Below are 70,888 nucleotides of genomic sequence, written 5' to 3'. Positions count from 1 at the left end.
TCGGCATTATACACGACAGAATCAAATTTCTTCTATACATTCTCTGCAACAAGGAAAAAACAAGTTTCATTCTTTCAACTCCTACTCAAGGTAATCCTGCTGAATTTCTTTCTATTGTACATGATTTGAAACCAACTCACTTACTTTTCTCCCGGCAGAAACCGAGAACCAAAGTCGACAGAGGGAGCTACCTGTTGTTCTTTTGAAATCTATTTAAGGTATACACCTTCTCCATCCAAATTTCCAATTTCATATTACTGTATTCATACATTACACCCTACTGTTACTACAATCTGCGATATACCTCCTAATCGAATGAATCGAAGCAAACTTAATTAAAGAATCAAACTGTAATTCACAAGATCAAATTAAGAACTTATCTGCGGGGTTAATCGGGGCTGCTTCGGGGGATGAAAAAACGAATCTGTCGATCTGGACGGTGTGAACACCATAGTGGCGGCAGCAGCGTCTCCCGGCATCTGACGGCGAAGGCGGCTCGGCTGGACGGCGTGTAAACGACGCCGACGGCAGCAGTGGCGTTGGGTACGCTGACTCAGCGTGGGCGCGATGGCAGCAACTCTTCCCGGCGTAGCAGTGGCCGACGTCGTGAGGAGTTTGGAGGAGTGACGGATTAGACGACGTCGACAGCAGCAGCTTATCCGGCGACTGACGGAAGACCGCCGGCTGGACGACGGCTCTGTGCATCAACGTCGATGGAGAAACAGCAGAGGCCGCCGGCGTGAGATAGTCCGGCGGTGGCTGGCGGAGTTTGGAGGAGCGACGGATTGGCGAGCAGCGGCCGGCGGCGTGGAGTAAATCGGGAAGGCGACGGGAATTTGGGAAAATTCTCAAATTTTTGTCGAGAGATAGAGAGAAGAGAGGGAGGGAGAGAGAGAGATAGAAGTGGAGGATGGTGGGAGTATGGGCCTTTTGTTTTTTTAAATGGATTTGGGCTTCATTATTTGACATAGGTTGAATTATTAAAGTATGGGCTCCATTTAATTGTTTGGGCATAAAGATTTTAATTGGAGATATAAGGTGGGGAAAATAATTAAGCTTTGGGGCTTTTAAATAAATCTTTGGGCCGATAGTTAATCGTGACAAAATTATTTAATTAAATCCCGAATTAATTTTTGAAGTATGAATAATTTATCTCATGCCGGAATATATATACATAATTTTCTTAACAAAGAGAAATAGTTGCGATAGTTTAGTTATACACTTTTATAATTTTGGGAATTTTATTTCGACATCGTTGAGAAAAAATACGAGGAGCCAACGGAAGAATTAGGGGTGTAAGCGGCCGCCGAATAATCGAAAACCGAGATAAATAGCTTTAATTAGGATGCATGCATTTTTATTTATTTATTGGAAAAGTGTGTTGATTTATGTATTATCTAAATGTTAAAGGTGAATCATCGCAAGTGAACCGTGATACCAAGGGGAAGAAAGTGCTTGTGAATTAAGCAGTCGAGGTGGGCTTTCTTTTAAATACGGACAACGTCCTAAATATTTTATCGATGGGAATGAAACTGTATTTATCATGCCGTGATTTGATTTTTAACGTGCCTATCTGATGTGGCTTTATGCCATTATTATATAAATCGAATTCGGGTCCTCATAGGGCCGCAAACCCTACTTGGATTAGTGTACACCTATGGTAGATCGTGTGCTAGCGTACGGGCTGGCCGGTCTAGTGGCTTGGTTTGTGGCCACATTCCAAGTCATGCATTGGCAGATATGGCTAACGTCTATGGGAAAATGACTGATCAGTCGACTTTTACAATGGGAAATGATTTTGAGTGCCTCGGGCCTTTCTAAAGCTAAACCCCGATGGTTACTTATGTATGGCATGATAAATAATATTTTTATTGAAAATGTTTTCGGCATGAGCCCACTGAGTATATTTTATAGTACTCAGCCCTGCATGTGTTTTCCCTATGTGCAGGTTGAGCGGCGACGAGCAATTGATGGTGTTGAGCAATTTAAACTTTGAAGCATGGTTTGGTTAGTTGTGAACTACGAGGGTCGTTGTGTCTCCACACATGACGTCACTCTTTCTCTTGAACGCTTCCGCTGAGACATTGTTTTTACTCATCATTCATTTAGCTTTGAACCTAATTATTTGGATAACGTCAACCTCTTGGCCCTTTGTTATGAAATATTAATTATTGGTCAAACTCTTTATTGAAACCCTAGTTCTCTTCATCCGTTTATTAAATCCTTTTAATCACGATCGCCCGTATTTATTAACCCTAAAGGGCGGTCGTGACAACTTATACCATTATAATAGTGTGGACCTCACTCTCCACTAACATTATTTTCATTACATTTTCTCTTTCTCTCTCTTACTTTTCCCCTTATTTATTAAAACTTACGTCGAACTCATTGTTCATATTCATTAGAGGCGGATGGAGTATATAAAAGTAGGTCCCATATTTAATTAACTTTATAAAATTAAACAAACTCTCAAAACAAATTTAATCATAGACGTAAGGATTACGAGATGTGGTTTTACTCATGATCCGAAAATGGACATGACATGTTGTGAGAGAGATGCAGTACTATAAACTGTAGAACTCTTATTAAAATTATAATAAAATTACTATAAACATATCTATAGTTTTAAAAAATTGTTGTGCTTGTGCCCCGGGTCCACCCTCCCTTCGCCCGTCCATGCACATAAAATCATTGCAAATAATAATATTCTCATGTATTCATACTATAAAAAAATAACATTGCAAATAAAATCATAAGATTCGGATATGAATCACAATGTCAAGTATTCGGAAACAAATCGATGAACATTATCATCTATCTGTAAAATTGAAAAAAAGGATCAAATTCTGTCACGTTCAAGAACAACATTGACGTAACGTTTGCAGCAGTAGCGGCAACAAGATCGATTCTCTAGTAGGAGTAATACATCCACGTTCAAGGAAATACTTACTATCTCAACTCTCAATCATTAATGGCGATCGAGCGGCGGAGCATGACTGGCACCTCTACCGACGGCGGCGGCGGCGGCCCTGCCATTCCGAGAGGTAGATCGTGTAATCTCTGTCTCTCTCGAGTTGAATTGTTTCTCTGTCTATGCCTGGCTAGAATAGATCGTCTAATCCATGCCACCGCCTCTAATTGGGGACTGCATCACTGAGCATGCTACCGCTTGTGCCCAATGCCGCAATTTCGTCTTCACTTGCTGGGGATCATCGCCTGAAAACACTCGATTCGTCAATTTCATATCAAAATGCACAAATTGAATCTCTCAATTTTGAAACCGCCGCACCTTTGTTCAAAATCTTCCACGAATCGGATTCTCCGGTGAAGGAGCATGATCGGAGACTTAACGTCGCGGGCGGCGTAGGCGAGGGGGGAACGGGGGCGGGGCTAGGGCTTGGGGATCCGATCCGCAGCCGCGCAGAGCCAGTGCTGCTAGGGCTGGCGAGGGGGCTCGTCAGAAACTGGCGATTCACGGCGAAGTAGAGATCTAGCGCGGGGATGGTGGTGCACAATCTCTGCCCTTCCTCGGCGTCGAATCCGAACCCTAGCTCTATGCAGGCCTTGAGCTCGTTCAGATCCTCGTCCGTCAGATCCTCCTCGCTCTTCCGCCGCTCCTGCTGCTGGACCTGGCGGCGGCGCCGCTCCCACGCGATGTTGCGCGGCACCTCGAGCATGGACAGCTGCTTCGTCAGCGTCCGCGCCTTCGTCCACAGCGGCGGCGCGTCCTCGCCCTCGGAGACGTACGACTGAGACGACGACGACGCGGATGACGCGGATGGATCGGCGGTTGCGTAGCAGTCGTATGGATTTTGCGGATCTCCCATTCGAAAACGAAAATGCGAAATGAGGATTAGGAAATGTTGCAGGAAAAAAATTAATAAAAAAACGGTGATCGGTTATACTAGAGTGGTGGTGGTGGTGGTGGCGGCGGCCGGGAGGTGGGTGAGGAACCGCCTCGGGGCCGCCGTAGAGGTGGTGGTTTATGCGAAGAAGAAGTGGTAAATTCTTATTAGTAAAGGTGTGATTTGGAATTTGATGGAGACGATGGGGAAAGGAGGAGCAGAAGTAGTTTGAAGAGAAGAGGTGAGAGGGGAAGCCCTTTGATTCCGGGATATCTGTTTCTGCGCTAAACCCTTCATTTCTAACTGTCTCAAATATCTCTTTAAACTTTAATAACTGCAACATATATTATTTATTTATTTAATATATACTGTATGATTTCAATTAAACTAGTACAACCGTTTAACTAAACACCATATCTATTTTTGTTTTTTTCGCAAATTATTTTTACTGTGTTCGAAAAAGACAAAGATAGTCGGCGGTCGGATGTGCTAAATTCGTGTAACTAATTTGTGTTTAGTTTTTGTGGGAAAAGGAGCCATGTTTTTTCAAATCAAATTATACTAGTCTTAATATTTATATATTAGAATAGAGAGTATGATTTTTAGATCATTGCATCTTTAAAAATAACCTACAAAATTTGTTAAGATGTGAGCATTCAAATTAGCTCACAACAATTAAACATAGCTTAGTTAATAAGATGCTCAAAAATTCAAATCTAGCTTCTTATTTGAACCTCTTCCTATACGTGCAAATGTGATATTCTGAGTTGAAAGCTCAATAAAGGCAGGGACGGAGCCAGGAATTAAACTTAAGAGGGGCAAAAATACACATAAACAAATAATTTGAAGTATTGAGAAGGAGGCATTTAAGAAGGAACTCAAATAAATATTCAAATTTAAAGAAAAATTAGTATAGAAGAAAATTATTGAGCAGGGGCAATTGCCCCACTACAAGTCCACGTGGATCCGCCCATGAATATAGGAATGTCCAGCCTAAATGGTTTCAAGTCAACCTTATACGTGAAAATGTAATCAGTTATATATTTATTGATGTTGATGATCCGAATGCTTCTGGTCTTGTAGATCATCCATAATAGCCCTACTATCATCGTGTGATGTTCGCCCACCAATTCGCTCCTTACCTTTGGCGCGCTCATGAATTCTAAGTTCCCCACAACAAGCTCTTCCTGCATCACCGCATCTCCTCCTCCTCCTCCTCGTTATCTTTGGTGATTTAGGTAACTGGTTTTGCTTTGTACACCATGGCCTTCCTCAACTCCTTTATTGCTGCAAACATGAATATGATATATGTGGAATGACAGATATTTATAAGTATATATGCATGTATGTTTGTTCACCTTTTTTCTAGCTTCAACTTCGAGCTTCTCTTTCTCCAACGTTTTGTGTTTTTCATCCAGCTTCGCGTAATACTGGAAATTGGTAGCCAGGCAATGGGGATTTAACATATGCCACTATATAACTAGGAAATAATTAGAAGAAGATATATACCTCCTCGTGTTTCTCTAAACGTTCTTGACTAGGGATGTCAGTGCAGCCCGCAACCAGTGGGCTGGCCCGAATAACCTGTCCAATATATAGGTTTTTTTTTCTTTTTTTCAACGACGCGATGCGTGACGCCCAGGCAGACGTGCCCTCGGCCAAATGGCTTCAGGCGCAACTTGCGTTCAAAGACTCGATGGTTCACGGGATTCTGCACTGTCCAATATATAGGTTTAGGGTTGAAAATTTATAGCATGATAAAATCACAACCCGATTAGCCCGCACCCGATTAACCCGCAACCCATTAGGGCTAGACCCGAAAACCCGATGGGCTGGCCCGAAAACCGATAAAATTTCTATTGTTCTATTCATTTTACCCATAATTCGTCACTTCATTTATTATTTTTATAATATGGATACCAACAAAAATAACTTTCAATTTTATATTAAATATACATATTATATATTAATTTTTATTAATATAATAATAGATAAATAAATTAGAGACTTCAAATTCACTACAAAATATATAAATTTCTAAAATATTCTTTTAAATTTCTCGAAATATGTTTATACTTCATTTTGCACAAATCTCAAATGTTAATATTTGTTCATGTTTATGTTTGAGTTTAAGCATATATCTCAAATTATCAAATTTATTATAATTAAATGTTTTACATTTTATAAATATAACTAATTTTCATCATTATTTATTGGATTGATCGCATATTAATTTTAACGGTAGCAACCCGATTAACCCGTTGGGCTAGCCCGAAACCCGAGCTTTTAGGGTTAGGGCCGAACTGTTATAACCTGAAAAACACAACCCGATTAACCCACACCCGACTGACCCGAAACCCGCTAGGCTGACCCGATTGACATCCCTATTCTTGATAAATGAATCTCGGAGCAACAGGGTCGTCAATTTATTACTCCTAATAGATTAAATAGAATATTTTAATATATTTTTTACTAATAAAATAATACTCATGAGTATATAAATATTCAAGTATCACTAGTGTCTATTGACTGTAACATTAATTTTTACAAGTATCCATATCTCAAGAATATTTTAAAATTATTTAATTATAAAAAGTTGGAGAAGGAACTTTTCTTGCATATCACCCTATTAAGTGATAATATTGAATGTCAAATTATATTAATAAAATTCATCAAAAATATTTAATAAAGGTATTTAATTTATAAAAGATATGAGTATGTGACAACTGATAAGTTTAGTACAGTCACAGTAAATGTATAATTTGAAGTATCACTATATAGATTTTTATTTTTTAAATAAAGCCTATAGTATAATTGGACTGAATGTTTAAGTTTCTATATTGCCCATCATGTTATGGAAGGTATTTTCATCCGGAAAAACTAGGAAATAGTAAAAAAAACACTTCAATTGATATTTACCAGTACTAGTTAACAAACCTCAAATGATATTTTCAAAGTTCACGGACATAAAATGATAGTAGTTCGACAAAGTTCGCGGACCATAAAAAATGTTCCCTCTTTTCCTTATATAAATTGTAGTCGTTTTGTATTATTAAAAATCAATTCTACAATAAAGTTTATTAATTTTTGATGTAGAATATATGTGACATTTAATCAAGTATTGACTATTGACTATATCATGAGGTATAAAGTACTTACCACTATTATTATTTCTTTTATGATTAGAATTATCAACGATACAAAGTAAGTTATGATTGAATTTCCATTAACATTACAAATCATATAATGTGCTCTACGGGTAACATTAGTTTTCTCAAAAAGAGCATGTATTTAAAATCGGAATGGATCACTTATAACAAATCCCAAAACAAATCCTAAAATGCACTCATAATAAAATAAAATAAAATAATCTTATAAATATGAACAATTTTAATAAGTGAATGTGGAATTGTGAGTGTGTTTTAGGATTTGTTGTAGGTGATCCGTTTGGGTTTTAAAAGGAACAAAGGATTATTGAGTAAATTAGTGAGGCTTCCGAAATTAAGAGGCTAACACTAGAAAGGTTTCGCGCCATCAAAACACACACACACACACGGAGTATGCTCTCCCGCAAACGGCCATCCAAACCCTTCGTTCCTCCCTTCACCACCCCCAAACCTACCAAAGTCCTCAAACCCACCGAAGATGAACCTCCTGCTTCACCCCAACCCCAAACCACGCCGTCTACTCCATTTCACGATATGGCTTCCGTGCTGGCCGACTCCGGCTGCACGCTCATCAACCCCACCGGCCCGCCTTTACTCCCCTCCGATCTCTACGCCTTCCGCCAACGTCTCCACCGAACATTCTCCGCTGATTCCTCCCTTCGCTCCCTCTTTCTCCAGGGCTTCTCTGTTTACGTTTCTTCCACCTCTAATTTCTTAAAGATGGTAATCGAGAGAGGCGTTGTATTGGAGGTAGAACATGGTGGCAAAGATAGAAGAATGGTTTTGATTGTATTTTTCTGTTATGTTTTGAATAGGTTACACATGTTCCCTTTTATAGGGGAATTACAACCATAGGAAATACCACCATTACACTAGGAACTATCACTAATTAAATGTATCTAGGAAAGTTCACTCATTTATTGTAATACCAATTACCAAGTTATGGAAACTTGGTACTAGCCGTTATTCTCTTCTTTTTGACACTCCCCCTCAAGTTGAGCAATGGTATCTCCAATGTTCAACTTGGCCAAAACTTCTCTAAAAATTCTGGGATTCACTGCTTTGGTTAGGATATCAGCCAATTGTTCCTCGGATCGCACAAACGGGAATTCTATGACTCCACCTTCCAATTTTTCTTTAATGAAGTGGCGATCGACTTCAACGTGTTTGGTTCGATCATGTTGTACTGGATTTTCTGATATGCTGATTGCCGCTTTATTGTCACAGAATAACTTACTCTTTCGGTTTGGGGGAAAACCGATCTCAGTAAGTAATCTCCTAAGCCATATGATCTCCATGAGTCCACTCTTGATGCCTCGGAACTCTGCTTCAGCACTTGATAAGGCTACAACCTTTTGCTTCTTACTTCTCCAAGTAACTAGGTTGCCTCCGATGAAGGTAAAGTATCCACCGGTTGACTTTCTATCGACTGGATTACTTGCCCAATCGGCATCTGTATAGCCATCTACTTCAAGGTCCTTTCCTTTTCTTAAGAACACTCCATAATTTGTTGTGCCCTTGAGGTATCTTACTATTCGTAAGGTTGCGTTCATGTGTTCTTCTTGTGGTTGGTGCATGAACTGGCTGACAATTCCTACTGCATATGCAATGTCTGGCCTGGTGTGCGACAGATAGAGTAATTTCCCTACTAACCTTTGATATTTCTCTCGATCTGCAGGTTCAGCTCCCTCAACAATTTTTAGCCCATGATTCGGTATCATTGGTGTGTCAGCAGGCTTGCAATCTAAGAGGCCAGTTTCTGCCAACATGTCGAGGACATATTTTCTCTGTCTTAAGAATATTCCATGATTCGACCTGAGCACTTCAATTCCTAAGAAGTATTTTAGAGGGCCGAGATCTTTCATGTCAAATTCTTTAAACAAATTGATCTTGAGGTTGTTGATTTCTTCTGTGTCATCCCCTGTGATGATCATATCATCGACATAGATGATGAGACAAGTTATCTTATCTCCTCTCTTTTTTGTAAAAAGCGTATGATCAGAAAGACTCTGTTTGAACCCATGCTTGACCATTGCTTGGCAAAATCTTCCAAACCAGATTCTTGGGGACTGCTTCAAGCCGTAAAGAGTTTTCTTTAATCTGCACACTTGCCTGTAACCAAATTCGGTCTCAAATCCAGGTGGAACTGCCATATAGACCTCCTTTTCTTCACCTAATTCTCCATGGAGGAATGCATTTGTCACATCAAATTGATGTAGCGACCAATCCTTACATGCTGCAACTGACAATAATGCCCGGATCGTGTCAAGTTTAGCAACTGGGGAGAAAGTCTCGTCGTAATCAATTCCATACACTTGAGTATATCCTTTGGCCACCAATCGCGCCTTATATCTCTCGATTGATCCATCTGCACGTCTTTTGATGGTGAACACCCATCTACACCCGACTGGTTTCTTCCCTTCTGGTAGACTACATTTTTCCCACGTTCCATTTTTGATCAGGGCATCAATTTCCTTTTTCATGGCTTCTCTCCAATGTTTGTGCTTAACAGCTTCTTGGAAAGACTGAGGAATTTCTTCTTCTTCTTCATATAGGGCAACCTCGAATGCTCTGGCCATCTCTGTGAGGTGTCTTTGAGCTATGTTTGCTATTGAATACGTTGTTTTCCTTCCTTTCCAATCTGGAGAGTATCTTTTGGGAGGGATCCCCCTTGTACTTCTGTGTGGCAGTTCATACCGCTTCTCACTGTCCCCTTTTTGGCCTTCACTGTAAGTGTTAGTGATTTCTAAAGGAACTATGTTGAGTTCAGCAAGATTGTTTACCTCAGGATTCGAAGACGGAGTTGATGGTTGGGTGATGTCTCCAAACTCTGCGGTCTGACTAGTGGATTTTGATAGCTCATTGGCATGGCTTGTTTCCTCGTTTAAGTTGAGTTCTGTGCCAATGATAGGTCTGTTTTCCTTCCCCTCATCTCCCCCTTGCTCGGTTTCCCCTAGTATAGGTTCCGGCTGATGGATTGCGTCCGTTGGGATGTATAGCCAATTTAGTGGGTCGCTAATTGGTCTATGTGGTTGGCTCTCCCCCTGACCGCTAGATTGGCTATAGTAGTATTCTCCCTCAACAAAATCACAGTTCATGGTAGTATACATGTGCTTATTTATAGGGTCATAGCACCGATAACCTTTCTGATTGACCCCATACCCGAGAAAAACACATTTAACGGCACAATGAGAGAATTTGGTACGGTCATGTTTCGGGATGTGGACAAAGACTGTTCAACCAAAGACTTTCGGGTCAAGGGTGAGATAGGTTGGTTTCTGTATGGCTTCATGGTTGATAAAAGTATCGATGGGAGTTTTGAAGTTGAGGATACCTGTTGGAAGACGGTTCATAAGGTACACAGCGGTGGCTATAGCTTCTGGCCAAAAAGATGTGGGGATTTTTGACTCGATGAGGAGAGCCCTGGTGATTTCTAGGATATACCTATTTTTCCGTTCTGCTACCCCATTCTGTTCAGGTGTGTATGCACAAGAAGTTTGATGGATAAGCCCTTTTTCAAGAAAGAAGGATTTCATGTTGGCATTTAAATATTCCCCCCCCATTGTCGGACCGTAAGACTTGGATATTTTGTTTATACTGAGTTTGGACCATGCTGTAGAATTGGGTGAATTTTTCAAAAACCTCAGTCTTATTTTTTAAGAAGTAGACCCAAGTCATACGAGAAAAGTCATCTATAAACAGGAGAAAATAACGGAGACCCTGGCCCCCATTGATTGGGGCAGGACCCCAAACGTCAGAGTGAATCAGAGAAAACGGGGTAGACACTCGAGTATTATTCAGTTTAAAAGAATGACGATGGCTCTTGGCCAAATGACAAGTTTCACAATCAAGAGAGTGCACACTAGAAAACATCTTAGGAAACATTAATTTCAGATATCCTATGGAAGGATGTCCTAACCGATGATGTAAAAGCCAAGCCTTTGTTGTAGTTGCTTCACGGGTTAGTAATGCCGCACTTTGTTGAGCTATCTCATCCACGTAGTACAATCCACTTCGTTCAGTGCCACGCCCAACTATCATCCCCGTCTTGGTATCCTGTAACACGCAAAAACGAGGTTGCATCAGTAATTTACAGTTTAACTCCTTGGTCACCTGACTAACAGATAATAATTTGTGTGAAAAAGTTGGGACAAAGAGGCAGTTAGAGAGCCGGAGAGTTGGAGAAATATTGATAGTGCCTGCCCCCTTGACTCGAGCTAAATCCCCCCCGGCAGTTTGGACATAGGTTTTAGTCGGTTTAGATATTGTGGAGAAGTCATTTGGATCGAAGGAGATCGTGTCAGTAGCCCCACAGTCAAAAATCCATTTGTGCTCCTTTTGTTCGACTGTGGTGGATGAGGTAAAGGCTAAGGCTTTAAAAGGGTTATGACACGGGATATTAGGTTGAAAGACTAGCCCGTCTGATTTGTCGGGGAATTTTTTGGAAATTTTTGGGGCATTTTTAGGATTTTCGGAAGTTTGGGGTTTTGTGGTGGTATTGGGGTTAAATTTGAAAGGTGAGGAAGTAGTGGGGTGATTTCGGGTAGGATTAGATACTCGGGAGTTGGGGGGGAATTTAGGAAACTTCTGGGGGGGCGATTCGAATTTCCGAAATTTGTTAAAATAACCCCCAAATCCCTCAGCCCTAATTTCATACGGCGCCTCAATCATCTTCTCCTCTCCAACTCTCAATTCGGCCTCTGTCGTTCCGTCGGTGCTGGTGACCGTTGACGCCACCGTTGACGCCGGGTTACCTTCCGACCAGACCCGGGCGATTGAGACCGATGCGACGGCTTTTTCATCCCCGCCGTTCCCCGTCGCGACGAAGCTGTGGCGACCCGGACCTGGAAGCTGTCCGCCGCCGTTCCCCACCGTGTTGGCTTGACCGACGTTGCCCGCCGAGCTCTCGGTGTTGGTGGCTCGGTCCCCAACGGTCACCGCCGCTGTTGCTCTGCCTCCTCCACCCCGATTCCGGTTCTGCCTTTTCTTCATGTCTTCCCACCAATCGGGAAATCCGTGGAGGTGGAAGCATGTATCCACCGTGTGTTTCTTCCCACCACAGTGGCTGCAAGTCATTTTGCTCTTGTCGGTTGGAGTCGCAGATCCGGCAGAGAACTTGGGTGGCGGTGGTGGTCGGCTCCGGTTCATCGCTGCTAATCCGGCACCTATTCCAGCTCCTTGTGAATCTCCAAAGAGTTTGTAAACCCGCTCATTAGCCGATTCGCGTCTTACCAATCCGTAAGCGCTTTGTACAGTGGGTAGTGGATCTTTGTTTAAGATTTCCCTCTTTAATGCATCATATCTTTCATCCAACGCCCATAGAAACTGATATAATCTATGCCTTTGAGTGTTGCTGTTGTATTTCTGAATAGATGATGGAGTATCCATCGGATTTGGATCCATTTCGTCGATGGAAATCCAGAGCTTCTGGAACTTATTCCATAAGTTTTCAAGGCTCATATTCCCCTGCTTCATGTTGTACGCTTGCCTGTGCAGATCCGAAACTTGGAACGGATCAGTTCCACTCCCGTATGTAATGGCCAGACCCTCCCATAGGTCTCGGGCCGTTGCGTATTGTGATACTTCGTTGACAAGATTGGCTTCGATGTTGTTTATAATCCAGTTGAAGCAGCAATGATCTCTCTGCTTCCACTTCGGATAACCGGGATCACTAGTTGGGGGAGGGTCGGTAACTCCGTTGATGTGAGACGACAGACCCTTCCCTCCGATTGCGTGTTCCATCAGAGTTGTCCAGAGGGAATAATTGTCGCCATTCAATTTGGTTTGAAGGTGTATCTCCCCCAATGATTCTGGTTGATTTGAGGGTGGAGGGGGCTGTTCTTGAGCTTTTGGTGGTATATTGATTTGCCTAAGGAATTCGGCTAATTGGGCAGCGAATTCCCCTGAGAAATTCATTAATGGTTGGTTGGTGTTTGTAGCTTCTGAGTCAGATCCTGACATGGCTTTATTTCTGATTTTGCAGGTTTAAAATAAAAGGGCCGGGAAAGGTATAAGGCCGGGAAGGGTATAACCGGGACGGTGATGAGAATTTTCTGAGTCCCACACCGTTGCAACCTGCTCTGATACCATGATAGAAATCCATGGGTTCCATCCAAAAACCAATTGGTGATAGGAGGAGGGGCCCATGAGACTTATATACTAGTTTCAGTTTTATCTTGACACCGATGTGGGACAGTTATATGTTATATTTTTAGTTTCAATTGCCAACACCTGTCAAAAAGAAGAGAATAACGGCTAGTACCAAGTTTCCATAACTTGGTAATTGGTATTACAATAAATGAGTGAACTTTCCTAGATACATTTAATTAGTGATAGTTCCTAGTGTAATGGTGGTATTTCCTATGGTTGTAATTCCCCTATAAAAGGGAACATGTGTAACCTATTCAAAACATAACAGAAAAATACAATCAAAACCATTCTTCTATCTTTGCCACCATGTTCTACCTCCAATACAACGCCTCTCTCGATTACCATCTTTAAGATGGTATCAAAGCGGGTCACCGACTGTGGGTCATATTTAACTGACCCAGCAGTATATCTGGGCTGAAACCGAAAAAAAATGACTGACCCAGCAGTATAACTGGGCTGAAAATTTGGGCCAAGTGGTCCCAACCGATCGAAAAAAATTGGACCGATTGTCCAATCGATTAGAAAAAAGTCCAACCCCTCCAAGGTTCACCTTGAAGGGTTTAAGGGAGGGTGTTGGCAATTGAAACTAAAAATATAACATATAACTGTCCCACATCGGTGTCAAGATAAAACTGAAACTAGTATATAAGTCTCATGGGCCCCTCCTCCTATCACCAATTGGTTTTAGGATGGAACCCATGGATTTCTATCATAATTTCCGACGGTTTGTCAACGTTTCCTTTTCCATTCATGCTTTAGGTTGACTAGATTGGAAGAAGACGAAACAAAATTAGGACTATACGTTGTCGTACTACCACTTGAAACCACATAATGTTTGTTAACCTTCAAAATTCATTCAACTCTATTGGAATTGAGACTTACACAGACTAGTTTCTCGGTGATTTGATATTGGATTTGAGAAATTGCACGTATAAATCGTGGATATCAACTTATACAAACAGTACCTACTCAATTTGTTCGATTACAAGTGTTAGGTTGAAACCTGATGCTGTGCATCTCCTATATTTGAACTGCTTTTTCTTTCCACACTCATAGCCAGTATTAAGTTTTAAAGAACATATAGATTTTTTCTCTCTTGATATCACATTTAGTTGTATTTATTCTGCTTATAGTTTTATGAGAAAGTAACTTAACTTGTGTAGCATTTTGTTATGTAGGGTGTTGTTACCTTGTCAGCGCGATGGCTTTGGATCAACAAGAAGTGAGAGCCTAGTTCGAGTGCTGTTATTGGTTAAATCGATCCAGCAAGACCTTTTAGACATGTTGCTTGAGAAGCTTCCTGAATTCTTTGATGTGGACCCTCTTGTTAGTGCTCGTGGCTCATACTCATTGCATCTTGATGAGGATGTAGCAAGGTTGATACTGAATCAGTTGCGATGGCTTGACTTCCTTGTAGACTCCGAGGCTTTCGCTGAGAAACTGTTGCAAGTTTTAACTATTTGCCCCCATCATTTGAAGAAAGAGATCATAGGTTCATTGCCTGAGATTGTAGGTGACCAAAATAACAAAACCCTAGTGAATTCACTTCAGCAAATGCTCCAGGAGGACTCTTCCATTATTGTTCCTGTTCTCGATTCATTTTCCAATCTCAATTTGGATGATCTGTTGCAAGAACAGGTAAATCTGTGAGTTGTGCCTGCTGATAATTTTAGATCGTGTTAGTTTCTTTCCATACTATCATGTTCAAATTCTCTACTTATTGCCCTTTTCTTATGTATTTTGGTCTCTTATTTTTGAACTTCTGAAGGTGATCATGATAGCATTATCCTGCATAAGGACAATTGATACGGAGCACATTCCATACCTACTGAGATTTGTATTGCTTTCTGCAAAGGCATCAAATGCCAGGCGAATAATCTCACAGATACGTGAACAGTTGAAATTTGTTGAAGCACCTCACTTGCCAACATCACAACACAGCAAATCTAAAGAAAAATCTATTGTAGATAATTCTAAAGCTTTGATTCTTGATGCCCTGAGATCTAGTCTGCATTTTAACAATGTGGGTTTTTATATTACATTTGTCAAGTGGAATAGTAATATTTTTTCTTCATCAGGGCAATCTGCATGTATGTTTGTTAATCAAATGGACTGCTCTTTATAGATTCTGTGCATGGAGTTATTGAAAGAACTGAAAAGTTTGGAGGAAGCTCGAGAGCACAAGGTGGTAGATATATGGTTGCTTACTCTTGTATTCATGAATGGCGAGTCCTTGCGGAAGAGTGTTGAAAAACTATTCAAGAAAAAAATTATTGAGGGTTGTCTTCAAGATCATATGTTTGATCAGTGCATTCTCAGTATTAAAGATTTGCCGAAGGTATTGGAACACTAGAACAACAATTCTAAATTGGGCATCTTGGTGGTCCCTTAATTATGTTACTCATCAAAATTCTCACTTGATGATGTTGTTCTTGACATAAACTAGGATTATCTTGCCACATTTTTGTCATTATCTGCATACTTGTTGGCCTGCAAAGAACAACGAGCCCAGGAAGTTGGTGTCCACATTTATATACTTCTGTTTGAAGAATCTAGTGATGCTTTTTCAAGACAAGAAGTGAGTTGAGTTTCAATAGTTTGATTGGCTATTTTTCTCATGAAGCTCGAGACAAAGAGCTCCTTTCTTAATGCTCAGAGTCATAGCCATACTCATTGATAAATTTGTAGGTTCTGGGAGCACTACTAACCCATGTGGGCTCTGGCGTTTGCCATGAGGTTAGCGCTGCTTTAGACACCGTAGTTAAGTTGGCCTCCAGGAAGTCCCAGGAGTTAACTTCGCTTTCTTCTCACCTAACTGGTATGCATGTATGTCTCCTCTTTAGTGGAAATAAAACTTATAAGAATGTTGCTAAACAATTAATTTCTCATCCAGGCATCTTGGATTATTTAGAGGTCTTCAATGTTGAGAGCCTCCACAAGGTATGTTCATTGTATTTCTGCTGGTACGAATCGTACGATAATCCTTCTTAACTGTTTTAATCTTTATAAACTTTTAATTTATAACTTTCATATTGCAGGTTTATGAAATCTTTGTTTGTCTCGCAGTTTCTGGTCAATCTTTCCCACAACCTTATGGATGCTCCATAGCAAATGAAATTCTAATGATTTTGAGGAAACAGGCAATCTAGCATCCTCCTTCTACCAGATTCTAACAGTTATATTAATTGTCATTTATATCTTCTTTATTTTACTAGTACTCCACTTATTTATATTCATGGGGTTCTGTCTTGAAGTCCTTTTATGTTTCAGATCAATAACTCTGATCTGTTGTACAAGAAGATGGGCCTGATAGGAGTACTTAAGATAGTTTCATACATTGCAGATACAAATAACGTCTCTCTTCCGCCTTTATCACATGTAATGTGCTTCTCTAATCCCACACATACTTATTTTATTTTTAAGCTTATGACGTACAAGTGCGATGTAGTCACCACAGTCATCCTGTTCTTGTCATGCGTGTTGATAATCTAACAAGAAACACTAACACTAACAGGGATATGTATATAAAGATGTTCAACTGTTAACTATGTATGATCATATATTCATATCACTACTTTTTTTCTTCTTCCTTTTCTTAAACTAATAAGCTAGAATATATCAATTAGTTGCTCTGTTGATATAGGAACTTCATGAGAAGTGCTTCAGAGGTGTGGTAAAATAAGTTGCTATGCTAAGATTTTATTATAATTTTTAACTTGGGGATGCTTTTGAGGATCTTATTCCAGTAAGTAAGAATACAACCTGAAAGCAGAAGTTCTTTTTTGATCCATATACATCCATCTTTTTCTTTACTTATTGTGGTCTTGTGTCATGATTCTTTCTGCCAGTTCTCTTCACAGATTCTTTTTGATACTGTGTATGATGGACTCATCAATAAAAGTTCTTTGCAGAGGTCAAACTATGAGGAAGCAGTGGAGCTCTTGAAATTGTCTTTAGACTCTTGCAAGCAGCTCCCATTACCATTGATTCTGTTTTATGAAGAACTGGTTACGACGTTGCAAAACAGAAGTCTTCACCCAGCTGTCATGGAATGGTGTGTGGCATTGTAGAGGCTGTTCTTTTGCATCACAATTTATATCAACTTATTTGATACTTTATTCCAACTATTTTAGGTTATTTGATCATGCTTCCGTTATGTGCACCTCATGTTCTGAATTTCTCTCTTAGCTCTTAATGCATAGAACAACCTGATTAGGGTTTCTGTCATCTCATGCCCACAGTAATCTCATGCATTTGGCCTTCAACAAAATCATTCATCAAGTTTAAATATGTATTCTAACCACTTGACATGAACACATTTAAATGATAATTCTCCAATAATTCCATCCAATGTTGTAAGAACAATTGGAGCAACCTACCTTTACCTGGAATTTTTCTTTCTGACATTCACTCCAGGATAAAGTTATGAATTACACTTGTAAGATTAAAAACAGATATGAGAAAATTAAATAGTAAAATCATAGAAAGCAATGCATGAAAAAAATTCATCCATACATTGCTTGTTCTTTTAGTTCCATAAAAAAATTCTGATTTGATTAGATTGTCATTTTGATTTATTTTAGTTTCTCTTACTCTTAGAATGTATAACGGAGCAATTACATTGCTATTACTCTGCTGTATTATTGCTTTTAGCCTTAGCCATAAGTTTGACTATTTTACCTTTTAGGGTTGGAAAACAAGTTTTGGAATTTGAGTCAATTTATCTATCTGATATTGATAGTGGGAACTTAATTGTTCAAGACATGCCTTATGGTTTAGAAGGTAAGAGAGTTCTATTTGCTACATCTTCAAAATGCTAAGCTGGGATCTAATTTTGTGTATAATTAGGTTAACGCTGGATGTTATTTACCGAAGCCTGTTTTCTTGGTGCAGGAGAATTGTGGATGAACCTTGATGGCGATATATCTCCCGTTTGCTTAAACATTGTGCCACTTGTTTCTCCATTGTTTAGGTAATTAGTCGTTTTCTTGTAACTAGTAAGTTGTAATTTTTTGGTTAAGATTTTACTCTCCAACTTTCTTAATGGCATTAAATTTTTAACTTACCTCCTCATTAGGAACTTTAGAGTCAAGTGTGATTCTATGTATTAAGAGTGTACTGGTGGGAAAGGTGTTTGACCATCAATTTTGGGAGAACCGAAGTCCAAGTAGATGTGCATTGGGCAGCATACTAGAGTATTTATAACGGGGATATCATTCAACCGTGGGGTTGATTATGTTATCCTTAGGGGCGTCAGAGGAAACTAGATTTGGCTTTCATGTGTAAAATTGAACGTCTTTAGCAACATAAATCCAACATTTGGTTTACACAACAAGACTGAGTTATCAGCTACTTACTAGAAGAAATCAATTATGGACATTGCTAAATTGCTGAAGCCATGATGCTTGATATGATTATGAGTAGCCTGCATCAAGTGTATCTAGAAAAAGAAAGACTCGGATCGTAATGGATCAATTATCTGTTAGAGGTTTTGGGGATTATAATTGTAATGGATCCTCCACCTTCTTGGTTTTCTGCTCTTTTGGAAAATGTCTGTTCATGACTGTTGTGTGTTAGAAAGAAGACATGCTTTCTCTCTATGATGTTCATTTTTTGTTTTAGCTTATGTGGGTTTTTTCGCTAACATTGATCCGGTATCTTTCCATTAAACTTGAGTCGAATAAGATAATCTTCCTCTGTTCCTGTCAATGACATAGACTGGCCACTGAATTCTGTAACTTTTTTTTGTCCCAGATCCTCTTCACCTTTACAAATTCTCCCTACAAAGTTTGTTTTACTTTCTGTGGTAAGTGTAATTTCTCATCTAAACAGTCCCTTAAACTGAAGGTACAAATGTCTTAGTTTCCAGGCAAAATTTGTCAGGTTGAGAGAATCGCCAACCAAGGATCTCTAGGAGGCATTGATGCTCTTCTTGGTTGCCCCTTTAATCTTCCTTCCTCAAAGGTTGGCTGTAATCTTATGCTAATGGACTTTATTTTGATGAACAGAAATGAATTTTGTTGAAGAATATTTTTGTATCTAGGTTTTCCTTATTAATCTGTTACTATTATTTTAGGAATATATTTAACCTAGCAGAAACCTTAGCTTTCTACTCCCTAAATTTATTCGAGACTCTTTGCTGTGATGGGTGGCAAATCGTGCGTGTTGTGTCGTTATCGTGTCGACACGATAACGACACGACACGATAACAACAAACACGAACACGACCCGTTAAGAAAACTCCAAACACGAACACGAACACGACCCGCTACCCTCAGACACGAACACAACACGAACCAATTCAGGTCAACACGACACGATAACAACATATATATGACACGACACAATAATGACACTATAATAATATTATTATAATATATTAATATTATTTCTTATATTAAATTTTAAAATTTTAAAATTTTAATATAAAAAAAAAACAATAATATTATAATATATTAATATTATTTCATAACGTGTAACACGAACACGACATGAAGTTTTCGTGTCGACACGATAAGGACACAAACCCAATAAGCTTTGACACATACCCATTAATTTCGTGCGGGTTCGTGTCGTGTTATCTTGTCGTGCCAAAAATTACCTGCCCTAGCTGTGAATAATACAGTTTCTTCTTTTCTCCTGTATGTCTCTATACTTTACTGCATCACATGATACATGTCAACTTCTTGTCACTTCAATTCCATGAATTATGTCAACAATATTAGGGGCTTCTTGAGGCCATGGCATCAGTCTAGGCCTAGTGTCACTCTGCAGTATTCAATGTAGAACATATGATTGCAAAGTCAGTATGCTATTTTTCTTGGTTGTGTAAGGTTTTAACCTGTTTGGAAAATCTCCCGCAGTTATGCTTTGCAATCATGCATAAAGGAAATACCTTTTTGTTTCCTCATATTACAATACCACACTTCTTAATTTCTTCTGCACCATTTATAACATGTAAATGCAAAAATGTACTCCCTCCGTCCCAGTGTTGTTAAAATCGCGCCCCGAGAGCGCTTGGGTCGCGGGTCGCAAGGGTCGAGACCGACGTCGCCCCATTGTGGGTGGGTGGGTCGAGATTCAGGGGTCGCCGTCGGGGCGGCTGAGGCGGCTGGGTCGAGCGGCTGGGGCGAGCGGCTGGGTCGAGCGGCTGGGGCGAGCGACTGGAAGAAGAAGATCCTCGGCCATGGCTGCTCAGAAATGGGTCTGTGACTCTGTGAGAATGAAGAGAGAAGAAGGGATGGGAATGAAGAGAGAAGAAGGGGGGTTTACCGAGACAAGAAATTTTAAAAGTAAAGTAGGCAGAAGCTATAGCTAGGGCTTCTAGGACCTATAAAAGTTAATAATCATTTTCTTCCACCTTCATTTTTTAATATTAGTATTAATATTGGTTGTCAAGATTCTCTATTCTTTAAATATGATTAGTTCCTATTTAAATAAAAAATACCTTTAATTACCAATCAAAATTACATTCAAATCTAATTAAATATATTGTGATGTTCTAATTAAATTAAATATATGTTCATTTTTATTTAACTATATAACTAATTTCTTAGAGAATTGCAGCTGCGCTTTATCTATTTGTTTAATTTAAAATTGCATTTTATAAATTACTATATTAATTTGAGAATTATAATTAAATTTATTAATTTTGCATCTAAATAGTTATAAATTTAGGTTTTAATTTGTAATTTATGATTTTTTGAATATGAGTGGAGATTTATTGATTTTCATTATTTATTATTATTATTATTATTATTATTATTATTATTATTATTATTATTGTTATCTAAAGTCTCTAAAAGATATTAATTTAAGACAATTGTTTCAATTATTTATTGTGTTATGACTTATGAATTGTTTTGATATTTTGATCATTTCTATTTTCCATTTTATCTATATTCACATGAATTGCATCTACATTTATATTATTTGATATATTATAAACATTAGAGCAATATATTTATTTTATTTAATATTAAAAGGCAAAAAAATTAACCTAGCTTTGTGGGTCTCTCGACCCCGTCGACTCGTCGACCCGCGACCCGAATTTTCACCTCATCGACCCGATGCGCCCCGCGACCCTAACAACACTGCTCCGTCCCAAGGAAGAAGACCCCTTCCTTGGACGGCATGAGAATTTATGCAACTTTATTTTGTGTGTGAAGTGGAGAGAGTAAAGTAAGAGAGAGGGAATAAAGTAGAGAGAAAGGTGTTCCATTTTTAATAATGGGTCATCTTAGTTGGGACAAAACAAAAATGAAAGTGGGTCATCTTTAATGGGACGGAGAGAGTATATACTATGAGTTCCATAACTTGCATAAATTTGGTATATCCTAAAATTCATAAACCTTCCATTTTCTATGCCTGTATAACCTTGCCTTCAATCTTCATAAGCTGTGAGCTAAGGATTAATATGGTGGTCACTACTTCTACTCCAAACTATATTCTGATGTTATTATGGTCTTGTCTGCTGCAGCTGTTATCTGGAATTTTATGGCAGCCTTTGACAGTGAAACAAAAGCAGATTTGTATTCTCTCTCTTTATTATGCTGCTAACTGGATAAGGGAATTGGTAAATAAGCAATTCATCAGTGAAATTTGGTTTCTAAATTGATTATTTATTTCTGTTAAACTGCATTTCCTACCAATTCCATTTTGGTGCAGTTAAATGTGTTTTCCACCCAAGTTGGCAACGAATGTGAGACAATAAGCCAAGCAACGAAGGAAGACATAGTACTTAAGCTATTAAAGCGCTTGAGAAACCTAGTGTATGTTCTTGTAACCTTTTCAAAGGCATACCCTGCAAAACATCTAGCTAGAATTTTCATACAACTTAATAAAACTTGCATGTAAACTTAAAAATGCTTTAGGATATGACCGTGACTGAGGTGGGAAGAGGCCTCCCCCCTGTTACAGTATAACATCTATATGGCAGATGAAATTCATCTTCTATGAATGAACCTTGAGTTGCTACTTACAAATGATGTCATATTGCTAATTACAACATGGTTATTGACTGTCTGACTATGCTTTGATGGTGCAGATTTATCGAATATTTATTGGACAATTTTCTCAAACAACACCCAATACTTCTTCCTGATTTCTGTCCTCACTCGGATTTGTCCCCTGTTGTTGAGTTTGACTCTGTGGGTGACTTGGAAAAGATTAGCCAGCATCTCAAAGGGGGTGAAATTTTGTCCCGAAATCAAAAGAAACACAAAGGAAAGTCCTTGACACCATCAGCCAGTTCAAATGCTGAGGAAAAACTCAAGCAGCCAACATTAGTTGATGTATGGAGGAAAGCAAGGAGCATACCGAGCCAAGGAACTCCGGATGAGGATGCATCCGTGGCGTCCTTGAAGACCAAACAATCTGCATCTGAGGAAAGTCATGCTGAAAAATCTAATATGCCTCTAGATATTGAAATATCTGCACCATTGAAGTGTTTAGATGCACAAAAGCACAAATTCAGGCCACTTCCAGTTGATTGCCTTTCCATACTTGCATGTCCTGAGGTTCGTTTATGTCTTGCCTACTTTGAAGTCTTATATATGATATTTTCTGCTTTAGATTGCATCTGAGTATGTTAGGAAGTGCGTATGAAGGTAATTGAAAGATTTTAATCTTTTGATCATTGATTGTTTGCTATCAACTTCTTATGTCCTTCTCTCATTAGGATGCTCAGTTTCAAAGATAAGATTTCACGTAGATTTTTTGTGGATAGTATTATTTTCTCTTAGTAGCAGCATATTATACTCTGCATGCAAGCTAATATGACGTTGATTACAGTTATCATCCCAATGGAAATTCTCATGCCTGTTTTGAAATGCCACTTAGTTATGATACACTTAAACATGGTACACATTGAGACTAAAACAGCATTATATGAATTACAATCTTCTCATGATATCTGTATGCTATTCGAGTTCTAACTTGTTTTTCCTATCGAACTAAGCAAGTGACCACCGTAATTTCAGATGAAGGTAAAATGATGCAGAACCTTTTTTTCTTTCTTTAACCTCCCCTCACATGGTACTTCAAATATCTGTACATGTGGTGCTCTGAGGAAATCGAAATCTCATTGCCCTTGACCAGAATACCTAAAAGCTGCTGCAGTTCCAAAACATATTTGATAGATTACTTGCCATTGATACTATCTGAGCTGACCCATTCTATCCGTCGCCCCTTTAATTCATATTCTAACACTTGTTTCACCACGCATTAATCCATATGAAAGAAACTGTGTCCTTATATCTTCCAACATAGGTTAAAGTTTTAAAATTCCTTCTGAAGCTTTTAGTTAACTGTGTGCTTTGGCCATCATTTGTACTATGTAAAAAATGTCATCTCTTAAGGTGCTATCAGGTTATTGCCAGTTTGTAACCTTGGGTTGTGGTAAGTTGCCAAGAGTTTCATATTTTTCTGATCGCATCATGTTCTTTTTTTTCTTCCTTTCTGTTTTCTGCTTTTGATTTTATCATACTGGGTGGTATATATCCCTTTGCTAGATCCTCACATTACATCCATTATGTGATATTAATCTGCAATTCCTGTAGGTTATCTGGGAAATTGGTTTTATTGGGTACATGGTTGTTGGCGTCAATTGATCAGATCATATGGTCACAATTTTATTATATTTCCACCATCCTTGACTTTTTGCTTTCTGGATTATCTTTTTTTTCACGAGATTAAAATGTTGCTACACATGTTTGCCATAATATTGAAGGAATAGAACAGATATATTTTAGCTGCATGTCCTCAAGTTATTTTGTTCCTTGACAGTTGGCACTGGTAGGTAGACTTCAATGAATATGTGTTTCTTCTAATGCTTATTCTTCTTTTCTTGCTTTTATGTAGAATAATCAAAGTTCATGCTGTGCAGACCCATCTGCTGAGGTATCTCTCTTTCTACACAGTACACATACACATGGTGCACACCTTTCATGGGATCATCTTGGCACATATGAATTACATTTGCATAAGCAAGTGCACACTATAGTGGACAAGGATATTTAAGAATATTAAGGATGTTAAAACTTCTATACACTAGTAGCTCTAAAGTAAATGATTTATCAGAGGATACTGTTATTTGCATTGGCAAATGGGGCAAACCATCTGTTTTCCTTTCTTGAATTATTAATATAAAGCCGGGGTTAGTCTAATCGACCACCAAACAAGGGTTTTTCATTTAAAAACCCCCACTAAATTGTTACAGGAGGACTATTCATATTGGAATTTGGAATGTGTTCAGACCCACGTATTACTCTTGTGATCTTGCTTTTTATATCAAGAAGCAAGCACCAGATTCATGTAAAGTTGGAAGACGGTGTTTTGTAATGCCTTATCCTGAAAGAATCGTTCAAATATACAAAATCATAGTACTATAATTAATCAATTGAGCATATAAGAAGGGCTACCGTAATTTCAGTTTGCAACTTCAGATCCTGATTCTAACCTTAATGGCTCTTAAATGTGTTTCTAATATCTGTCACTTGACTGTTGCATGATTTTAGCTGCCACTACATCTCTATCTCCTGCGTGATCTTCACAAAAAGCTGGATCTCTTAAGTCCCACAAGAAAACAAACTTTAGCAAGAAGCTTCAGTGCTCCATCTGGGTTTATGGGAATGAAATTGACTGAATTCTTCAGCAGGATACGATCTTTATTTCTGTACCTTAGGAGAAACTTTGATCGGGCGGTACACATTCTTGGAGAAGGTTAGCAACACAAATTTGTTAGCTAGTATGGCAACTTTAGAGTTATCATGTCTGACATAATAAAGCTGTAGGTGCTGAAATATGTCAAGAACACTGGATAACTCAGTCTAGTTTGGCTGCAAATCCCGAGATAGTAAATACATGTGTTTCAGCATCACCTATTCTGACTTCTGTATCAGTTTTTAAAGAGACAGTTCTCTGCTTTGGGAAGGTGATACAGTCTTTGAATAGTTTGAATATAGATTGTTTTGCCTTTTGATTTTGTTGTACTATTAGTTCGGAGGGCGGAGCTGCATACAATTTTCCATTTTCCAAATAATAATTGATGGTACTCTTGTTTTTTTTAATAAAAACATGCAGATGCTTAATCTGCCGGATCTTCTGAAGGAGAATTCTACCCTATTAGATCTTCTTAAAGCCTTCCAGCCAACAGAAATATCTGAGTGTTTATTCCAAGGAATGCAACTGATTCCTTCACCTGGGAGTATGGACTATTTATATTCTGGTGCTTATTTTTTTCTTGAAAGTGTCTTTGATGTGGGTAAGTTTTTTAGTTTCACTCGTCTCTTCAATTTTAAACCAAAACACAGAAAAAAAATTGATATCTGTTTACTGAACTATTTCTCTTGCAGCAATAAACTTTTCATTTACACTGGCTTCAGAAGTCTTGTTGACTTTAGAATCCATGGTTACATCCATGCACACATTCCTTACTAAATGTCTGAGTGAAAATGGAAAGGATCCTCACACAAGATTTAGCAAGGAAATCATTCCTTTTTTTCGCAACAAACTTGGGAGTTATGCACATAAGCTCTTGACGCACAAGTGTGATAGGGATGATGTTGGCGGTAGTTTAAAAACCAAAGTGAGTATTCACTAGTCACTACTGCAATCTCACTAAGTCCTACAAGTTCCAAATAGTGATGCTAATTGTACTTGTCATTGCAGGGGGAAATGATCCAAAAGATTCTACGGCTTTATTTGGGTAACTGCCAGTCAGCTTCTGATACACTAAACGATCTTGCCTCCTCCATTTTTCCTCAGGTGCACTGATCCTCTCGCGAGGCTTTACAGAGTCTGCAATTAAATAATAATATTCAGAAGTATTTATTATCAATTGAAATGGTCCATGATGGCTTTTTTTTCTCTTTCAAATAAATCTAATAAGAGCCTATATACCGATACATTCTTGTTTCAATTAACTGTGTGACTGTATGCCACATTGCAAACACACTAAATAAAGGCACGGTGTTTAGATTGTAAAAGGTTACATTATCAGCAATAGCAGCTTTGATGTATCGACAATTGATGAGTTTCAATGTCTTAGGGTTTCTGAATGTATAGAAGCTTTAATTTTGCTTAACTTATTATAATTGGTTGTTTGGTTTATGCATGGCAAAATGTACTGAGTTGAAATTCTATTCTGACTTGAGGATTCCTTGCTCATCTTAAGATACTTACTCACAAATTTCCTGTGGGTCAAAAACATATTAAATGATCACTACTTTACTCCCAAAAACTACAATCTGCTGTAGTTTAGTAACAATGTCATCAGAATGTTGTATAAAGTATAATGGACCAATTATTTGGCCAAAAGTACTTTGATGGATTTATACACACTGTGAATACATGTTCTCCAGTGACTTAGATTAGAGAAATGATATGCAATAGCAGCAATTGGAACCATGTGATGAAGTTTCTATTGAAGTAAATGAGAATGGTATTTATGTGCTTCATTCTCCTCCAAGAACATCCAACACATTCAAATCATTACTACTTCCTATTGTGCTACACTTTTTACTAGCCTGCTGTTCAAGCCTTTATATTGATTTATTAGGATCTTCTGCCATATAGTTCTTGAGCTTTGAATTGAAAATAGAATGCCATTAATCCAAATGACTATATTGGCCTAAGATGAATTTGATCTTAATTGTATTAGGATTTGCCCTCCGCAAACACAATGGAGGATGGCAGTACATTTCCTAGCCTTTGCCCAGCGACAATGAGTGTCTGGTACCGAGTAATGGTGAGCTGCTCCCTATTTTCTTTGTGGCTGAGAAATATCAAATAATTGAGATACTGATGTCATTATCTTGCAGCATGAAGAGAACATATCTGCACTCAACAATTTGGTGAGTAGTTGGTGGTTCTGTGTTACTCAGTGAAGAATGAATTTGGTACCCACTGCCATATGGATTGAGAAACAAATTGTTATTCATGCGTTTTCTGCTTAGGTTAAGGAAATTTCTCAGTTAGAGAAATCAAGAGGTGGTGCTAAAGTGGAAGATATACAGAGGCTTCTGAACAAAATATTGCAGTCTGTTAATGTGGTTGTAACACTGGTTAACATGTGCAGGAATAATGACAAGGTGGTATCCTAAATATTTTTAAGACTAATATCTTTAACTATCAGCAATTGAATATTTACATGATAAGTTGATAAATTAGGTGAGCATTCATGCAGTGGCTGTCAAGTATGGAGGGAAGTTCATCGATACCTTTCTGAAAGGTAAACATAATTTGTCATTAAATGTGATCTCTTGACTAGAAACTACAGACCAATGGAACAGAACACTGGACTGTCATTTTGATAATAAATTGAGTTTGTTCCTGCATACATGCCATTTTGTTCATGATAAGTGATACTGGACATTTTGTTTGCCTCAATAACATATCCAGAGGGAGGTATTTGTAATTGTTCTGTCATTGTTTTCTTGTATTCCTAAATCGAGCTCTCTCCAGTTTTTGACTTCTTAGAGGCTCGGTTTCAGATGCACAAGGACCTCATACTTTCCCTGGTGAGAAACTTTTAGTAGTCTTCTTAATTAGAACCGTTTTGAAATGTCTACACTAACAAGTTTTTGGCATTCTCCAGATTAAAGAGCTTCAGAAAGCAACAAAAACCATACAAACACTATGCTCTGAAGCGAAGGTTATTTTCTTAAGTTCTCTTATTGTAGGATTGCAGTGACTTTTTTCTAACTAATAGCTGTACTATCGAGGAACCCTTAACATAAAATTATTTCTCCGTGAAGGGATCAAAACAAACTGCTATAACTGGAAAAATTCCTATGACAAAGAGAGCTATGGAACGATTTTTATTTCACGTCAAAGCCCTTCTTTGCAAAACTCCAAGTGGATGCTCATTCTGGATGGGTACTACACTAAGCTTCTTGTGTGTGATTGGATCATGTGTGTGCTAGCATCGATAATTTAATCATTTTGTCATGGTCCTGAAAAATTTTTAGGCAATCTAAAGCATAAGGACTTGATGGGACAAGTAGTTAGCTCGCAAGCATACTTGGATGATCAGAGTGATGAAACTAATGAAAATCTGGCTGAGGCCATCGCTGAGGACCAACCGATGAATGATGTCAGTCCTGAATGATAGTAACAGGTATAAATCATTTAGTGTGAAGTTATTTTAAAGCAATTGGAAAATTAATTACATTTTCATTTGCTTTGAATAAAATATAAATACATAAAGAAAATACGTTTGTGATTATTTTCTTAAAAAAACAATGCCTTATTGTCCAAGAATACAGACGTTGACAGGCTAGAAAATTGGAGAGAAATAGTAATAGCATTTTGCTCAGTTTCTTTATATGTTGATCAAAATGATTGACAACATATATGAATTTGGTGGACTAAGGAAATCAATGTCCTAACAATATGGAGATCCAATATTTAATTTTAACTTCCCATAATTTAAATGAACCACATAATTAAATTGGGTTTGTGGTTACATGGTCAAGATGTCTGATTGGGTCAAAATGCTAAGTAACAGCTCCACCAGTTATTCAAACAAATTCTCCTCTATACATAGACACACACAGTTAACCAAATTCAAGTGGACAAAAAGAGAAATTTAGAAACTGCAAAAATTGGAGCACAGAGGAAATATTGGAATTTGTGAATTGAAGGAAAATGACAATTGAAGGAGAAACTGCTGTTATCAAACAAGCAACCAATGCCAATGAAAATGTCATTGCAAATGCCAGTACCAATGTCAATCTCAATGGCAATGGCAATGGCAATGAAAATCTCAAGAAAAATAGAATTCAGGTGTCCAATACCAAAAAACCACTATTCTTCTATGTCAATCTTGCTAAGGTTACCTATACCTCTCTCTCTCTACATATATACATAAGTGTGTGTTTGTCCTAATTATTATAAATGCAGTTCAGTTATAGTGGATGGTGTGGTGCATTAATGAAAAAAAACAAATGATAATATAAGTAAAGTAATTTCTTTATTTGAAATTTTGTTTTATTTGAAAGAGTTAAATTTTAAACGAGTGTGTTTGTGTGTGTTTTCATTTTCTTTATTTTTTCTTTCTCCTTATGCAGAGGTACCTACAACAGCATAAAGAGATTGAGCTTTCAGCCTTGGGCATGGGTAAACTAATTACCTAAACTTAGTGTACTACAAATCTACAATACTTCAAACCAAGCTTTCTTACAAAGGAACCTATATTTTTCATTATTTTTCCCAAATATTTATATATTCAATTTAATTGTGCTGACAACGAGTTTATATTTTTTTTATTACAGCCATCACAACAGTTGTGACGATATCTGAGATTCTAAAAAATAATGGATTTGTTAACGAGAAGAGTAAGTTATGGCTAAATAGCATTTAACACTTTAACGCTTATTGCTTTTTATTTTTCTATTCTAATGTAAGCATATTAGCATATAGTAAAATATAGCCATCACAATTTTACTCTATTGACCAAACTCTGCAGTTTTTGCCTGGTTGGATATCTCTCCTTAGTAAATACCAAAAAAAGTACAAGATGTGATTAGATTTCCATATCTTTTGTTAAGTGAGATAAAGGAGATAAAACGTGAAACGTTACAATATTTTTATTTCATGTGTAATGTCCATTAAACTTGTCAACGAGTCTGATTCCAGTCAGTACATTATTATAAACTTATTTAAAATGTTAGATCTTGATTTGTTAATATGTTTATGTTATGACAAAATGTAAAAAATTGAAATCTTCGAGCATAAAATGGTACTATATGTTGTTTATTTATTTTGTGAAATGACTAAATATAAAGAGTTGCATTAATATGGTTGTTGGTGTTGTTTCAATATTTTTAGGTATCTTGACCTCAACGGTTGGAACAAAGGATGTAGCTAAGGGTCGCACTGTTCAGAAAGCTAGGGTATGTATTAATTGATGGATATATTAAATATATTTTTTAAATTACATCATTTTAAAATATTACTCCTAATTATTTAATTGATAGTTAAGCACTAATTAAACTTCAACAAAAAATATTAGTACTGATTACTTCACTTCGTTTTTCAAATGTCTCATAATTTGGAAGTGATTTCATGACATCTTTCCTACTTCGATAATCATATTTAATAATTTTATTAATAATTGTAATAAAATAAAAAATAATATTGATTAAATCAAACAATGTAGTTATGTTAGAATTGATTTGAAATTATAATAAATTCATTTTACAGATCGAAATTGTGCTGGAGAAGTCTGAGAAGTTCGATAGCCTAATGAGTGCGTCACAAAATGCAAACGCAAATGGAAATGGAAAAGTTGAAAACAAGCAGTGAGAGTGAGGAGATGGAGCCCTGTTTTTGTAGTCTATTTTATATTTATTGCAATTCTTGTATTGTATCTCAAACTAAACATATTTTCATTTAATTCATATTTTAGTAGTTGCCATTATATAAGTTTCTATGTGAAGTAAAACAAAGCTGGGGCCATGTTGTATTTATATCTCATATTGTATAAATCAACTTAGTTCAGTTCAGAATTGTATTCATTTGTTGTTTGGATTTATCACTTTCCAAATCAAAGTGTGCTAATTTTTCAGAGACGAACCATATTGACTGCAAACTTTAGTTTCGAATGTGATTATAATTCATTTTAGAAATTCAATTTTTTCTTCTAGATGTTTTTGATTCAAACAGTTGTAGTCTAGGATACCTATAACAAGAACTGTGGAAAGATGAATCGAAGCTACAAGCAGTTTTTGGACCTAATAGCTGTTGCTTCGATTCATCCCTCCCCTATACTGCATCTGCAACTAGAAGTTTTTGGACCTAACAATTTTTCGATCCATTATGGAATGATGCTTTCTCTTCTGGCAATCTCATCTCTTTCAAGCGAATCATTCTATGAAAAATTTGAGATGATTTAAGGGAATAGCATTGAGTAATTATATCGAGCAAGTATAACAATTAGTAGTAGCATTTATGAATAGAAAAAAATGTCTAAATTAATGTATTCAATTAGTAGTGTGTGTTTATTCTCAAGTTATATCGGAAACATAGTTGACACCCGAAGCCAATGTGGATAAATTGACATCGAAAAGTGGATATGAAAAATTTATAAATATCTAAACAATTATATTAGGATAAAACTATCACAAAATCCTATTATCATGCAACTAAACTAATTTATTCACCTCAAATACTAAATGATGTTTTTTTTTCATGCTGGAAGGCGGAAGCAACACACCAAACTCATGTCTACTCAGGCTTTTCTAAATTATTCTTAGATTTCCAATTTCATAAAATTAAAATAAAATTTTAGATTTTATATTATTTAAAATTATTATTTACAATTAAATCATATTTAAACATTTAATAATATTATATATATATATAGGGGAGCGTTATTCTCCTTTTCACATCTTAGATCATTTTTCCTTCTTAATATTACGCGTTAGATCTAAGGCATCAACGGATCAGATTGATTCTATAAAACTGGTTCCGTGTTGCATTATAGAAGGTGGTTGTATGCATTACAGGGTTATTATTGACATTTGACGGAAAAGTAACTGCCACATTTTGGTATCTGCGAATAATGCACCACATGGTCACGAGTAATGCATATAATTGACTATATAATGCACAATATGTGAACTGCAATGCATACGAATAAGATGTACCATGTTATGATGTTTGGACATATGTTTCTTGTTTCCCCTAAGGGTTTAATAAGTTTAGGGGCTAGGGTATAGTACGTAGACAAGTATGTAATCTTCACATGGTAACGAGTAATGGATATAATTGACTATATAATGCACAATTTGTGAACTGCAATGCATACGAACAAGATGTGCTGTGTTATGATGTTTGACACACGTTTCTTGTTTCCCCTAAGGGTTTAATAAGCTTAGGGGCTAGGGTATAGTACGTACGCATTAATAACAAATTATAAAACGATACGAATAATTCATCAAATTGTCACGAGTAATGGATGTTATTAACTATATAATGTACAATATGTGAACTGCAATGCATACGAATAAGATGTACCATGTTATGATGTTTGACACACGTTTCTTGTTTCCCCTAAGGGTTTAATAAGCTTAGGGGCTAGGGTATAGTACGTAGACATTACTAACAAATTGTTGTTATTGGAGTATACGTATGTGCATTATTTGGTTTAGGTAGTGCATTATGTAGCTGTTAATTGTCATTATCTCAGTATATTATGCATTATTAGAGGTATTGTGTATATGGGTTAATCAACGGATTGAAGATTACGTATGTGCATTTAGTAATGTCTACGTACTATACCCTAGCCCCTAAGCTTATTAAACCCTTAGGGGAAACAAGAAACGTTGTCAAATATCATAACATGGTACATCTTATTCGTATGCATTGCAGTTCACATATTGTGCATTATATAGTTAATAACATCCATTACTCGTGACAATTTGGTGAATTATTCGTATCGTTTTATAATTTGTTATTAATGCGTACGTACTATACCCTAGCCCCTAAGCTCATTAAACCCTTAGGGGAAACAAGAAACGTGTGTCAAACATCATAACACAGCACATCTTGTTCGTATGCATTGCAGTTCAAAAATTGTGCATTATATAGTCAATTATATCCATTACTCGTTACCATGTGAAGATTACATACGTGTCTACGTACTATACCCTAGCACCTAAGCTTATTAAACCCTTAGGGGAAACAAGAAACGTGTGTCAAACAACATAACACAGCACATCTTGTTCGTATGCATTGCAGTTCATATATTGTGCATTATATAGGCAATTATATGCATTACTCGTGACCATGTGGTGCATTATTCTTAGCGGTTTCCAGCCATTATTAGATTACTATTGTACCCTCATAATGCACAAAATAGGACAAATAATGCAACACGGGATTAATTACCCAATGTTGATCTTGACCGTCCATTTCTCTAATCTAATGGCTGATATTAAGAAGGAAAAAGGAGGAAATATATGAAAAGGAAATGAATACATCCCTATATATATATATATATATATATATATATATATATATATATATATATATATATATATATATAGAGTCTCATTATTCACAAATCCACTCTTAAAGACCGAACCACCGAACCATACCAAATTAGGGTTTTTAGATCTAGTTTTTTATGGATGAGAGACACAAATTTATAAATTATTTTTGCCTTCATCACGAGCTTATTTTAATTCATCCGAAGGTAAATAAGTTATACTAACATGTTACGAAGATTTAACTTCATTCCAGTAGGTTTTTACTTCATTCCAGTAGGATTATTACTTCATTCCAGTACGTAAATGCGGTTTCGTCGTCGCGTGCAGTTCTTTCTCTCTACAATATCTATCATCACCGCCACAACGCTGATATGGTGTAATAAACACATGGAATGATGTAATAAATTATTGGGATGAAGTATGTGTAGAAGCATTTGAAGTCCTACTGGAATGAAGTAAAAACCTTATCCAATGAAGTAATAATGTTTCTGAATGAAGTAATAAACGCACTTGAATAAATTATATTTTTTAATATAAATAAAGTAAAAACTCAGGTCAATGAATTCAAATGAAACATATGTTGAATCATTTCAAAACCTACTGGAAGAAAGTAAAAACATGTTGTAATTTCAAGGTATTACGTACGGAATGAAGTAATAAACCTATACAATGAAGTAAAATGGGCTTGTAATGAAGAACGAAAAATTTACACAGCAGCACATCTCATAAAAAAAACTAGATCTAATGGCCCAGATTTAGTCTCTAGTTCGGTCTTTAAAATTGGTTCGACATTGATCACAACTATATATATATATATATATATATATATATATAGGGTAATGATCAAAGTATAACTAATATTAAGTGTATAACTAGAGAACAAATCTCAGCCACACATTTTGTTAATCTAATTTAATCTTATAAGTTAAACAAATTTTCAGATTTTTGTTAAAAATACTAGCTCAAGGGCATTTTCGGAATTGAGGGGTATGTTGAAGAACAACCCCCAGAAAACGAGCTCAGCTTCATCCTCTCTCTTTTCCTCCATTTTGACGAAACCAGCCAACGCCATCTCCGCCTTGGTCTCCACCATTCGAGTGCCGGAATCAGTGCACACGATCTCCAAATCAGCGTCGCACCAGCGCAGCTTGCCGGCAAGCAAGGGGTAGTCCTGCAGGACTCTTCCGAGAGACTCTTTAATCTGCCCGGCAACCAGCCATCCGGAGTCCTCGGAGGAGCCCTTGTTGTAGCAGAGAAACAGGTGGAAGCGCCGCTGCAGCACCGCCGCCGATCCCGCATTCTGTGAAACCGTGATTCTGCGCGATTGTCGTGGATCTGTTGGCTTTGTTGGAACCACTGTTTGAATTGCTTCCACGCGCAGTTTGTCCACTGGAGTTGCCATTATTTTTTTTGTTTTCAAGATGTTGTGGATGAATTTCAGTGGCAATAGCTTCAGTGTTGAATAATTATAAATTTGACAATACAAATTAGTGTAACCAAATAAGGAGTTACTGCTTAGATGGTGATCGGAGGACATTTTATTCTTGGTTAAAATAAACAAGAGTGTTAAATAAGTGTTCGCTAGAGTGTGTTACTAAGTCTCATTTCATTCTTTGTCAAAGCAACTCCTAATTCATTCGATGATTTTATTTATGTCTTAATTGAACAATGACCTATGTTTCTGCATTCATCTTTGTCGCTAATTTATCTTTGGTAGGCTCGTAGTTTGTGTGGTTTTATACAATTCATTGGATGAGTTTATAAGATTTTGACCAAAAGAGGCCAAAATTAACAAAACACATCACTCTTATTCTGATTTTACTTCACTCTTATGTACAAAACGCATCACTCTTATTCTGATTTTACTTCACTCTTGTTTACAAAACACATCACTCTTAAACTGATTTTACTTCACTCTTGTTTACAAAACACACCACTCTTATTATGATTTTACTTCACTCTTGTTTACAAAACACATCACTCTTAGCATGATTTTACTTCACTCTTGTTTACAAAACACATCACTCTTACTCCGATTTTACTTCACTCTTGTTTACAAAACACATCACTCTTACTCCGATTTTACTTCACTCTTGTTTACAAAACACATCACTCTTACTCCGATTTTACTTCACTCTTGTTTACAAAACACATCACTCTTATTCAGATTTTACTTCACTCTTGTTTACAAAACACATCACTCTTACTCCGATTTTACTTCACTCTTGTTTACAAAACACATCACTCTTATTATGATTTTACTTCACTCTTATTCACAAAACACATCACTCTTATTATGATTTTACTTCACTCTTGTTCACAAAACACGTCACTCTTATTATGATTTTTTACTTCACTGTTATTTACAAAACACATCACTCTTAGCATGATTTTACTTCACTCTTGTTTGCAAAACACATCGCTATTTTACTTCACTCTTGTTTGCAAAACACATCACTCTTAGCATGATTTTACTCCACTCTTGTTTACAAAACACATCATTCTTAGCATGATAATGCTTCACTCTTGTTTACAAAACACATCACTCTTAGCATGATTTTACTTCACTCTTCACTCTTAGCATGATTATTTTTAGGACAATTCAACATTGATATTGTAATTAGATCAGAGCAAGAAGAAACAGAAAGGGGCGCATAGCTAAAATCTCACAAAATTCAAATACTACATCTACACTACATCCCATCATAAAAATTGCAACGATAGCTTATCACCTAATGTTAATTCCCTAATTAAAGGAAATCAAAACTAAGAAAAACAGAAGATAAATTGGGAAATGCATGCTAAATCATATCATAGATCTGTGTGTTCCCGCTCGGGGTCAGATGCCACGATCATGTGCGACAAGATGTCGTAGAGCGGCCCGCCCTTGGCCATCGCCTCCTTCTTCTCCTTGATCACCGCGATGAGCTCCTTCCGGAGCGCCGCCGCCGCCTTGTTGACGGTGGCGGTGTTGTTGGCCGCTGGAAGAGTGATGATTGGAGACACCGATGCAGATTCCTTCGTCGGGGAAAGAGAGTCACTTGAATCGCGAAAATATTGATAATTTCCAATCGAATTCCTCTTCAATCGGACGAATCGACGGTAGGAGAGCTGAGAACTATTTTGCAGAAGAAGGAAGAGGAGGAGAAGAGAAGAAAGCGGTTTCTTTTTCAAATGCCAATGATGTAATCTAATTTTGGATGTGCAATGACCATTATACCCCCGCCTTATTATTGTGGAGTAAATTTGTGATTGAGGGTACTAATATCTCATTAAATTCAAAAATTAATACTAGCCCTTGATTTTTTTTGATCTTGTGGCTATTATTTGTTCTCTAGTTATATGGTTAAGAGGTGTTTGCCATAGATCATGACCATATATATATATATATATATATATATATATATATATATATATATATATAGGGATGTATTCATTTCCTTTTCCTATATTTCCTCCTTTTTCCTTCTCCATCTTAACCGTTGATTTACTATATCCTATGGCCTAAATTAGTGGGTTTAATCATTTAAATAAATTAGTAAAAAAACCGAAAAGGGCTTAAATGGAAATCGAATTAACTGTTGGTTATGCAACTTCCTTAATTTACTCATCTCAAGATCTTTACGTTTATTTTCCTTCTCCCAATTGATTTTTTGTTGCAGACACGGTTTACTCCATTCTTCACTCTTCAATTGATTTCTCCTCTCAAGATCTTCACGGTTTTTCTCCTTCTTCCAATTGATTTTTTCACTGCAGACGTGAATTACTCCATTCTTCACGCTTCAATTGATTTTTTCGATCAGCCACTCTTTCCAATTATCGAATCTCCGTTCTCGTTTCCTCATTGGCACTATCGTTTGTTGCCGGCGGTGTAGAGATCGTTGTTCTCTCAAAAATGGAAGAATGTAATTAAGCGTCGCGTTCGTTTGTTTTTGTATCGATTGTGTTAATAACAATAAAGATCAGTCCGATTAGTCTGATTAATCGCTCGTTGTTTATGTATCGGTTGTGTTTAAACATGTCCCGTGATGGAGGATCGCGTGTATGTGAGAATTATTAAGGGGGTGTAGATATCGGCCTGGATATGGTTGTAGTTTAAAAGATACGAATAATGCACCACATGTTAACTAGTAATGAATATTATTGACTATATAATGCTCAATATGTGAACCGCAATGCATACGAATAAGATGCGTCGTGTTTCGTTATTTGGCACACGGTTATTGTTTATCCTAAGGGTTTAATTAGTTGATGGGCTTGGGTTTAGTAGCGACGTCTAAAAACGGATACATATAATGCACGAAATGAGTATGCATAATGATATCTTCTGTCTGTATAATGCATAAAACGTTGGAGGACGTAATGAAGGACCTCGAGTATGCCTCATTCATTAAGGTTTTTGATGTGCCATGTTTAAATGTTTGGAACACGTTGCTTGTTTACCCCAAGGGTTTAATAAGCACATGGGCTAGGGTATAGTACTTACATATATAAAGCACGTATTTTTGTAATTAAATTTTTTTACCAAATAAAGTTAAGAAAAAGGTGCACTGTTACATATAATGCACCAAATGAGTATGCATAATGATATCTACTGTCTGTATAATGCATAAAACGTTGGAGGAATTAATGATGGACCACGAGTATGCCTCAGTCATTTAGGTTTTCGATGTGTCGTGTTTAGATGTTTGGAACACGTTACTTGTTTACCCTAAGGGTTTAATAAGCATAGGGGCTAGGGTATAGTACTTACATATATAAATCACGTATTTTTGTAATTAAAATTTTTTGCCGAATAAAGTTATGAAAAAAGGTGCACGGTTACATATAATGCACCAACTGAAAGTGCATAATGAAATTTATTGTCTGTATAATGCATAATACGTTGGAGGAATTAATGATGGACCGCGAGTATGCCTCATGAATTTAGTGTTTTTGATTTGCCGTGTTTAGATGTTTGGAACACGTTACTTGTTTACCCAAGGGTTTAATAAGCATAGGGGCTAGGGTATAGTACTTACATATATAAATCACGTATTTTTGTAATTAAAATTTGTTACCGAATAAAGTTATGAAAAAAGGTGCACGGTTACATATAATGCACCAACTGAAAGTGCATAATGAAATTTATTGTCTGTATAATGCATAATACGTTGGAGGAATTAATGATGGACCGCGAGTATGCCTCATGAATTTAGTGTTTTTGATTTGCCGTGTTTAGATGTTTGGAACACGTTACTTGTTTACCCAAGGGTTTAATAAGCATAGGGGCTAGGGTATAGTACTTATATATAAATCACGTATTTTTCTAATTAATTTTTTTTTACCGAATAAAGTTATGAAAAAGGTGCACGGTTACATATAATGCACCAACTGAAAGTGCATAATGAAATTTATTGTCTGTGTAATGCATAATACGTTGGAGGAATTAATGATGGACCGCGAGTATGCCTCATGAATTTAGTGTTTTCATGTGCCGTGTTTCGATGTTTGCCCACGTGTCTTGTTTATCCCAAGGGTTTAATAGGCCTAGGGGCTAGGGTATAGTACTTACACATTAATAACAATGATGTAAAATAGCGCGCGGTTGACCTATATATAAATCACGTATTTTTGAAATTTACATATTTTAGTAAACATAAGGTATAAATTATGTACCATAATGCATAGTCTATACTACAATATGCACATATGAACTGCTAATGCATTGTCTCAACATGAAAATGCACATGTGTTACACACAAAATGTATTAAACTATATAAATAATACAACGCATATAATGCGGACAATACTACAAAAAATGCAAGATTATAGTTCCACAATGCATTGCCCCCACAACATAATACAAAAAACTCATCCTGACTGAGCATATATTACAGACGATTACTCTTTCGTCCCTTAATCTGTTTCTGTTCACCTTCACCTGCGGACGTACTAGGGACACCCTTTGCCAACCTATCCCTCAACTTCTTAGCCAATGCAACTGGAATAATATCATCAACTGCATTGTCGATTTCTGATCTTCGCCACTTCTCTGAAATTGACCAAACAAAGTAATCTATCATAACATTTTCAATAAAGCAGACTACATAATGCTTACAGATGTTTACATATTAATGCATATTTCATATGAATTAATGCATAACACAACCTCATAATGCATTAAATATTACTGATAATGCATTTTCTTAACATGAAAATGCACATGTGTTACACACATATTAAACTATATACATGATACCACTCATATAATGCAGACAATGCTACAAAAAAATGCACTATTACAGTTTCCCAATGCATTGCCCACACAACTTAATAAAAAAAGGTCATCCTGACTGAGCATATATTACAACACATCCAATACCATATCTAATGCATATTGTAGTAAACATACTGCATAAATTATGTTCCATAATGCATATTCTATACTACACAAAATGTATTAAACCATATAGATAATACAACGCATATAATGCAGCCAATACAACAAAAAAAACACAATATTACAGTTCCATAATGCATAATGTACTGCATATAATGAAAACCACAAACTATATAATGCACTGCCTAAACCCAATAATGCACATATGTAAGTTGAAATTGAGTTGATCAAGCTATAGACACAATATCTCCCATAATGCATTTTATACTAGAGATAATGAAAATTAACAGATAAATAATGCATTGCCTGAACCAAATAAAGCACGTACATAATGCATAAATATAAATTTTCCTGAGTCTAGTGAGTTAAAGTCACAACAGCCTACATAATGCATCACATTCTGCACATCATGAAACTTACATATATACATAATGCAGTAATCAAACATGCAATTATCCTTCCACAAAATCGACATAATGCAAATATCATGTTACATACTGCTAATACCCTTTCAAACAATCTACAAAAAAGATATTGACTTAAATCATCCGATGAAAATTTTACCTGCAGCCTCTTATACTTGAGAAAGCGGTCGTCCCCTCTTAGTCATTTTCGTTCTGGCTGAAACCAGAAAAACATATCATGAAGCCGCAATCGACGCCAATTTAACCGAACCCAAAATCACTAAACATTAAGAGAAAACCAAAAACAAAAAAACAACGTTTTTCACTCATGTCTGCGCCTCGGCATATATAAAGTTGCGATTTTAACAATATGGGTCTGCAAAATCACGAAAAAAAGATGCCTACATCACTGTTGAAACATACCTATGAGAAAGGATTTGGCGTGTATGCGTAGATGTTAACGCTGGTAGCTAATTTTGTCCGAAAATTTTGGTCCACTGCTGCTCAATCTTCAGTCTCGGCGATGGGGAGGGAGGGATCTAGGGTTTTTAGTAGTGGAGAGAGTGGAGGGAATGGTTTGGGTTGTGTGCGTATTGAATGAAGAAAGAATAAGAGTAGATTGTTTTAAATCCCGTGAAAATCGCTGATACCAAAATCTGGCGGTTCATCTTCTGTCAAATATCTATATTACCCCTGTAATGCATATAACCACCTTCTATAATACAACACGGAATTAAATTCATAGAAACAATATGATCCGTCGATTCTCTAGATCTAAGGGTTTATATTAAGAAGGAAAAAGGATGTAAGAGGTGAAAAGGAGAATAAGGCTCCCCTATATATATATATAGGGGGGAGAGTATTATATTGCTAAGTCAATACTTAATTGCTAACTACAACTAAATAATAGCCATTAGATATTCAATTTAAGGACCTAGATCATTTGCCAGGAATGTCAATACGATCAACAAAAAACGTCAATAAGGGTATTAAGGTTAATTTACAACAAATTAGTGGTAACTAACTTTTGAAAAATATCCCATAACTTTAAAACGCATATAACTTTCTTGATTTAAAATATTTTTTCGCACCACATATATCAAATTAAAGATAATTTCATAAGGATTCTAACGAGATCTCACTTGCATATGTTCCGATGTCAAAATTTGAAAAAATTTTCAAAAATTTTCAATTTTTTTGTATAGCAACAAATGTCTAACATGATATATAAAATATGTCAATATAATACATGTAGAATGTCAATATAATCATTGTGTTGACATTCTCAAAGCATTGTATTGATATTTTCGAAACACTATATTGACATTTTCATCTAAAACCCTAATTTGGTAGTTTTTTTATCTTTTTCAATTTAATTAATAAAAATAAAAAATTACACGTGTCAAATTGTAGACCACAAGTTTCTAAAATCCTATGGTCTTAAATTAGTTGTAGTTAGTAATTAAATGATGAGTTAGCAATTGATCACTCCCCTATATAGGGATGTATTCATTTCCAACATCCACATATTGTTCAATATCCAACTCATTCTTAGCCCCACGATTTTGTGATCTGATGGCCGATTTTCATGCTAAATTAAATTATTAAAATAATTAATTTAATTAGAAAAGGGCAGATTGGGGAGCTCAGATTTGCAGCGGTTAATTTCATTCCTTAATTCTCTCATTCTAGTTTGGTAAATATATAATCTGCTCTATTTTCCTTAATTAAATTTATTCTCTCTTCCTGGTTTACGATAAATGTATTGGCAATTTTCTGCAATTCTTAGAAGCAATCATGTATTCTTTTTCGAGAAGTTAGTTTAGTATTCCTTCATTGATTTCGATGTTTTCAACTATGGAAGAAGGTTTTTATTGTCGTTCTAGTCTAATTTAATTGGGATTCTAAAGTTTCACGCCAATTATTTTATGGAGTTCCTATATTGATTGTTCATTGAGATGTATAATTTTGTATTAACACTTTGTGTTTAGTTCACCCCTCCATTCGTGTTGTTTGTATCTCGACGTTCGTTTTTTGCATGAACCAAGCTGAAAACTTGCATCAATTGTCGTTTTATTTTCATGAAATAATCTAACATTTACAGATTTTTGTGTTTTCTTTTCGTAAGTTACAGCTTGTAAATTTTCGACAAGTAATGTACTATATTAAGTGTATAATGTAGATTGTAATAATGTACGATTATAGTTGTATAATGTATATGCCGTTTTTGAATAATATAGAATACAATGGGTTTTAATGTGCCACTGAAGTTAAATCCATTCCCCAAAGGGTTTTGCAATCCATGTGGGCTAGGGTATAGTACCGACTCACTAACAAAACCTTGACTATGGGAAGGGAGTTAGAGTCATTCTCATAGGGTTTAACAATCCATAGGGCTAGGGCATATTACTAACCTATACATCAAAATTCATTTTTAAATTATGTACGTGTTTTAGGGAATAATGTTTAGGCTAAGTAGAACTAAATAATGTACGCCAAGTGGCCTTTAATGTACACGTGTAATACTAAATGATGTACCTGTGTAAGTATTCAATGTTTGGCGAGAGCTGAATCCATACATTTTGGGTTCTGCAATCCATGGGGCTAGGTTGTAGTACCCACTCACAAACGAAACCATCACCAAGCGTAGAGAGTTTGAATCATTCCCCTTGGGTTTAGCAACCCATGGGCTAGGTTATAGCACCACATGAATTAAATTTTATTTTTTAATGCGTTTAAGATTTGGTACAGTAAATAATGTACTAATAGTATCTAATAATGTGCACGGATCAATGAATAATGTACAGATTGAAGAGAAAAATGTTGAAATGAACTTGAATTCATGCCATTTGGGTTTAGCAATCCATGGGCTAGGTTGTAGTACCCACTCACAACGGAACCATCACAAAGGGCAGAGAGTTTGAATCATTCCCTTTGGGTTTAGCAACAATGGGGCTAGGTTATAGCACCACCACATGAATTAAATTTTATTTTTTAATGCGTTTAAGATTTGACACAATAAATAATGTACCAATGGTATCTAATAATGTGCACGGATCAGTGAATAATGTACATATTGAAGAGAATAATGTTGAAAAGAACTTGAATTCATGTCTTTTGAGTTTAGCAATCCATGGGGCTAGGGTATATCACCACCACATGAATTAAATTTTATTTTTAATGTGTTTAAGATTTGGTACAGTAGATAATGTACTAATAGTATCTAATAATGTGCATTCGAATCAGTGAATAATGTACAGATTGAAGAGAATAATGTTGAAAGGAACTTGAATTCATGCCAATTGGGTTTAGCAATCCATGGGTCAAAAGTATATAGTAATGTAAATTTATAACATAATAATAGTAGAGATAAAATTGTACAGTATGATAACTCCAAAACAATGTAATACTTAACTACTAAATAATATATGTCTTAAAGCAAGTATAAAAAATAATACATCTGGAAAACAAACTAAAAAATGTCAATATTTCCTCTTGCCTATGCTTCTCCTTGTCATTCTCTATATCTTTTCACCATTGAGAGTTTCTCGAATCATGGTGTCCCATCTGATCACAAACAAAATTAGAAAAGCATATATTAAAATACTATCCTCGTACATTACTTAGTAAGAGAAATATACATGAAATAACTATAGTCGTACATTACGATTATAATGAATATAATGGGAATGACTTTGACTTTCTGCCCTTATTGAACGTTGTACTACTAGGTTGGTACTACGTGCTAGCCCCATAGACTGCTAAACCCTTGGAGAATGGATATAACTTCTGCCCTTTAGGAAATAGATAGAACATCATAGTGAAGTAATGTACAAATAGATCGTCATAATGTAACATTTCTATCAAAATAATGTACAGATAAAAATGTCCCATGACAACAACATCTAATGTACCGTAGCATTACCAACTAATGTACATCTTTGGCTAAATAATGTAATAGAACACGATGTACATATCTAGCTACATGATGTAACAGAATATGATACATAAAAGCATAATAAGATAATGTACTGATCTATCTAAATGATTTAATAGTGAAATAATGTACCACTTTGTGTGAATAATGTGTATAGAGCAGTGATGTATGAGCATCAATTAAATAATGTAGCAAACTAATTAAATAATGTAATAGAACACGATGTATATATCTAGGTTGCTTGGAACCTGTCCAAAACAATACATCAGAAAAGGTTAAATAATGTACCACATTAATCTAACGTAATGTATATCAATGTATAAATAATGTAAAATATAAATGTAATGTAATTTAAATATCCATATATATGCATAATGTACAAAATCATGCAAATAATGTACAAAAAAGAAACAATCTAGCCAACAATTACAGCAACACAACCATGATAGATAGTAAGTTCAAAACAAACAAAAGCATAATAGGTACACCTCTGCCAATCACAATGTACAACTAATCGATGAAACAAAAGACCAAATCATGTTAATCCTGATCACCTTCATTTTGGGTGGGTTGGCTCTTAAATGGTCTCCCTCTCTTCATCATTTTTGGTATATCGGATATTCAAACCACTGTGATACAACCACAATAAAAAACCATAAGATTTCCTCCACAAAATCGACCAAAACACTAATCCAAAGCAGAAATTAACTAAAAACTTCAATAATTGACATAATCCTAACAAAAATGAACACGATTTAAGGTTTCACACAAAGATCGACCAAACGTTTGTGAAAATCGTGACGTTGTCTAGTAGAACACTGCGAATCGTCGACTATGTGGTGGTTTGATGGCGAAAATCGACGATTAGAAGTGTCTCTTACCAAAAATCAGAACTTTTTAAACCTACCTTGTTGTCGAATGCAAGTCGATGGTCGCGTGCGAAAGGAATCAGACTAAAACTGATAATCGTCGACTGACGGTTGTTTTCACGGAGAAAATCGACGGTAGGGATGTTGGTTCTTCGATTTGAGTAGCGGCTAGGGTTTTGCAGCGGCTTGGAATTAGGGGAGACGAATTTTGGATCGTGGGTTGAGGGATGATACGTTTGGAGTGTGTGAGAGAGAGAGAGAGAGAGAGTGGGGGGATGGAAGGTATATGAAAATCCCCCTTAATTATGCACCTGCCGTTTTGAAACGTGTGTCATTCACTTTTGTTTTACATTTGAAACGTGTGTCATTCACTTTTATTTTACAATTATACCCTTATAATGTACCGTTTAGTCCTAATAATGTAACACGGAGTCAGATATGTAATCATCATCTAGTCCGTCCATCCCTTTAATTTAATGGTTGATATTATATTGGAACTTAACACTAAGAGGGCAATAGGAGGTTAATTCCCCCCTATATATATAGGGTTATGTTAAGATGACAAAACTTATTATAATGACACCATACCATCAATTTAAACCTTTAGATCTAAAAATCGAATGGTGCTCAATCTACCACATGGCAGCTATTTTTAATTATAAAAAGATTAAAAAAAATACAACAAGGGATAATATTGGCAGTCACTTTGCATTGGTTATACTCACCCCACTAATCACATTTTTTCCTTATTCTTTCTTCGACAAAATTCATTCCAGATTTCCTCCAAATTGAGATTATAATCACGCGATTCTCATCAATAATCCAGTATGGATGATTTTCCAATGATATTCAACCCATTTTCATCCAAATCTGCAGCTTATATTGGAGAATTCCACCATTAATTTTCGCCAACTTATTCACGAGAATCTCAGTTGTCGATAATTGGTTCTCGGTTTTTCAATCCAAATATGGTAATGTTGATGTTATTCCATAGTTTCATCGATTTCGGTTTTAGTTGTAGACAATTTTGATCCCAATTGCATCAAATTTGTATTCAGTTTCAGCATTTTTAGTTCCATAATTTTCGTCCAATTTGTTTTCAATTTCAACATTCTGATCGATTATCGGACGATTTCAAATTGCAGACGACATGGCATGTGATTCGATTCTCAATTTTGATTTGGATGTTTTGTCCAGAAGGTGAGCAATTACGATTTTGGATGAGTATTTATCAGATCTGTTCAGAAAGTATATGTTACAATTGATGAGATACAGCTTTAGGCTTGGCTGTATTTTGTTCTGTATGTTTTTTTTTTGTATTAGTACCACATTGCTGTGTTATGTTTTATTTTCGGTGGTTAATTTATTGATATTTGCATTATATTGCATCTGCAATTATTTAATTGACGTTTTATCAATAACTTATATGTTTCTGCCAATCAGATAAGCGTTGGGATTGGCTATATTTAATATGTTTCTGTGTCTGTATGTTATTGCTGTATTATGTTTCACATTTCGCTGGTTAAGTAATTGATCTTTGCAGTATGTTAAAGCTGAACTTATTAAGTAATTGATTCCATATTTCGTCATTGATTCAGTTTGTCATCCATTTTGTATGTATTTGTTGATGATCGATTTTGTATGTGTTTGGATGATTATTGGTCGATTTCATAAGAAACTCCCTATTTGGTTTCTCTCAAACTTAGGTTGTGATTATTGTTAGATTTTAGCTTTTTTTTTTGTTTATGGACCAACTGATTCTGTTTAAATTCGCATTGATTCCATTTCTACTCAATTATTATGGTTATACCTTGCTCTTTACCAGATTGTTGTATTATGTATTGCAAGTTGCTGGCCACATAATGTGTAATTACATTAAATTGCAATTCAACTATGAAGGGGAAAAAGTTGTGCATGCCGTTTGGTGTCCATGAAGGAGAAGACTGAAGTTTAACAACAAACCATTGTGTCGGTGTGGAAAATTTGGAGAACTGTGTCTCCATGCCTCTAGAAATGGTGGCAAACAAAGGGTAAAGGAGATCAATTAGTTCATCTCATAGTACTTCAATCTTTTAGCCGTATTACTTTTTACATAACAAATTGGAATGTTATTCATTGAATATTGCAACGTTACCACGTAGTTTATGCAGTTGGCATATTACTTTATATTTTTTGTCTTATATAATTTACGAAACGATTGCAGATTTGTTCTCAAAATATTGTTTACTATTGCTCCCTGGTTTGCTTACTTCATTGAATTACTTTACTACTAGCATAATACACTACAACTAATAGGCAATGTTATACTATTGTTCTCAGATTGCATTCCCTTTTATTGGTTATTGCTTCTTAATGAGATCAATTTTGCATGTATCATAATTGCAGTGCACCGTTTCACGTATTGCCGTACAAAACATAAAGTGTTGCTGTATAAATTTTTATGTATTCTCAGCATTGAAACTAAACAAAAGTTGGTTAATCAGTCACTGTTTGTGGTAGCCTTGGACCATCTTCTCATCGTCTATAGGTCCCTTCTTTTTCCCCTCCTCTCGATGCAATACTCATAACAGAGTCAATGTCTTCTATACAGCATTGGTGTACACTATTTGTCATGAAGCAGCAGGAAGGACTTCGATTTCTTGTTTGTTAGGTCGCATTTCCAATCGCTCATGTATGTTACTCTGCAACTGCAAGATAGTGTAAAATGTAATGCAAGCAAGTGGTGTGCATTTCGAATACCTTAAATTATTCTTTTTCTCAAATGCAAATAATGTTACTATGTCCAGCAAAGCAAACTACGATGCACTGCAATATATACGACATAATCAACAAAAAGAGAACAATTCACTACATTGCATTCACATGTACATTAATCAGCAATCACCAATACTTTATAATGCAATGCAGAATCATGTATGATATCAGAAACCAGGTGCTACAAACAAATTTGCACATAACAACAACAAATCAAAAATCCACATAACAAAATCGCGATAAAACTGGAAGAAATCATCTTACACTTGCAAAAATCACCAATACATGGAGAAAATTATCAATACACCGACCAAAATCGCTATAAATCACCAAAAACACCGATTAAAAATTAGCTAAAAAACTGAAAAGCTAAATTAAAACATAATGAAGCAAAATTGTACCGAGGGGGAGTCCCAGAAACCGCAAGCCACAATCGCCCAGGAAATCGCTTGTTTTCGCTGTCGAAACTCGCTATTAATCGCCGATTTTAGATTAAAACTCTATTGCTAGGGAATCAACAATAGCGCTTAATACAGCAAAAAACGATCTGAGCATAACAATTAGAGAGAGATGAACACAATCAAAATCAAGAGATATATGAACGAATCGACCCCTAACTAAACTCGCGACGATAAAAAAAAATTTCATATCACCACTGCATCTCTAGAAATCGATTTCCAAAAATAAAAAAACCCATACCATCGTCGTCAATTGTGACCGTGAGTTAGTAGAAGTTATGGACCAGTTATCAAATATAGTAAAAGTGAAATGAGATATTTATCGTCGAATAAGAAAAAATGAGACATTTAATGATGGACGAAGGGAGTAGTAAATAATATTAATAACATAATTATATTAGTATATCAGAAAAATAATGTTGTGTTAAATAGTTTTAAATAATAAACACTCTTTCAGTCTCACTTAAGTGACACATTTTATTTGTCACACTCTACATTTTTTTGAAATAGAATCATCATTCTTTCCACTTTATTATTTTTTTTACTTTATCTTCTCAACACTTAATTTACAATATAACAGTACATAAAATCTTGTGTCGAATAAGAAATACTTCACTTAGAGCGAGATAGAGTACTTGAAATTGAAATTTGCTAGTATGATACTCACTCCGTCCACAAAATATTGTTTACATTTGATCGGCACCGGTTTCAAAAAATATGAAGAAAATTAGGTGAAAAAATTAGTGCAGTGCGTATCCCGCCTTTATATATTACTATAGTGGAATGCGAATATAATGATGTAGTTGAATGTACTATCCATTTACCTAAATAGAAAAAAAAATGTTCGACAATATTTTATGGATGATCCAAAATGAAAATATGTACAATGTTAAGTGGAAGGAGGAAGTATACCACTTATATATTGTTATTGCGTGACATATAAAATCTTAGTTTGTAGGTCTAACAATATTATTGATCAATCAACGGTGGAAGATTATCGATTAAAAAGGATAGCATTACGAACAATTGATCTTGTATGGCCTATCATTGTTATTGTATACAAAAAAGTATATTATACAAATTTGCAATAATGCACTTATATGACAAATGACAATGTACAATATAATTTGATGGCAATAACATAGCTTAATTATTAAATTTTTATATCCTATCTTGTCACTAGTGCTAAGTACTTAGTAAACAACAAATTAGCATGAAATAACAATATTAAAACTAGTACAGTATACAATAATACAGTATGGGCCTATGGGGAAATAGAAAAGGGGTAATTGGGTAAAGTACAAAATAGGAAGAAGAAAAGGGTGAGAAGTTTTGACCTAAATACCCATTCCTCACACCTCCCAATCCTCTCATCGCCCTCTTCTGCCCTCGCTTCTCCTTCTCTCTTTTCTCCGATTTCCCTTTTCTCTCCTTCTCTTCCCCTTCCTCTTTTCCCCGCCACTTTCAAATTTCTCCAACCAATTAACTGCCTTTCAATTCTCCGATGCTGGATCCATTTTTCTCATTCTCATTCTTCACTGAGACTGTTGTCGCAGCTGCCTTTCTCCTCTGTTAAACACTCCTACTTGATGTGATCAAGATTTCACCTTTTTGCTCCAATTTCCTTTCTTATACGCAGGTGAATCTCTCTTTAATTTTTCTCTTTCCTTTTTAATTTGGATTCTTTCGTTTTTCTGTGTTGTTTTTGTGTTCGGCTGAAGCCCTGTTTTGTAAAGATTCCTCTTTTGATGCGATTCTCTTTCTGTGCGTGTGTGTTTTGGCTGTGGTTTATTGGCTGAATGGGTTTGATTGGTTGTGAGGCTGTGCGTGTGTGTTTTGGCTGTGGTTTATTGGCTGAATGGGTTTGATTGGTTGTGAGGATATGCCCACCTTTATTGTTTGGAGGTTTGCGGTACAGAATGATGTTGAGTGAGGCAGTATGGTGTAGGGTGTGAATTTTGCTGTTTATGACAAAATATCTTTCTTTGCTTGTGATTATGTCCAATCCCTTCTGATTTCATTACTTGGTTCTGGATTTTCAAGAAATTTGATTTCAATTCTTGGACATTGAGCTTATACAGGTTGGATTTGTTACTTAGATTGCAGTCTCAAATTTAATGAATTGTGTACTGACTTATATGTAACTGAGTGGTATAATGCAATAGATAGAAGTAATTCCTGCTGGCATAAGGATGGTGAACCACGAAGTTCTCCCGGGGCAAAATAACGATGCAGCTCTTGGTCATAACCAGCCAGTGGTGCTAAACCGTAATCACAACATAGTTATTGCTCAAAACCATAATGGCATGGAGATGGGTCAGGCTCACGAACAAGATGCCTTGCTGGGGCAGGGTCATGACGGTCAGGATGATGATCCTCAATATGATGAGCAAGAGAATGGTTTGTCGATGGAGGAGAAACCTGATCATGATATCCAAGACGTGCATCTACATTGTGATGACAGCGAGTTAGATATATCTGATCATAATCATTTGGCAATGTCTGAGAACCAAGATCTTGACGAAAATATGGAATTAGCAGTGATACAGCATGAGGACATGGGCATGGACTCTATGCACGATATGGATCTTCACCAGTCTCTAGTAGTTACTCCCTCTCATATTCTGCAGCAGAGAACCCTTGCTATAGGCCCTAGCTACGAACTTCACGTTGGGCAAGAATTCACTGATGTCAAAGCTTGTCGAAGGGCTCTGAGGGACACAGCTATTGCCCTGCATTTTGAGATGCAGACCATAAAGTCAGATAAAACTCGTTTTACTGCCAGATGTGCCAGCGAGGAATGTCCATGGCGCATTCATGCTGCAAAGCTTCCTGGTGTACCCACTTTCACAATCAGGACCATCAATGATAGCCATACATGCGGAGGAATTTCCCATCTGGGGCATCAGCAGGCCTCAGTTCAGTGGGTTGCCAATTCTGTGGAGCAACGCTTAAGGGAGAACCCAAATTGCAAGCCAAAAGAGATCTTGGAAGAAATCCATAGAGTTCATGGTATCACTCTATCTTACAAGCAAGCCTGGCGTGGAAAGGAAAGGATTATGGCTGCTATGCGCGGATCTTTTGAAGAAGGATACCGTCTCCTCCCACAGTACTGTGAGCAAGTTAAAAGGACTAACCCAGGAAGCATTGCATCAGTTTACGGAAATCCTACTGACAACTGCTTCCAACGCCTCTTCATCTCATTTCAGGCATCCATATATGGTTTTCTAAATGCTTGCCGTCCACTTCTTGGGCTTGACCGAACATTTCTAAAGAGTAAATATCTGGGTACATTGCTTCTGGCTACTGGTTTTGATGGGGATGGTGGTCTTTTCCCTTTGGCTTTTGGTGTTGTTGATGAGGAGAATGATGATAGCTGGATGTGGTTTCTCTCCGAGCTCCATAACCTTCTTGAGGTGAATACTGAAAACATGCCAAGGCTTACAATATTGTCAGATAGGCAAAAAGGTGTTGTTGATGGAGTAGAAGCGAATTTCCCGACTGCTTTCCATGGGTTTTGCATGCGTCATTTGAGTGAAAGCTTCCGGAAAGAATTTAACAATTCAATGCTTGTTAACCTTTTGTGGGATGCTGCCCATGCTCTTACAGTTATTGAATTTGAAGCCAAAATTCTAGAAATTGAAGAGATTTCTGAAGATGCAGCATACTGGATTCGACGGATTCCCCCAAAATTATGGGCTACAGCTTATTTTGAGGGTACAAGGTTTGGACATTTGACAGCTAATATAGTGGAATCTCTAAATACTTGGATCTTGGAAGCCTCAGGTCTTCCAATAATCCAAATGATGGAATGCATCCGAAGGCAGCTAATGACCTGGTTCAATGAACGTCGAGAGACTAGTATGCAGTGGACATCCATCCTTGTGCCGAGTGCAGAGAGGCGAGTTGCAGAGGCTCTTGAGCGTGCACGCACTTATCAGGTTCTTCGTGCTAATGAAGCGGAATTTGAGGTAATATCCCACGAGGGGACAAACATTGTTGACATCCGAAACCGCTGTTGTCTTTGTCGGGGATGGCAACTGTATGGTCTACCCTGTGCGCATGCTGTTGCTGCACTGCTCTCTTGCAGACAGAATGTCCATCGATTTACTGAGAGCTGTTTCACTGTTGCTACCTACCGGAAGACGTACTCACAAACCATTCATCCTATCCCAGATAAAACACTGTGGATGGAGTTATCTGAAGGAGATCCGACTGGCAGTCAATGTGCAGAAATGACTATTAATCCACCTAAATCACTCCGCCCTCCTGGGCGACCGAGGAAGAAGCGTGTTAGAGCAGAAGACCGTGGCCGTGTGAAGAGAGTTGTACATTGTAGCCGCTGCAATCAGACAGGCCACTTCCGGACGACGTGTGCAGCACCAATATGAGTGTGCTCTTTCTGAATCCATCCAATAAAGTTAGGCTAAGCTAAGCTATGGTCTTATCTGTGCAGTAATTTTTTCGACTTGCTTTTAGATAAAGGAATTACTATAAGTTGGGGTGCAGAAGATTGTTGTCCTAATAATTAGATTACTAAATTTATTATTTATCCTATTAAATGGTGTGCTTTCTAGTAGGAGTACAATTCTATAGGATTTTATAGGATAATATACAGCCTACTTTAAAATCCATCAAGGGAATCGTAGATTTACCTGGCTCCCAAGCTCATTCACAAGACTGAGATCAGCAAGAGGACTTTCAAAGAGACCCAAGTTGAACTTGATGAGCAAGATTCTCGAGACGGCATCATCAATACGATCCATTTCTTGACCAAATAAGTCAGGTCATCAATAAACTCAGTGTGGTTAAATGGCAACATAATCTGTCACAGACCAGAAATTACTTCACATCAGAAGAGATTGAACTTAATAAAAACTTTACTTGAAAGGAGAAACAATTTCTCGGCAAAATAACTATACAACACCATGTCAATTCCAGCTTGAACACCAGCTAGCACAGAATATGTATAGCTTGAATGTGATGGAGAAGTGATCCGATCAATGCCCTGCCAATCTGAGATAACAAAGCCCTGTATCCACAACATCAGAGATTTGTTAGCTTAATGCAACATCACAAATTTTTTTAAATTTAATGCAACATCAGCGATTATATTCTTTTCTGACTGATCTCAAGTAGGAGTATATCATATCTTCGTATGACATCATATGAAATATAGAATCAAGCAAGAAATTGTCACCCAAGTTGAATACTACTACAGATAAAAAGCATGCCATGTATATGATATGTCTCAAAAGATACCTTGAACTTGAGGGTACCCTTTAGAAATCCAGTGATCAACTCGCGATTCGCATGCATCTTTTTGTCATTCCAGCTGGAGTAAGAAACCATGACTGTCGAGACACCTTTAATGATAGAGTCATAATAGGCAGGCATGTGAATGCTAAGCAAGCCGTGCATGCCAATCACTGTGTTGTTTTCGTTAATGCCCTTTGTCGTCCCACCATTGCCAACAAAGTGTTTCGCACAAGCTGCTACCTTGTTCCTGAGGTGAAAGTGGTGGGGGTCAGTAAATAAAACAAAAACTCATGTTTGGATAAATTCAGCATATTATTGGAAACTTGGTATCTTAAATAAAAGCCAATGTCTGGAAAGACAATAAAGGGAAAAAAATCGAGGGAACATTTATTTCAGGGAAAAGATCAAGAGAGAAAATTTCTCATGTGAAAATTTCAAAACTTCTGATAATTCTTTTATATTAAGCAACTTATCATACTAAAGAACGTACTGCCAATCATGATGATTATAGTGATTGAACTACAGATGTTTTTTTATCCAAATTAATTAAATAATAAATAATTAGACATGCATTAGTTCCATTCAATACATGCTTTCCGATAACATGTGGGACACCCTTCCTCGAACCAATTGGAAATTCACCTTGTAACCCGGGTATAATCTCCGTCATCTCTTGGACTACCTTGGGATCCTCACTGTTACTCTCATAGCATCTTCCCCACCTGGGGTCCCTGCAGACCTGCAGAAAAATACAAACAACCTGTCAGACTTCATTAAAGATCCAAGTACAAAGAGATGGCTCTAAGCAGATAGAATCTAGAAGAAGTTTTTATCTCAAACTATAACTGAGGGAGAAAACTCTTAGTACAACTTACTGCAATGCAAGGAGCAAATGTATAAGGTATTCCCGTAGCTCTGATCTCAAGAGCAGTTGCATCACCAATTCTCCGCGGGAGGTCAGGATCCCTGTTAGAGGACAGGATAAGCTTAATCTAGTGTTGCAGAGAATTAACATTCTGTTAAGGGCGTTTCCCTTAACAAGCACCGGCGGCGAGTTTCGCTCGGCGGTGGAGATAAATTTCTGCGGCCAACAGGCTCGGCGGACGATTGCAGAGTTTCTGTGCGCGGGAGTCGCTCCCGTCGGGCAGATAACTCGGCGATTGATAGAATACTCCGGCGTCCAATTAGGATCGCGGAGGGAATCCAAAATTAGGATTGGAATTAGGATCGCGGAGGGACGTTATCTTTGAGAGAGAAAATATTTCATTAATTGATTGGATGAATAAAGTGATAACAATAACTCCTATTTATAATGCTACTGACTTAATGAACAAGAAAACAAGGATATAAAAAAAGATATGCAAATCCCTAATATATCTAAACTAAATAATAATAATATAAGACTTGTATCACATTCCGTGAATATATAACTTCTTACACTCTTTAAGGAAAGATGTGGTTTTCACATTTTAACAATTGATGATTTGAAGCTGCATTCATCTCCTTGCCAAATTTACTTACTATCCAATCAAAAAGATGTTAAGATATATTCCTTTGGATGCTAAATTCACCTTTACAATATTCCAATAACGATGAAATCTCACTTGTAAATTTTATTAGTCAAAACTAAACAACGTTATCACAAAATAAGAACTTTCTATAGATTTTGTTCAAGATATGATACCATGAAAGCCCACATTCAGATAGCAATGTTGCATATATAATATAATCCACTCCCACTACACAAGTTCTTAATCAGAAAAAAAGCACACAAAAATCATACAAGAATAAAAAAAAACCAAGATCACAATGGGCTTAAATCCATCAAGCAAACAAAAGACACCCACTTGAGCTCAACCCCAGTAAATAAAATCCAAGAAACACACACACAGAGCAGAATGTGCTTAAAACCCATTACTATTACCAATATTGTAGTCCTTCATGATATCAGGAGTGGCAGAAAGCCTTTCAATCTGAACCATCTGTCCAATCTTTTCCTCTAGAGCCATCCTACCAAGAAAACTCTTAGTACAACTTACTGCAACTGCATGTAGATAAAGTGTGCAAATGTTCAACCCTTCGTCTTTGAAATATATTTTTGCAAAGATTCTTGATCAACTATTTATGGTAACAAAACACATCTTTTTGAAGTCGGTTATTTTAGGTTCTGATCCACCTTTTCTCTCTCCAATTAAACACTTTAACCAATAAATCCTAAAATCTCGTGCCGGCCAAGAAATGTGTCATCTTAGACGGGACGGAGGGAGTACTATCGTATTATTTAATAGAAGCTTTTTCCTTCGTATATCAGCCGTAAATATTACTCCCTCCATCCCTTGTCCCACTTTGATCCGACACGGGTTTTAAGAAATGTAATGAAAAGTGAGTTGAAAAAGTTACTGGAATGTGAGTCCTACTTTTATATATTAGTTTTATAATAAAATATCAGTAGGATTGAATTAGTGGAATATGAGTCCACTACAAAAAATGGTAAAAAGCGAAATGAGACAAATTTTGTGGGACGAACGAAAATGAAAAAATGAGACAAACTTTCCGGGATGGGGGAGTACTAATTTATTAAAAAAATGCGTATGTTGTGCATGTTTTCATACTTAGTAATGATTGTGCATAGGGTCAAAAAGTGAAAGAGAAATGCAACCTTTTGGAATTAAAAGATTTCACAAAATTGAAATGACCAATCTAATTATTAAGTACCCAGTAATGTAATTATTTTATTTTTCGTCCACAGTCACTTGTTTTATTTTATTTTTATTATTTATAGTGAATTAATTTCATATTCATTAATTCATTCTCTTTACATTTGATCAAAAAATTAATAGTAGTATATTAAAAAGTGAAACTTACATTCCACTAAACTTTTTAACTTATATTTCTTCCCATTTTAAAAGTCCAAGCTACCAAAAAGTAAAACGTAACCGACAAAGAGAGTATAAATAAGGGAACAAGATTTTTATATATAAAAAAACACTACTAGAATATACACGAAAATCACATTCAATTAGGAATATGAAAATCATTTATATATGCTTTATTAAATTATAGTAATTAATAGTATTTATTAATTATGTAAGGGTGGTGTGGCCACATCCTTAGACTACCTTTCTCATAAATTTGAAATATAGAAATTAGGAAAAGTTTTACACTCAAATAATGCATGACATTTTCGTTATTAATGAATTAGTGACCTTTTTGGTGATACGTAGTATTATCCGTTATGTATAATAAAAGTAGAGATGAATGTACGTAAGTAATTGATTTAAATGATAATTTTGTGCATTAAGCATTAAACTGCTGTAACATCTCTCATTGACATCAACTAATGCTTCTCGTTAGTAAATCCTTTAATTGATGGAAACATTATCTAAATTAATATAGATAGAGATTGGATCAAAAAATAATCCCATCGATATATAAAAACTAAAGTCAAATTATAATTTTTAGATTATCATAATTAATCACCTGCCTATATTATGTCACATGGCACATTTTTTAAGGTTAATTTTATATGATTGATTGTCGATAATTATTGAATAATCTATAATGATTTATAGTATAATGAAGTCAATTTCAGAGACAAGAACCAATAACTAATTTTCAATAAAAATAAATACTAAGAAATAATTAAATATTTTTACTCGATAACATTTTGCATACTAAATTACCTTTGTATTAATAAATTTAGTACATAAAATTGAAAATTATACTTATTTCGGATGTTTTCATTTCATATTTTCCCGTGAAAAATACTTGATTATTCGATTCAGAGGCAATTTGCACAAACGTCGCGTTCAAAATTGATTATATATAAATGCTTCATATAAGTATATATTTTGAAATATTTAAAGTGACAAAATTCTAAACCTTCCATGTATCTAGCAGAGTATTTTATCAGAAATAGTTCGGAAAACCATATCATAGTACTACCTCAATTATACTAATATGGAATAACTCAATAAAAACTTTTTACGTATATTAAAAAATTAGGGTAATATGATGAGTAGTGTATAAGGCAAATAAAGAACTTTATTAGGTTTCATCTCCCCAGTCAAGAAATACCTCTTACATTTCTTTGGACAATCTCAATTTCGATTACTTCATCATAGCCTAACTCAATATACATACCTTCATTCTCAGATTTCCCAACTTTTTTTTATATAAATAGACATACCAGATTTATAGAATTTAAGATCATAGGCCAATAATCACGATACATACATTTTACCATCAAATAATCAAGCTAAGTGAGGATGGCGATGAGGGGTCGAGGCGACGCTGGGGTTTGGCTGGTGTACGAAGATTTCAAGCCCAACTCGGAATGGCAACAAGATGCGCATTCCCATAGCCTCATTATTTCTATCCCTGGTATGCTTGTGTTTTTATACATTTTGACAGTCTGTCACGAGCTTTTATGCAAAATTAAATGTTACTACTAATGTTAATTTTAGGTTTCATGAGAGAGCAACTTAGGGTTTCGACAGAAAGCCGTAACATCGTTAGGGTTCGTGGGGAGCGACTCATAGCCGGCAACAAATGGAGCCGCTTCCTCGAGGATTTCGAGGTTCCAGAGAACTCAGACATGAACTCAATTCGAGCCAAGTTCCACGATGGCGCTCTCACCATCACAATACCTAAAAAGACAATCGACAAGCCTCATCATGAAGCTCGCGAAGACGAGAAACACAAACATGTTGAGGACCAGGGCAAGGAAGCTAGCTCATCGAAAACAAAGCTGGCCGGAGCCGAGAGAGAGGAAGCTGCAAAGGAAGAGAGGGTGAAAGAACTTTCAGGCAAGGAAAAGGGAAAAGAAGAAAAAGAAAAGGAAGCAATCGAGTCGAGTGAAAGTGAAGATGGAGCTCTCACCAAGGCAGTGAAGGGAGGAAAGAAAAAAGAGGTAATCGCGAAAGCAGTGAAAGGGGTGGGTGAGCTGAATGAAGAGAGGAAGTTGATGGTGAATATGGGGGTGGCTGTGCTTGTAATTGTCTCGTTTAGTGCTTATGTTACCTACAAGTTTGTAGCGGGAGACGATAAGAAATAGATAGGTTGTCTCGTGTCCCAACCCAACGGGTTCGTGTAGAGTTCGTGCCTGTTATCGTGTACCAAAAAAAAAAGTCAACTCTCTGTTATGATAGTAAGCTAGCTTGACACAACATGATAACGACTAAAACATAATGTTATTATATACGATTTAAACATGATATTACACGATAAAATAAAAAATTATCGAATTAAAATAATTATTTTCTTAATCAAAATAATAAAATTAAATTATAGTAATATTAAATCTAAAAATTAAAATTAAATAATTTAAAAATTAATTTTTAATAAAATCTAAGCATAATATTTTCTTAAAATTCATAAAAAATTAATTAATATTTTTTAATTAATAAAGTGTAGTATTTTTAATTAATTAAAATTAAAGTATAATATTTTTTAATTAATTAAAATTAAAGTATAATATTTTTAATCAACAAAAATAACTAAAATTAAAGTTTAATAATGTTTAATTAATAAAAAATAATTATTTTTTTTCTTAACGTATAACCCAAACACGACCCGACCCAACCCGTTATCTTCTTGTTTTTATTGGGTCGACCCTATAAGGACTCAAATCATGAACGTGCATGTTCATGTCGTGTTAATTTCGTGTTATCGTGTCGTATCAAAAATTGTCAGCGCTAGTTGCTGTCAAAGCCATATACTCAACCTCGGTTGTTGATAGAGCAACCACGCTTTGGAGGTTGGTTTCCAGCTAACTGGCTCCAAACAAGATAAAAATAGAACCTGACTAAGATCTTCAGTTGTCTATGTTCCCAACATAATCACCGTCATAAGAGCATCCCCAATCCTATCCTGGATCCAGGCTCCAAGACCCCTCCACGTCATCATTCCCCTAATTTTGTGTACCAGGCCATAACTCCCACAACTCTACAGGTGTCATCTAGATTTCCAACTATTAAATTGCACTATTCACAACTACACTCTATTTTACTCAAAAAAAATGTTTAGCAATTATAACACGGAAAATTCATTCTTCATTCTGAAATTGAAAATTACAAGCATAGAAATTTAACAAATACTTAAATACATAAAATTGAAATAAAGCCCAGCCCATTAAATATATTAAACCTAAAATTTTCACCTCACAGGCACGCAGTCATCTTCTTCTCCTCCTCCTCCCTTTTTTATTTTCTTTCTTTGCTTCCATTTTCGTGTTGCCTCAACTCGAAAATACAACAAATGTGAAGGTTCAAATACAACAACTCGAAAAAATTTGAATTAAAAAAAAAAAATTGAATTGCAGCCCGGGTCCAGCCTGAACACCTCGCAACGCTAGGCCGGACCGCAACCAAGCCCGGACTCAGGCTGCTCTGGCGGCTCCGGGGGCGTCCCAGCCCCGTCCCGACCCCCTCCAACTCACCTGGCCGCGGCCCGGGGCCCAGATGTTGTCCGGCCCACCTGTGTTGGGGATGCTCTAATAGCCCACCAAAGCATCACCCTTATGCGCTTCACCACCTCTGAACAAAATTCCATAATCTGCAGCTCCGCTCCAACCATGTAACTGAAAATCTACTTCAAAGACAGCCAATGCTCCTTCCCATGATCAGATCGACATGAATCTACTAGTCACACTCATTACTTTAGCAACAACAGATCTGGTGCTAATTACGACATACATTACACCGCCTACAATGTCAACATAAGGAATAGATTGTGTCGCTTGTCTCTCAGCTTCATTACTTGGCCTCTGTTGCACAGAAAATTTGATTTGAAGTGTTGAGCTAATAGGTTCCTGCTGCTTTTGCATTCCCCATCTTGTACTTATGAATTAATCAAGAGATGTAGTCGTCTTATTCAACCATATTTTCCTCTTGCTTCTGTCTCTGACTGACTATGTTCATTCCCAGATCCTCTTAGCACTCCTATTGTTTTTCATATAAAAAGTAGGAACTCAGATCATCTTTTACTTTATGAACCTCTTCCTTACATGCTCCTGCAACAAGCATGTCATCAATATAAAGGAGCAAATAAGTCACTGGAACTTCTCCTCTTCTTTTTACATACACACGCTCATCATACTTTGAGCTCTTGAAACCATTTCTCAGCAAATGCTCATATATTTGTTTGTGTCATTGTCTACTAGCTTGCTTTAAGCTATATATGCTTTTGTTTAGTAAGCACACCTTATTCTCTTGGCTTAGCTTAATGAACCCCTCAGGCTAGTGCATGTAAATAATAGTCTCTTCAAGAACTTCATGAAGGAAAGCCGTTTTCACATTCAGTTGGTCCAACTTCCTGTTCAACTTTTTCACTACTGCCGACAAAATTCGAAGAGATAGAGAAATGAATTAGGAAAGAAAAAAGGAGAAAGAAAAAAGATTTTTATAATATTATTTTAGATCATTTGTGTAAGCCAAAAAATTGTCCTTCATGGCTAAAATGCGAACATGTATATTTTTAGAAGACATTTTGGGATAAAAATCAACATTAGGTACCAAAAATGTAATTTTTTAAGTACAAAAAATGCTATAAAAAAGATCAGGGACTATTTTTGTGCGAAGCAGAAAATAAAATACCATTTTTGAAGTTCACTCTTCTTATTTTTGGAAAGTGGATCTCATATTCTACTAACTTATTTTACTCACAATTTACTACCGAGTATAAAATTAATACTCCCTCCGTCCCACTTTAGGAGTTCCGATTTTTCATTTTAATCCGTCCCACATTAGGAATCTCAGTTAGAATATTCCATAAATGATAATAGGCCTCACATTCTACACACATTTTATTAATAAAATTAATACTCTCGGTGTCCTATAGAAATAGCTGAATTTCTTTTTTCGTCTGTCCCATACAAAAAGTCCATATTTATTTATGAGAATCTTTTCTCCTTCTTCTTGCTTTATCATTTATGGGTCTCATCATCCACTACATTATTTCAACTACTTTTTCTCATTATTTCTTACTTTGCCAATTGCACATTACTTAAAATATGTCCTCCCCAATTAACCTATTAATATGGGACGGAGAGAGTTTATAAAAATGTGATTCACATTCCACTATTTTTTTTCACCAATTTTTCCTTTACATTTCTTAAAATTCGTGCCGAACTTAATTGAGACTTCTAAAATGGAAGAGAGAGAGTATATAAAAGTAGGTTTGACATTCCATTAATTTTTTTTATTTACTTTATTTTATAAAGTCAAACAATTTTTAAAATTTATGCAAATAAATGATATTTATTGTTTTTTTTTTGTTTTTCCATAATTATAAAGAGGATCAATCATATATGCTTCCCCATCTATCGCGTGGTGACACGAATCCTCGGTCTACTGAATTAAAGGAGAAGCGTTTACTAACTGATTCATCGTCATAAAAAAACATTAATTGGTGATTCATCGTCATAAAAAACATTAATTGGTGGATACATGATTGCATGATCTAAGGGTTATTCTATGTTAGAATTTTACCAGCTATATCAGAGAGATCTTATGAAATAGTTATATATATAATAAATGAATATGATATTGATAATCCACTTTTTACACATTCTTTAAACATAATTCGGTTGGTGGAATGATATCGAGTATCAATTTTGATATTAAACAACATTATCATATAAACTAAATTATTAAAGTCATAAACTAAATTATTAAAAATCAATATGGCTATTATCTGGTTAGTTTTAAAGTCATAAACTAAATTATTAAAAATGTCATGTTCGACTTCTATTACATCTTTCTTATAAAAAGAAGAAGGCTAAGCTTTCATTTAGTCTCAAAGCATTCCAAAAAAAATGGCAAACTCATCTTCACCGAGTCGCGATCTCCCAAAAGAAAACTTCTGGGACGCACCCGACGTCCTTACTCATAGCGAAGGTGATACAATCCCGTATCTTAGGAAATCCCAATTATTTAGTTATCTTTTGATTCACCAAATCTTTCTATATATTGTTATCTTATTTTATAAATTAGGGTATAGTATTCTAGTATTATAAATAGGTATAGATTGTTATTATTTGAATTAATCAATCAATGAAATCGATATTTTGCCCATTGGCTTGAGTCATAAGAATCCTAAACCTAATTGCTGCCAACGGGAATACTCCCGCGTTTAGCCTCCCAAATTGCCGCCGACCCTCGAAGTAGGGCGTCAGAATATCTCCTTCGTAAGAGTTACAAACTGGTGCTTTAATCGTGATCTCACCCTCCCACCATCTCGAACCGAAGCTACACCGTTGGCCGATGGAAAACATTCTGCGCAAAGCAACTGCTTTGGTTGTCGAGTCTCACCTGTCTGCCGAGCTCTAGCCGCCGGACAACTCTACTTCTGCAACGGCCGACGGGAAGGATTCTCGCTTGCCGCGTCGAAGTCATACGATCATCATTCACCACAACCACGCCTCAGTCAGTCAACATGTCATAGGATTATGCCGGCTATCACCGTCGTCAATACGACCCTCCTAAACCCTAAACCCTCCTCAGGCCTCGCGGCAGTTACATTCTTACCAGCCGGTCCAACCACGACGTGCAGCCTGCTGGGATCCTCCGGGCAGTCGCGATCCACTGGGTATTCCGCCCTATGATCAGCCGCCACCCAAGTATAGGCCTGAACCCTACGGTCTGCTGCAACCTCACCTAAGCCGTGCTCCACCTCGGAGTGGCAGCAGCGACACAATTACCACGCACAACACAACCATCGCACGCCGAGGAGTCACAGGCCAACACCGCCTCACCGAATGGGGCTTGTCCAGAGACGCCGCCCCACCTGTTGGGATCCTCCCGGTAACCGACCTCTATCGAGTTTCCAGCCTTATGATCTACCACAATCACGGCAGCCCTCTTGTTGGGAACCACCGCCTCACCATGCATCGCAAGGATACTTGGATTATGATCTGCCGGCGCAATGTCCGCCTAGTTGCTGGGATTCGCCCCGACAACGAACTGATAACTGCTATCCACCAGTATCTTGGCCCAGATATGGGCCCAGATTCATGCGTCGAGCCGCGAAACTCCTAAGCCTGATATTGCCCGTGGCAGCCTCAATATCAGCCTCGTCCAGCCACCAAAGCCGAGGCCCGATTAACGCAAAGTTAGACCGCTTATTGGAAGCATTTGACAGGATGGAATCTTGTGTCGGTGCCACAAATCACCGGGCTAGCAAATTTCGATCGTTGCCGCAAACCAAGCCCGATCTTGAGGAGCCAAATGTTTCTGCGCCGCTCCGGAAGATGGCATATTCTCCATCGAGAAATAATGAGGCTTCTTTTGGGCCTTCAGGTTTATTCCCAAACGACTCATTGGCTCCACCACGACACCACACCATATCCGATCAACCCCCAACGCGCAAGCCTTCGTGTTGGGAACCACCTCTAATGGCAACTCCTGCTGTAGACCAGATCCACCAACCCTACCAGCCGCCGCCGCTGCCGCGATCAGATCGCCAGCCGCAGCAGCCGAGTCTGGCTCCGCCCTTGGAGCTGCTGCCGTACTCCGCTCCAGGACCTTTCCAACCCTTGCAACCGCTGCCGGAGACAGCACCATTGTTGGCCTCTAATTGTCTTCCGCAAGCTGTTGTCCCTAGCCCAAGGACAAAGGAGTGGCAAACGAATCCGTGAAATGCTGATGAGTATGGTTTGATAAATGAAGTTGTCCCTTGCCTTCACGATATTGTGTGGGAAGAGTGCATTGTTGAAGATAACAGGAAAGAAAATGGGATAGATCCGAAAGTATTAGTTGTGAGTAACGATGGTGAAGATAGTGATATATTTAGGATGATCAAAATGATCATTTTGCGCGCATTCGATCCTGATATATGTGTCAGTTTTAGCAAATGAAAATGTGGATATCTTGCTATGCCGATGGAAAAAAACGGATCTACGTAATAGCGAGAATGAGATGCCACTTGAAAGAGTTATCAAGTGCTTGTTTGCCGCCGCAGAAACCTTTCGCATCGAGCTACACATGCTTGCCAAACATGTTGTCTTCACTAATGCTCGGAAATTTAATGGGGATGATGAAGGATGGCGCACAATTATTCGGTGGGCATTTGATCCAGGAGGAGATACCGCGCCAAAGCTTCTACTTTCAACTCTCTTCGTTGTTTTGTGGTTCCCACCTTGACGACAATGTGGATTTCAACCGTGAGGGAGTTGATACGATCCCATATCTTAGGAAATCCCAATTATTTAGTTATCTTTTGATTCACCAAATCCTTCTATACATTGTTATCTTGTTCTATAAGTTAGGGTATTATATTCTATTATTATAAATAGGGATAGATTGTTATTATTTGAATTAATCAATCAATGAAATCGTTATTTTGCCCATTGGCTTGAGTCATAAGAATCCTAAACCTAATTGCTGCCGACGGGAATACTCCTGCGTTTAGCCTCCCAAATTGCCACCGACCCTCGAAGTATGGCCCCGGAGTATCTCCTTCGTCAGAGTTAGAAACTCTGCTATTCTGTTGAGAGGAAAACCCTCTTAACAAAAGGCTTTTGGTTGTTCCCCGTATTAGTTGACTTAGCCATGACCTTCCGGTCCAACTTCCACGCCCGCGATGACGACGTCCTCCTTGCGTCTTTTCCCAAGACTGGCACCACGTGGCTCATGGCACTCTCTCACTCCATCCTCAAAAAAGACGAAAGTCGCGATCCCCTCACAACGACCAACCCTCACTCCCTCGTCCTCACTGCCGAGGCCGAGCCCCTGACCGATAAGGTCCTGTTCGTCAAGTACGAGGAGATCAAATCGCACCCTGAGAGGGAGGTTTTGAGGATTGCGGAGTTATTGGGGAGGCCAGTGGCAGAAGGAGAGGAGGAGGAGGAGCTTTTGTGAAGGTGCAGTTTCGAGAGGCTTAAGAATTTGGAGGTGAATACGAATACGAAGGTGGATGCTTCATAGTGGGTGGCCAATGTAGATTATTTTTGGAAAGGTCAAGTTAGAGATTGGAAGAATTATTTGACGTCGGAAATGGAAGATCGGATTCATCAAACCGTTTGCCTCAAGCTTGAGGCGTTAGGCCTCTTTCTCTAGTTGTTTACGTTGGGGCATTGGCCTCAAGTGTGATACCACAAAGTTGTCTATCGTGTGTGTGATTCTAAGAATATTTTTAATAATTTTATTTCAATATTGATGTAACAAAGTCAAATAAAAATATAATTTCTATTTCGATTTTCTTTGTCGGTTCTTTCCTGAAATGCAACCATTGTATTCATCCATCATTCATAAATACAACTTTAGGTATCTAATAAATAAAGACTTCGAGTTTTATATTGATCAACTTAACTGCAATTTTCCCTAAGACCGGTAAGATAACTGTAACAATTTAAAACTTTTGATTTAAATTTCATATTTAAAAACATTCTATAAAAGTAGTGAGAAATTGATGCTAATTAATGCAGTTGGGGATGGCCATTTAATTGCATGTGACTATTAGTGTTGACTATTTAGATGCATGTGGCTGTATAGCGCATATATGATTATGTGAAAATAAAGGAATATCGATCTATCCCTCTCTGCACAAGCTCCCTTCCTCTCAAGTTTTGTTTTTTCAGTCAAAGCATGTTCCTCGCCATCATTCAGTTCGCTGGAGCTCTGTTGCTAGCGGTGTTGCAACTTCAGAGACAAAGTCGTTTTATCTTTTGGGACGACACGTCAATCCGAGAGCAATACTGGGTTGACATTGCGGTTTATAGTTTCTATTTTTTTTCAATTCAATTTATTGTACTTTTATTTCCGTTCTTCATAGGGTTGTATTATGTCCGACTAGTGTTTTAAATCTCTACATGGCTTTTCACCAACACCATGTTTGTGGCGAGGTGTCGAACATATCATGTAACCAAAACTCGTCATAACATGTGGGTTTATATACTCCTCTTTCAGTTCCTACATTGTCGTAGGAGGTTGTGAGTTAGATTTTGTCTTCAAATTGTCACGCATACAAAGATAGAAAGATTTTATTATGGTTGTAGTGGATTGATTTTCTAAGATGACACATTTATGCATCAAAACATTGACGCTAAGTCAAGTGGCGCAACTGTACGTTCGAGAGATCGTCAAACTCCACGCCAAATCTCTTACTTCTAATCATGAGTGATGTTTGTGATTTACTTTTACCTTGTGGCGACGAATAAGATCGAGGCTGAAATTCAGTACCTTTGAAAATATACTACGCAGTTTGGTAGGTGACAACCTCAACAATGAGACTAGGTGTTAGCACAACCCCAGTTCGCTAATAATCAGTCGTTGAATAGAACAACTGGCAAGACTCATATCCGGATTATTTATGGGCTCAACTCGATCACTCCATTAAACTTGGTGCCTCTTATCAACGAATAGTTTAGCGCTGATGCAAAAGAGTAGGCTAAACAAATTTGAGATTTGCATGGACAAGTGTCATATTATCCAGCAGAATACTAAGTGCAAACTGATAAGCAAAGGAACAAGGTTGTTTTCAAGAAGAAGATATCTAGTCTGGATTATATCGAGGAAAGAGCATTTTCCTAGATGGCATTGAGAAAAGTTGCATAGATGATGGTCATTCCTGCATTCTCAATCAGATACTCCCTCTGTCCCCAAAGAGTATGAACTTTGGGTTCGATACGGGTTTTAATAAATAAGGAGAAAAGTAAGAGAGAAAGAGAGAGAGAAAGGGTAGTGGAAATAATGTTAGTGGAGAGTGGAGTCCACATTATTATAATGATATAAGTGTTAATGGTGATGACATACGTTGTAAATAAAATGATGTGTAGGGGTAGTATGTTGCTTGAAATTTTTAAAATTAGAAAGTTCATACTCTTTAGGGACGGACGAAAAAGGAAATAGTTAATAATGCTTAAAATTTAGATTTCCCCCAGGTTTATTTAATGTGCCAGCTACATTTAATGTTGCCTATTTATCTCCATACAAAAGTGGTAGCAAGGATGAAGCGGACTAAGCAGACTCGAGGTCGAGTCATTTCAAGAAAGGGAATATGATGCAGTTGCAACAGTCAACGCTTTCGACACCGAAAACGTTTCTGTGTCAGAATGACTTGAAATTTGCAGACACTTGCGATGGTGGGTGTCTGTGTTCAACTTCCAAATCATACATGATTTCCTCTTAAATTTAAACAAACAGAACAATTGAAAAAAGGATTTTTGGCTTTAAAAACCATAAACTTTCCATGAATTCCGGTTTTTCCCACCAACTTTAAGATTTATTTTTAAAACCACGAACTTTCGATTTGTTTGCTATTTTTCAATCCGGTGCAAAATTGTACAACGTGGACAGCCGTAAACATGACTTGGAAACTGATTTTTTGACCATGAAATAACACTAATTTTGTAATTAAAACTTAAAATTAAGTAAGTAATGTTGAGAAAAGGGGAAGTATCAATAAGCATTAAAGAAGAATAGAGTTCCAAGAATGGAGTTCCAAGAAGCATTGAAGATGTGCATGCATTGTTCCAATAGTAGTGTAGTTCCATGAATATACATTTATTGTAGGATCTCAAAAGTCACCAACATCCCTATAAATATATGGGTGTTGAGTACCATTTCATCATTCAATCAAAATACAATAATCTTCTCCCATTGCTTTCTTCTCTAAATATGTTGTCTATACCATTTAACATGGTATCAAAGCGGGTTTGGACTCAGATAAGGTATCATCATCGTCCTTGATACCTTTCTCGGCCCCTTCCCGTTTTTTTGTTTTTTCTTTTTCCGTTGTACCTATAACCATAAGCCAAAATGTCAAATGACAACTATATAGTAACCGAAACCTCAGATTCATCTATGGCAGATGAATTTGCCCGGCAATTTGCCAACTTTATGCGCAATAGTTTTGCGATGAACCAACCAAATCCACCAGAAACAGCTGCCATGCCATTCAGAATTGACACGCAGCCCCTCCACATTGGTGGGAATAAGTTGAATGGAGAAAATTACGCCCTTTGGTCCGTATTGATGAAGACGGCAATAAGCGGTCGGGGAATGGTATCTCACGTCACCGGAGTGCCTCCTTCCCCACCGCGAACCGATCCAGCCTTCATACAATGGGAACAAGCCGATCACTGTGTGATCACTTGGTTAATACAAAACATTGAGCCTCGACTGGTCAGTCGAGTTTCACAACATCCGACGGCAAAGCATATATGGAATGCGTTGGCCGTCACATACGGGAGCGGAAGAGATAAAATCCAGGTGTATGATCTTCAGTTCAAAGCAACCACACTGAGACAAGGAAGCAGTTCATTAGAAGAAATATGGAGCCGGTTGGGAGAGATCTGGATTTCAATCGACCAAAAACAGACGAACCCAATGAAATGTCCAGAGGATATGGAGATTCATAACAAATTCATACAAGATCAGAGAGTATGTCAGTTTCTCTATGCAATTGATAGCAAATATGAAACAACCAAGAGGGAGATACTGAAAATGGACCCGCTTCCCTCCGTCGACTATGCGTACAACCTGATTCAGCAGGAGGAGACACGACTCCGAATGTTACAACAGGCAAACACCGGCGGAGCAGCTGCCATGGATGGAATTGGAACTGGCCTCGCCATCCGAGGGTGGCAGAACCCTACCGGCGGCTCTCGGGGTGGCGGTCGCGGCAGCAACGGTGGTGGTCGCGGCAGCAACAGTGGTGGTCGCGGCAGTGGTAATGATAGAAATCGGCGAAGTGATGAAGAAGACAAGTCAAAATTGGTGTGTTCCTACTGCAAACGGAAAAGACACACAAAATACTCATGCTTTGAACTAGTTGGATATCCAGATTGGTGGGAAGAGAAGCACGGCAAGCCGCCGCAACCGCAAACACTCTGGAACCGTGGCGGGCACGCCGCCGCAGCAGTTGGAGGCGACGGAGGCAACGCCGTGTAGGGGGTCGCGCAAACCGCCGGTGCTGTCCAGCTAGGAGGAAGGACCAGAAATGAAGCTGCTCAGCCGGCGAACACAACCGGGGCAGCAAACTTCGTTGCCAGCGGAAGTGGGAGTGTAATTCACGATTGGAGTGAAGAATTGATGAGGGGAGAGGCGGCGCCCGATTCAGGTAGATTAGGGTTAGGGGGCTCTTTTATTGGAAGCCCCCAAATCTTTGGGAAATTGCAGGTTTTACTCCACCAAAATTCTCAGTCACAATTAGCCCCCAAATCTCCTGAAAATTCCATAATTTCCCAAACCACTTGCCAAAATCGATTTCAGCCTCTCGAGAAGCTTGGAGTTGTGTGTGCAGTATCTAATGGCCATGAGAAAAATGATAAATGGATTTTTGACTGTGGGGCAACCGATACCATAACATATGATGCCTCAGACCTTACCAACCTTCAGAAACCTCTAAAATCTCATATCCAAACTGCCAATGGGGAATTTACGGTGGTTGAGGGGGCTGGAACCGTTAACATTTCCCCAACTTTGCAGTTATCAAATTGTCTATATATTCCTTCGATGTCTCATAAGTTATTATTTGAATTGTACGTTACTAATGCAGCCACAATTTTGTCTGTTGCAGGATATCCGAACCGGAGAGATAATTGGGCGTGGCACTGAACGTGATGGGCTTTACTATGTGGATGAGATAGCTCAAAAAGGGACTGCCATGTTAACTCACGGATCAGCTGACCGGAAAGCTTGGCTTTGGCATCGGCGCTTGGGTCATCCATCTATCGTTACTTAAAATTGTTACTTCCTAGTATTATTCCTAAGCATGACATGTACTGTGAAACTTGTCTTTTATCCAAAAGTCATCGGAACTCTTACCCATTAAGTAATACTCGTGTTGAAACCCCATTTGCCTTAGTACACTCAGATGTTTGGGGGCCCGCACCAGTTATTGGGGGGCAAGGTTTTCGATATTTCTTAGTTTTTGTGGATGATTGCACTCGCATGACCTGGATATATTTCATGAAACAAAAATCTGAAGTTTTGTCACACTTTACCCATTTCTATAACCTTATCCAAACTCAGTTTCACAAAACCATTCAGGTCCTTCGGTCAGATAATGGGGGGGAGTTCGTTAATTCTACCATGAAACAACTCTTCCAAAACAAAGGCCTTATACACCAAACCACATGTGCTCATACTCCCGAACAAAACGGTGTGGCTGAAAGGAAAAATCGATCTCTCCTCGAAATGACTCGACACTTCTGGCCAGAAGCCATTGCCACCTCAGCCTATCTCCTAAACCGATTGCCCAAAATTATTCTCAAACACAAAACTCCTCTATAAGTCTTGTCCACCTTCACAAAAATTCCTCCGCCCTTGACTCTTGAACCTCGCGTCTTCGGATGCTCCGTTTTTGTCCACATTCCTAAACATGAAAGAACTAAACTATCCCCTTGCGCTATCAAATGCATTTTTGTAGGATATGGGGTAAATCAAAAGGGGTATAGGTGTTTCGATCCAAAGTCCAACCGGATGTTTGTTACAATGAACTGCAACTTTCTTGAAACTGAGTACTTCTTTACCCATCTTAGCGGTCAGGGGGAGAGTAATGCTAGGGATAACAATGATACGGACCCGCTAAGTTGGATCTCAATGCCACTGCCAACGCCAAGCAATCCTGATGCGGATCTATCAGAGAAAACAGTAAGCAATTCCGCTGAGCAAGTCTCTGATGTGGTAGAGTCCATCGTAGAAAGTGGCATCGCCTCAAATATTTC

The 70,888-nt window shown here is 37.1% G+C and overlaps 8 protein-coding genes and 2 long non-coding RNA genes across 20 annotated transcripts; 7 read left to right on the top strand and 3 right to left on the bottom strand.

The window, feature by feature from the left end:
• Positions 1-2,720: 2,720 nt before the first annotated feature.
• On the bottom strand, positions 2,721-4,116 carry LOC121774013. Its single transcript, XM_042170929.1, has 2 exons — positions 3,290-4,116; positions 2,721-3,216 (listed from the first exon to the last, which is right to left on the bottom strand). The coding sequence occupies exons 1-2, from the start codon at positions 3,825-3,827 to the stop codon at positions 3,116-3,118; spliced, it is 639 nt and encodes a 212-aa protein (XP_042026863.1). The 5' UTR covers positions 3,828-4,116; the 3' UTR covers positions 2,721-3,115.
• A 3,615-nt stretch (positions 4,117-7,731) lies between these two features.
• On the top strand, positions 7,732-8,860 carry LOC121775298. 2 transcript variants are annotated; one of them, XM_042172367.1, is made up of 2 exons: positions 7,732-8,410; positions 8,691-8,860. In XM_042172367.1, the coding sequence occupies exons 1-2, from the start codon at positions 8,015-8,017 to the stop codon at positions 8,829-8,831; spliced, it is 537 nt and encodes a 178-aa protein (XP_042028301.1). In that variant the 5' UTR covers positions 7,732-8,014; the 3' UTR covers positions 8,832-8,860. The 2 variants fall into 2 exon arrangements, 1 of the variants encoding a protein (XP_042028301.1); XR_006045108.1 differs by having other exon boundaries at positions 7,745-8,487.
• Positions 8,861-14,011: 5,151 nt separating this feature from the next.
• On the top strand, positions 14,012-30,029 carry LOC121775297 (Fanconi anemia group D2 protein-like). 10 transcript variants are annotated; one of them, XM_042172357.1, is made up of 34 exons: positions 14,012-14,157; positions 14,341-14,800; positions 14,931-15,185; positions 15,288-15,500; positions 15,609-15,740; positions 15,851-15,980; positions 16,056-16,102; positions 16,201-16,302; positions 16,433-16,540; positions 17,074-17,216; positions 17,850-17,944; positions 18,056-18,134; positions 18,917-18,968; positions 19,046-19,126; positions 21,642-21,737; positions 21,830-21,933; positions 22,209-22,680; positions 24,023-24,061; positions 24,679-24,883; positions 24,955-25,094; positions 25,244-25,424; positions 25,516-25,748; positions 25,832-25,927; positions 26,823-26,909; positions 26,983-27,015; positions 27,118-27,252; positions 27,332-27,392; positions 27,626-27,681; positions 27,759-27,815; positions 27,919-28,039; positions 28,132-28,280; positions 29,233-29,281; positions 29,437-29,499; positions 29,993-30,029. In XM_042172357.1, the coding sequence occupies exons 2-31, from the start codon at positions 14,444-14,446 to the stop codon at positions 28,269-28,271; spliced, it is 4,050 nt and encodes a 1,349-aa protein (XP_042028291.1). In that variant the 5' UTR covers positions 14,012-14,157; positions 14,341-14,443; the 3' UTR covers positions 28,272-28,280; positions 29,233-29,281; positions 29,437-29,499; positions 29,993-30,029. The 10 variants fall into 10 exon arrangements, with proteins under 10 accessions (XP_042028291.1, XP_042028299.1, XP_042028298.1 ...); XM_042172361.1 differs by lacking the exon at positions 14,012-14,157 and having other exon boundaries at positions 14,183-14,488; positions 14,580-14,800; XM_042172356.1 differs by lacking the exon at positions 14,012-14,157 and having other exon boundaries at positions 14,183-14,800.
• Positions 28,811-30,469, top strand: LOC121774467 (uncharacterized protein At2g34160-like). The gene is made up of 5 exons (XM_042171338.1): positions 28,811-28,996; positions 29,233-29,281; positions 29,437-29,499; positions 29,993-30,057; positions 30,368-30,469. The coding sequence occupies exons 1-5, from the start codon at positions 28,811-28,813 to the stop codon at positions 30,467-30,469; spliced, it is 465 nt and encodes a 154-aa protein (XP_042027272.1).
• Positions 30,470-34,093: 3,624 nt separating this feature from the next.
• LOC121774466 lies at positions 34,094-34,558 on the bottom strand. Its single transcript, XM_042171337.1, has one exon. It carries the CDS (start codon positions 34,556-34,558, stop codon positions 34,094-34,096), a length of 465 nt encoding a protein of 154 aa, XP_042027271.1.
• Positions 34,559-45,451: 10,893 nt separating this feature from the next.
• Positions 45,452-46,978, top strand: LOC121773765. Its single transcript, XR_006044844.1, has 3 exons — positions 45,452-45,720; positions 45,895-45,949; positions 46,575-46,978. It is a non-coding gene; the product is annotated as an uncharacterized LOC121773765 (long non-coding RNA).
• Positions 46,979-47,102: 124 nt separating this feature from the next.
• On the bottom strand, positions 47,103-48,196 carry LOC121773976. The gene is made up of 2 exons (XR_006044890.1): positions 47,905-48,196; positions 47,103-47,436 (listed from the first exon to the last, which is right to left on the bottom strand). It is a non-coding gene; the product is annotated as an uncharacterized LOC121773976 (long non-coding RNA).
• Positions 48,197-49,297: 1,101 nt separating this feature from the next.
• On the top strand, positions 49,298-52,523 carry LOC121775222. The gene is made up of 2 exons (XM_042172258.1): positions 49,298-49,600; positions 50,127-52,523. The coding sequence occupies exon 2, from the start codon at positions 50,154-50,156 to the stop codon at positions 52,350-52,352; it is 2,199 nt and encodes a 732-aa protein (XP_042028192.1). The 5' UTR covers positions 49,298-49,600; positions 50,127-50,153; the 3' UTR covers positions 52,353-52,523.
• Positions 52,524-57,386: 4,863 nt separating this feature from the next.
• On the top strand, positions 57,387-58,400 carry LOC121773912 (protein RESTRICTED TEV MOVEMENT 2-like). Its single transcript, XM_042170832.1, has 2 exons — positions 57,387-57,603; positions 57,687-58,400. Exons 1-2 carry the CDS (start codon positions 57,489-57,491, stop codon positions 58,274-58,276), a joined length of 705 nt encoding a protein of 234 aa, XP_042026766.1. The 5' UTR covers positions 57,387-57,488; the 3' UTR covers positions 58,277-58,400.
• Positions 58,401-64,769: 6,369 nt separating this feature from the next.
• LOC121774465 (flavonol 3-sulfotransferase-like) lies at positions 64,770-65,078 on the top strand. The gene has a single exon (XM_042171336.1). The coding sequence runs from the start codon at positions 64,770-64,772 to the stop codon at positions 65,076-65,078; it is 309 nt and encodes a 102-aa protein (XP_042027270.1).
• The last annotated feature ends 5,810 nt before the right edge of the window (positions 65,079-70,888 follow it).

Source organism: Salvia splendens, chromosome 17 (genome assembly GCF_004379255.2).
Source record: "Salvia splendens isolate huo1 chromosome 17, SspV2, whole genome shotgun sequence".
Classification (NCBI taxonomy): domain Eukaryota; kingdom Viridiplantae; phylum Streptophyta; class Magnoliopsida; order Lamiales; family Lamiaceae; genus Salvia; species Salvia splendens.
The sequence above is the reverse complement of the archived record's forward strand: the minus strand, read 5'-3'. Positions and strand labels throughout refer to the sequence as shown.

Excerpts from the sequence above, each read along its gene's own strand:
- LOC121774013 (XM_042170929.1), bottom strand. The coding sequence starts at position 3,827 with ATGGGAGATCCGCAAAATCCATACGACTGCTACGCAACCGCCGATCCA. Across the intron at positions 3,217-3,289 it reads GTGGAAGATTTTGAACAAAG|GCGATGATCCCCAGCAAGTG; the intron begins GTGCGGCGGTTT and ends GAGTGTTTTCAG.
- LOC121775298 (XM_042172367.1), top strand. The coding sequence starts at position 8,015 with ATGGTATCTCCAATGTTCAACTTGGCCAAAACTTCTCTAAAAATTCTG. Across the intron at positions 8,411-8,690 it reads CTAGGTTGCCTCCGATGAAG|GTTCAGCTCCCTCAACAATT; the intron begins GTAAAGTATCCA and ends CTCGATCTGCAG.
- LOC121775297 (XM_042172357.1), top strand. The coding sequence starts at position 14,444 with ATGTTGCTTGAGAAGCTTCCTGAATTCTTTGATGTGGACCCTCTTGTT. Across the intron at positions 16,303-16,432 it reads TAATGATTTTGAGGAAACAG|ATCAATAACTCTGATCTGTT; the intron begins GCAATCTAGCAT and ends TTTATGTTTCAG. Across the intron at positions 24,884-24,954 it reads GGTACACATTCTTGGAGAAG|GTGCTGAAATATGTCAAGAA; the intron begins GTTAGCAACACA and ends ATAAAGCTGTAG.
- LOC121774467 (XM_042171338.1), top strand. The coding sequence starts at position 28,811 with ATGACAATTGAAGGAGAAACTGCTGTTATCAAACAAGCAACCAATGCC. Across the intron at positions 29,282-29,436 it reads GCTTTCAGCCTTGGGCATGG|CCATCACAACAGTTGTGACG; the intron begins GTAAACTAATTA and ends TTTTTATTACAG. Across the intron at positions 30,058-30,367 it reads GCACTGTTCAGAAAGCTAGG|ATCGAAATTGTGCTGGAGAA; the intron begins GTATGTATTAAT and ends TTCATTTTACAG.
- LOC121774466 (XM_042171337.1), bottom strand. The coding sequence starts at position 34,558 with ATGGCAACTCCAGTGGACAAACTGCGCGTGGAAGCAATTCAAACAGTG.
- LOC121775222 (XM_042172258.1), top strand. The coding sequence starts at position 50,154 with ATGGTGAACCACGAAGTTCTCCCGGGGCAAAATAACGATGCAGCTCTT.
- LOC121773912 (XM_042170832.1), top strand. The coding sequence starts at position 57,489 with ATGGCGATGAGGGGTCGAGGCGACGCTGGGGTTTGGCTGGTGTACGAA. Across the intron at positions 57,604-57,686 it reads CCTCATTATTTCTATCCCTG|GTTTCATGAGAGAGCAACTT; the intron begins GTATGCTTGTGT and ends TGTTAATTTTAG.
- LOC121774465 (XM_042171336.1), top strand. The coding sequence starts at position 64,770 with ATGACCTTCCGGTCCAACTTCCACGCCCGCGATGACGACGTCCTCCTT.